At 43.6% G+C, this 60,485-nt stretch overlaps 1 protein-coding gene and 1 long non-coding RNA gene across 2 annotated transcripts; one reads left to right on the top strand and one right to left on the bottom strand.

The window, feature by feature from the left end:
* Positions 1 to 18,504: 18,504 nt before the first annotated feature.
* On the bottom strand, positions 18,505 to 20,200 carry LOC122555824 (G-protein coupled receptor 55-like). The gene is made up of 2 exons (XM_043702001.1): positions 19,930 to 20,200; positions 18,505 to 19,700 (listed from the first exon to the last, which is right to left on the bottom strand). Exons 1-2 carry the CDS (start codon positions 19,949 to 19,951, stop codon positions 18,784 to 18,786), a joined length of 939 nt encoding a protein of 312 aa, XP_043557936.1. The 5' UTR covers positions 19,952 to 20,200; the 3' UTR covers positions 18,505 to 18,783.
* On the top strand, positions 19,647 to 41,111 carry LOC122555825. Its single transcript, XR_006313371.1, has 3 exons — positions 19,647 to 19,721; positions 30,668 to 30,782; positions 41,057 to 41,111. It is a non-coding gene; the product is annotated as an uncharacterized LOC122555825 (long non-coding RNA).
* Positions 41,112 to 60,485: the final 19,374 nt, after the last annotated feature.

The raw sequence follows: 60,485 nt of genomic DNA, 5'->3' as shown, positions 1-60,485 counted from the left end.
TTCCTAACCTGCAATCTTCTTCCTGACCTCTCCGCCCCCACCCCACTCCGGCCTATCACCCTCACCTTGACCTCCCTCCACCTATCGCATTTCTAAAGCCCCTCCCCCAAGTTCCTCCTCCCTACCTTTTATCTTAGAAATGTTTAACCATGCCAATATGTTGTTTTCTGCACCATGACAAATTATTTTTCATGATAACCTTTGATCTGACACCCTACCAAATGCATTCTGAAAATCCGAGGACAGTACATCCCCTTCATCTATGGCCTGTTATTTCCACAAAAAAGTCCAAAACATTCAAGATCAGTGGCTGCAAGTGAAGTGCAAAATATAACTGGATGTCGTCAGTACCAATCAGGGGCTTTGTTCAATATATACAGGACGATAGATATGTGCAAAATTAAATTCATTGAGGAAGGGCTAGCTCCACATTTTTGAAGACCAATCTGTGAGAGACAAACTCTGCCACAAATACCTCAAAGGGTATTGTTATCGGTTATCATTGTGGGTTGACATTTTCCATGCTGAAGCCTGTTGCTAAGCTGCTGTAGCCACTAATCATTGCAGTGTCTCACACGGACCTGCAGAAAAAAATATAATTTCCCTCTGTCATCACCTGGTATGAAAACAGATCTTTAGGCCTTCATGCTTGCAAATTTCTTCGAACTGAAGTTTTGAAATGCTATGACTTTCCTATTGCAGGTTTCTAGAATTGAAAGACTTCCATAAACCTTTGCTTTTGAGGTTCTGTGTGAGGGAATCGACCAACATCAGCATTGTAGGAGTTCTCTGCTGAAGACATGCTGAAGTTTTATCTTTACTTTCAGTCTGGATAGACTGATAATAGATGAGTCAGTATTAAAGATGCTTTAAATATACTTGATGACTAAGTGCTATTTTGTGACCTGCATTTGGGATTCCATAACCATTAAATGACAGTGTCAGGTAGTCTTTCCTTGACAATCTGCTGTTTTATGTTATTCATTTTCTAAGTATTACAGTTATTGTTCACTACTAATTTTCACTAGAACAACTTTTCCAGTCCATTTTTGCTTTCCAGCTAGGCATAAAAGAAAGGATTAGAATAAAACTTGGTTGAGGGTTATTGAGCAACCATCTCCAGTCATAAACTAAGCTTGCAGATGAACCTACGAATGTAAAGAAATTGAGCAGTATAATTACTGCCACTTTGCTTCTCATAGGGTTAATTATCTTCAGATTTCCTGAAAGTGGATGGCGCAAATGTAGAGTTGCTTCTATGCTAGTCTAGAATCTCCAAATACACGTGGGCATATCAATTGCCAGTGAGTTGTACCAGGTAGCATGATGGTTTAGATATTTTCTAATCAACCTGTCAGAGATGTAATTACACACTCCTGGAGTAGGTGGAACTTGAAACTGGGTCTCCTAGGTCAGAGGTAGGGACATTATTACTGCATCACAAGTGCTCAGCATGATGGTATATTAGTCAGTGCAAGAAAAAAATCCAGCTTTGGTATTAATTAATTCTCAAAGTTTCTTCCATTCTGAACCTCTTCAATTTATTTATTACTGCTGTGGGAGTATTTTCTTTTCCAAGGACACCCGGGCTAGCACTCCTGTTTCTTTCTTTTTTTTTCTTTTTTTTCTTAACCTCCACACTACCACCTAAGTGTGGTAGTGCTTATTTTTTCCCCAGCACCCATGGTGTGTGTGTATACGTGTGAGACACAGTGAAAGACACAAAGTGCACGAATCTTTATTCAAATTCCACCACCAGGAAGATAGGAAAACACCTGAGTGGCCAGTGACAAGCATGTGGGAGTACTTTATAACCAAACTCCATCATTAATTTTGGTTTGCCAAAAAAAGTGCCTCTAATCCTTTAAGTTGTCCTTCCTGCATAAAGCTTAACATTAATATCGTTTGTCATCAGAGATAATTCACATGGGCAAGATTCTGCCTGAAGATCATTAAATCCTAACTTGCATAATAGGTTATAATTTCCAGGCAGGATGTACACATCATAAATGATTTGTGTAAACTTATGTACCGATGTTAAGAACGTCATACTGGTTACAAATCTTAACCTGCAATGTGAATCAGGTGTGATTGGGTGTCCTACTATTGATGCGTATATCAGGAAAAAAACTTGTAAGTGGTTTTAAATTAAACAAATGTTCTGGAACTGTAAAAGTTGTTCAGTGAAATCCCAAGCAGTGAAAATGTCAGTGATAATAGACAAACTCGAAAATTCAAAAGTGAAATTCAAATGATTCCAGGCAGTAATGCACTTTCTTTTTACTTAGAGATAAGCACTTGGCCTGTTATTTGCTTTGTTGTCCCATTTGCACAAACACTGCTGGGAAAAAACAAACAACTCAGAGAACCACATGACAAGGGGTTGTTAAATGGTTAGAATTCTGCAGTGGCAGAGCTCTTAATAGGACAGGCCCATTTCTTGCATGGAAATCATAACAATATGGAACAATAATATCCAGCTTAGAGTCATAGAAATGTAAAGCATGGAAACAGACCCTTCGGTCCAACCCATCCATGCCGACCAGATATCCGAACCCAATCTAGTCCCACCTGCCAGCACCCGGCGCATATCCTTCCAAACACTTCCTATTCATATACCCATTCAAATGCCTCTTAAATGTTGCAATTGTACCAGCCTCCACCACTTCCTCTGACAGCTCATTCCATACACGTACCACCCACTATGTGAAAAAGTTGCCCATTAGGTCCCTTTTATATCTTTCCCCTCTCACCCTAAACCTATGCCCTCTAGCTCTGGACTGTCCCACCCCTACTTACCCTATCCATGCCCCTCATAATTTTGTAAACTTCTATAAGGTTACTCCTCCACCTCCAACGCTCCAGGGAAAACAGCCCTAACCTGTTCAGCCTCTCCCCATAGCTCAAATCCTCCAACCCTGGCAACATCCTTGTAAATCTTTTCTGAACCCTTTCAAGTTTCACAACATCTTTCCTATAGGAAGGAGACCAGAATTGCATGCAATATTCCAACACTGGCCTAACCAATGTCCTGTACAGCTGCAACATTACCTCCCAACTCCTGTACTCAATACTCTGACCAATAAAAGAAAGCATACAAAACTCCTTCTTCACTATCCTATCTACCTGCGACTCCACTTTCAAGGAGCTATGAACCTGCACTCCAAGGTCTGTTTGTTCAGCAACCCTCCCTCGGACCTTTCCATCAAGTGTATGAGTCCTGCTAACATTTGCTTTCCAAACATTTATCTGAATTAAACTCCATCTGCCACTTCTCGGCCCATGTTCAGATATCTCATGAATAATGAGCTAGTAACAATAATGTGGGGACATTATCAGGGCCAGATTTAGAGCATATTTGTGACTTTACATTGGGCCCTCTTGTGGCAGTGTCCCTACCCCTGGACTGGGACGGTCCGGTGGAAGTCCCACCTGTTCCAGAGGGGTGTCATACCATCTCTGAACAGGTCAATAGAGAAATAATGCAAAGTAAAAAAAAAAATGTGTTGAGTATTACGTGTGTACCTAGTGGGGTGATCAAGGATGTACCATGACAGGCCTGTCTCAGTTTTCTTTGCTGGAATAAAATTAGAATGACGTTTTTCCTAGTAGAAAATGATTATACAGTTTGTTTCCAGAGTAAGTTGAAAATGAAGGGAAAACTTTTACAAGAATTCATTTGTCATTCACTCAGAAATGAAAGTTGAAAGTAACCAAAGTAACCAACCTCCCACCAGTGCTACAAATAGTTACACACTTTCAATGTCCTTTCTCAGCCAGTAATAAATCAGCTTGCTTTCTGAAATATCAATTAACCCCAAAGCAGCCACTTCTGAAAGCAGGTTTTCGGCTGTGTTCCAAAGTTTACGAAGGTGCAACTGAATTTTTGTTGTGCATTTCCAGCACATGCAAGCACTTGCATGTTTGCAATCATGTAGGCAATAAAAAAATGTTGTCTCATCTCTACTGAAAACAGCAAACCCTGGAGATCGCAGCATCTGCAGTAATTTGCTCCTACATTTTTTCTCATCTGTTTTACTTGAAGTTTGTAAATTTGGGATTTAAATCTTAATGTCTTATGCTCATTGTCCAAGTTAAAAAAAAGACTTGCCTATTTTAGTTGTACCTGTACCTTTACGGTTGCTTATCTGATTCTTTAAGGGAAATGCAACATTATTACTCATACAACACAGAAAGCATGCTGTATACCTTTTACCGGTGTGCATCAATAACTGGAATGGAACAGGAAAACTGGCAAGTAGTACATTTTGAAATAAGTGCAATTAAGTGTGCATTGAATTTTAGTAATTAAATATTTTTGTTTGGAGCAATTAACTTTTATGGAAATTTTATAACCAAAGTGTGATTGTGTAGAAGATTTGAAAGAAGGAGGAGGAGATATGGAGTTGAAAGGATGCACCATGGTGGAAAATGTAGCAGCAGCTCAGCAGGTTGGAGTTCACCACAACCTCCACACTGAAAAGGATAAGCTTCAAGCTCAGTAATAACCATGCATCACTCTGCTCTTTCACAGTGACAACAGGTTGGCTCATAGAGACTACCACTGCACTAAATATTTTGTTGTATCAGACAACCTATGCTCCATTGAAGTCCTCATCTGAATTCCCTGCAGCAGAATCATGGACCCTCCAGGTACTAACACATGCACTATCATTCCTCCTAGCTTCATTGCAACCCACTCATGGCCAGTGACCGAAATTGTGCAGCTAAGGCCTTAATATCACCCTTCAAGGTTGGTTCAATGTCAGTATCTGAGCTGGTGGCTGTGAACAGCAGATGGCATGATGGTGCTTCTCCTGAAACTCAACCTCAGGGGGGTAATAGGCTGGCCAGCTGGCTGTTCTCTTTTTGGAAAAATAAATTGAGCTCAATTGATGTGAAGAGGCGTGGAAGTGTGAGAAACAGAACTCACTCACAAATCAATCAGCCTGAGACAAAGTCTTGGAAACAAGAACAATTTATTACAGCCTTGCAAGTACCGGCGCCTCTGCAATCAAGCAGAAATGCGCGCAAAAACAGAGCATGTAAGCAATCTTATTCATTTACAAGTTGCGGAATCACGCCTCCCTTTTCCCATCCTATCATAAGCCGATTGCCTCACTTGTTTTTTCTCTCTAGTTATTTTCTTATCTGGCCATCCTGCTGTCCTTGTATGTCTGCATTCTTTGTTCCTTGTTTGTTACAGCTTGTTCTTTTATCCAGTTTCTCTTATCATACTATAAGCTTTATTGTGAAATGCCCCTGCTGCTTCTTTTTGTGGTCAACTACAACACTTTAAAGTTATTTCCTAGCTTAAAACTAATTTCTTTAAAAGACCCTCTATATTCATTAAAGTCTTAGCCTTAAGTATGCTACAAGAATTCCGCAACCGTTTGTATAATGTTCCCCTTCCCTTCCCTTCCCCCCACTACACCCCCTCCTCCACCTGCAAAAGCAACATTTCTAATCTCCCACAGAAGGAGGTTGACTGGAAAGAAAAAAGGTACATGGTTATTTCATCTGCAGCTTTTACATCCCAACAGATTGTGACGAAAGGATGAATTGGAATTTGAGGAAGTGTATCCTGGGTGGCTTGAGCAATGCCAGTGGGCATAACCTCAGTGATGGCTGTGCCAATAATGACAAGCAACATCTCCTCCAAAGCAGTTGAAACATAGTTGTGCCTGACCCTATGGTTTCTTTATTGTTCTCTCTTGTACGGCAGCTTGTCTTGCCAGATAGATGTCAGTGAATGTGTTGCAATATGCTTGAGTGACATGTCAAGGGGCAGTGGTTAGAGTTTTGAGCAGTGTAGGAGGCTGATGATGCAGTGGGTAGGAGATGACATTCAAAGATGCACTCATTAGCTTTGACCACTTGAATGATCTCTTTCTGACACTGTATCCAGATCCTTGGGCCAGAGTCCCAGCACTGACCTCCATGCCGGTCTGATTGCCCACTGTTGCAGTGTCGGCCTGGAGGTTTCCTGTCACACTATGGAGAGATTATGTCTCTCCTTTCTACACTGATGCTTCTAGTACTGTGCCTGAGAATCTGGCAGCCCTCTTTCATTGCCCCAGTGTCCTCTTCTCTTAAGAGTCTTTCCCATCCATTTCCAGCTTTTGTTGCAGCCAGAATGCACCTTCTCTTCAAGAGGTGCAGGTTAACTTCCTAAAGCATTGTTAATTATTCCAATCACTCAGGGATGATTAATAGATGGAATTTCAACCTGGACCTTCTAGCTCAGAGGTAGGGTCAATACCACTGTGCCACAAATGGCGGATTGTAGGGAAGGTGATGGACTAGTGGTATTATCACTAGATTATTAATCCAACAACTGTGCTACTGCTCTGGGCACCTAGGTTCAAATCCCACTACTTGGGATCTAATGATGACCATGAAGCCACTACCGATTGTTGGAAAAACCTATCTAGTTTATTCTGTTCACTAATGTCCTTTAAGGGAGGGAAATCTGGCACCCTCACCTGGGTTGGCTGATGTCACCTGACCCACTCGACTCTCATCTACCCTCTGAACTGGCAAATCAGGAATGGTAAGGTCTTGGTGAGTGTTGCTGAAGAAAAAGACCTTGGAGTGCAGGTTCATAGTTCCTTGAAAGTAGAGTTGCAGCTATGCAGGGTTGTGGAGGAAGCATTGGTACGCTTGCCTTTACTGGTTAGTGCATTTATTATAGGAGTTAAGAGTTGAAAATGATGGCGCTAGAAAAAGCACAGCAGGTCAGGCAGCATCCGCGGAGCAGGAGAGTTGACATTTCAGGTGTAAGCCCTTCATCAGGAATGCAGAGAGGGAAAGCGGCTGAGAGATAAATGGGGGGTAAGGGGGAGTGGTGTGTGTGGGAGAGGGTGGAACGGAGAGGTGGGAAGGAAGATGGACAGATCAAGAGGGTCGTGCTGAGTTGGAGAGTTGGATCTAGGTTGAGGTGGAGGGAGGGCGAGAGGTTTATAAAATCAAAAGGGGCATGGATATGGTAAATAGACAATGTCTTTTCCCTGGTGTGGGGAAGTGCACAAGAAGAGGGCATAGGTTTAAGGTGAGAGGGGAAAGATTTGAAAGGGACCTATGGGACAAATATTTCACACAGAGGGGTGCATGTATGGAATGAGCTGCCAGAGGAAGTGGTGGAGGCTGGTACAATTACAGCACTTAAATGGCATTTGGATGGGTATATGAAAAGGAAGGAAGGGACCCAAATGCTGGAAAATGGGACTAGATTAAGTTAGTTGGCATGGATGAGTTGGACCGAAGGGTCTGTTTCCATGCTGTATGACTCTATGACTACATAACTAGCCTAGCATGCCACTTAGTTGTACCGATCACTATGAAATCTCAATGAAGAAATGAAACCGGACAGACAACCTGGAATCAATCCAGGCACCAGAAATGACAATGGCAAAAAAAAAGCCCTGTCAAACCTGCAAAGACCTCCTGACTAACATCTGGGAGAGATATCTCACAGACTAGTCAAGCAACTGCCTGACATAGCCATACTCATGGAATCATTGCTTATAGACAATGGCCTAGACACCACCATCACCACCCTAGATAGAATCACAGAGGTTTGGTCTGTAGGTACAACAAATAATTAGGAAGGCAAATGGAATTTTGTCCTTCATTGCTAAAGTGATTGAGTTTAAAAGCAGGGAAGTTATGTTGCAGCTGTATCGGGTGCTGTTGAGATTACAACTGGAGTATTACATGTATTTTGATCTCCTTACTTGAGAAAGGATGTACTGGCACTGGAGGGGGTGCAGAGGATGTTCAATAGGTTGATTCTGGAGTTGAGGGGGTTGGCTTATGAGGAGAGACTGAGTACCCTGGGATTATATTAATTGGAATAGTACCCTGGGATTATATTAATTGGAATTTAGAAGAATAAGGGAAGATCTTATAGAAACATCTAAGAATATGAAGGGAATAGATAAGATAGAAGTAGAGAGGATGTTTCCACTGGTGGGTGAAATTAGGGCAAGAGGGCATAGCCTCAAAATTAGAAGGAGCAGACTTACGACTAAATTGAGAAGGACCTTCTTCACCCAGAGGGTTGTGAATCTATGGAATTCCCTGCCCAGTGAAGTAGTTGACGCTACTTCAGCAAACGTTTTTAAAGCTAAGGTAGATTTTTTTTGAAGGGTAAGGAATTAAGGGATACGGTGAGAGGATGGGTAAGTGGAGCTGAGGCCACCAAAAGATCAGCCATGATCTTATTTAATGGTGGAGCAAACTCAAAGGGCCAGATGGCCTACTCCTGCTCCTAGTTCTCATGTAAATATGTCCTGTCTTACGGCAGGATAAACCCAGCAGAGATGGTGGCACAGTGGTTTACAGTCAGGAGAGAGTTGCCCTGGGACTTCTCAACATTGTCCCTGGATCCCATGAGGTCTTATGGAATTAGGTTAAACATGTGCAAGGAAACCTCCTGCTGATTACCAACTCCTGTCCTCCTCTGGCCGATGAATCAGTGCTCCTCCAGGTTATGCACCACTTGGAAGAAGCAGGGAAGGTGACAACAGTACAGAATATACTCTGGGTGGGGATTTAATGTCCAGCACCAATAGTAGCTCAGCAGCGGCACTACTGATTGAGCTGGTCAAGTCCTAAAAGGATATTACTGCTAGACTGGGTCTGCTGCAGGTGGTGAGGGAACAAATAAGAGGGAAAAACAATGTTCAGCAGCATAGATGAGTCCTGAAACAGTCCCTGTCCAAATTGAACAAGCTCAACACCACTCAGGACAAAACAGCCTGCTTTATTGGCATCACATCCACAAGATTCAACTTCCTCCACCACTGACGCTCAGTAGCAGCAATGCGTACTATCTACAAGATGCACTGCAGAAATTCACCAAGATCCCCAGACAGCACCTTCCAAACTCACAGCCATTTCTCTCTGGATGGAAAGGGCAGCAAATACATGGGAGTACCACTACCTGCAAGTTCCCCTCCAAGCTGTTCACCATCCTGACTGGGAAATATATCACTGTTCCCTCACTGTCGATGGGACAAAATTCTGCAATTCTCTCCCAACAGCATTGTGGGTCTAGCGACAACACTTGAACTTCAGTAGTTCAAGAAGTCAGCTCACCACAACCTTCTCAAGCACAACTACAGTGACCTTGTAACCTCTGCACAATTACAGTGACCTTGTACCCACACAATGTTACTCAGCAGTGTGTTTCAGATGGGGCTGGAGTTTAGTCCTATAATTTCAGAATTCTATCCATACTTAGCCTTGATTTTTTTCAATCAATTACACATAAATTATTTTGTCCGTAGTCATAGGTTAGTAGACATAGGTTTGATAAGCAATAATAAAGGAGAAACAAACAGGGTGATTATATTCAATTTCTATTTCAAACTGCTTCAACTGCAATTGAAATCTTGGTGACTCCATTAACTCACCGTCTATTACCCTGATGGACTTATATAAGGTGTGATTTACTTGGATAGCGTGCAAAACAATATTTTTCACTCTATCTTGGTACATGTGACAATAATAATCAAATCTGGTTTGCATTGCCATTCTTCAAATATTGGGCTGTTACCTCAATTACATCAGTATCCCTAGCTATTTGCAACTTTAACACAGAAAGTTGGATATATATTTGAAAGTAAAGTTTGAGGGCTACAAAGATAGGTATTCGATCTCCTATTTTCTAATGAGAGTCTGAGTCTGGTGGTAGATTCAGTGTAAATTTATTTTGGTACAACTTAGTTACAGCTTCAGATTTTCTTAGCAGTAAGACACACACAAAGCTACAAATTGTCTTAAACAGTTAAACTTAGAGTGCACCTCCCTGATCACTACTGGTCAGCAGAGCAGAGTTATCCCTTTGTAATTGGCTCTCTGCTATAACATTTTATGCTGTTCAAGCTTGCCTCAGCAAAACAACAGAGATGGACAGGCATATGGTCCACCCCCATGATGTTTTCCAGACTCTTATCTCCCTTCTTGAGACTCTTCAGAATGGATATTGCATTCTGTTAACATTTGCCAGCTGCACTGTGTTAACTGCCAATTAATTGGATACTTGCCTATCACTTCAGGACCTGATTCATTTTTGTCTTCAATGAAATGGGGGCGGGGGCTGCTTTTACTGACTGAAACTGGTTTGAATCCTTTCCTTCAATGCTTTTAGTGATTTTTTTTGTATATATGTAGATGAGTAACTAATTCAGAACCTGTATCTTTAATTATTGATTAAACAACTAATTAGTGTGAGATATCATTATCTATGTCTTATGCTTCAGCTGCAACCTTGAGTGTACAGAGCTGCTATTGTTTTACTTGTTAAGACAACATTAATCAAATGTGAAATGTTATTATTTATATCTTATGCAAATTCAGCAGCTATTTTGTGTTGCTCAATTATGGGCAGCCCTAACAACAGGGCTGGGTTGTGGGACTAGCTGGGTAGCTCTTTTAGAAGCTGGTACAAACATGATGAGTCAAATGGCCTCCTTCTGTACTGTGAGGTTCTGTGATTCCTAACAATATTCACATAAATGGCATAAGATCTACAATGTTTCGATTTGAATGTCAGGAATAATCATTAGCAAAATAACTGCCAAGCTACAAAAAGCAGAGAAACAGCAGTGTTTTTCTATCTTGTGTTAGTCAATTGCACATCTTTGAGGAAAGTATTTTACAATGAAACTTACAAATTATGCCACATTCTATACAGAAACAGGATTAACAATATAATTGTTCTTTCTCTCTGATCATTGACGACAGATGACATATCTACTACTGGAAACAGAATATTCCTCTTTACCATGTCAAAATTGTTCAGCATCTTGAACACCTCAATGAGGTTTCTTCTTAATCTTCTCTGTTCCAAAGAGGATGAGTCTGATTTCTCTAATCTTTCCTTGTATTTAAAATCCCTCATTTCTGCTATCATTCTAGTAAAGCTCCTTTGCACTCTTTCTGGGGTTTTTACATCTTTCCTTAAGTAAGGTTCTCAGAACTGAACACAATACTCCAAACCAGGTCTGACCTATGACTATAGAGATATAGCTGTATACTCCATGCCTCTAAGATATTCTGTCGAGAATCACAGATCATTTCTCTGAAATTTATCTTTAATAGATCATACATTAAGTATTCACAGTTATGGCTATTCACACTGATTCAAAGGACAATATATGAATGTACCTTTATAAAGTCTATCCTTATACAATGTTCACATATTATAGCACAAGTATCTATTAAATTGATAGGCCTTGCTGAAATAATAATGACCCTGTAATTAATGCACAAATTGGCCAGCAGATTCAGGATAATATGTTTGGATAACATAACTTGCTTCACACAAACCACTTCTTGGCCTTTTACTTGACCAGCAATTTTTAGACATTTCTTGATTTGCACATTAATTGCCCATGATATCCATCATAGAGAGCTAAACATCTTATTAATGCAATACCACCTAAACTCTCCAAGTTGAGAAAGGAACAAGATGGAATTAGCAGAATTTTAAAACACTTTTTTTGACAATTGCTTTCTGACTTTTTTCCCATCAAACCTCTTTCCCTCTTTATTCCCATTTCTCTATCTAATCTACCATTACTGTATTTACAAATACACTTTTTCTTCAATCTTTTATTTCTTGAACCTTAAATTTCATTGATAAATTGTTAATCAGTCATTCACTAAACTCATAAATACCGTTATTGCATAATTTCCATTGCAAATTATATTTGAACTGAAGACTGTAGGTAAAGTCCAACTCGTGGTGCAAGCCCAGAAGGTGGCGCACTGAAAAGATTTGGCCCAACACAAAGACAAGGATGATATAGTAGGTGTATTACATAATTGTTCCACACAGTGGCGCTTGGATTGCATTGTTTTGGGATAGATTATGGAAATATAAAGATAAACTGGCCCAATTTGCTGGAAAACAGTGAACACTGCAAATAGTAAACTCTTCCTTCATGTCTTTAGCAAATTGTAGGAAGTGCCTGAGTGATGAATACATCCACCTTTGCTTTTGGTCTGCCTACAAAGAGGCCTTGAAGTGCAGGTTCACAGTTCCTTGAAAATGGAGTTGCAGGTAGATAGGATAGTGAAGAATGCTTTCCTTTATTGATCAGAGCATTGAGCATAGGAGTTGGGAAGTCATGTTGTGGCTGTATAGGACATTGCTTTAGGCCACTTTTGGAACAATGTGTGCAATTCTGGTCTCCCTCGTATCAGAAAGATATTGTGAAACCTGAAGGAGGTCAGAACAGATTTACAAAAATGTTGCCAGGGTTGGAGGATTTGAACTATAGGAAGAGGTGGAGTGGACTGGGGCTGTTTTCCCTGGAGCTTCGAAGATCGTGGTGTGACCTTAAAACGTTTATAAAATCATGAGGGGTATAGATAGGGTAAATAGACAAGATATTTTCCCTAGAGTGGAGTCCAGAACAAAAGGGCATAGGTTTAGGGTAGAGGAAAAAGATTTAAAAGGGTCCTAATGGGCACCTTTTTCACACAGAGAATGGTGTGTGTATGGAATGAGCTGCCACAGGTAGTGATGGATGCTGGTACAATTACAGCATTTAAAAGGCATCTGGATTGAATAGAAAGGGCTATGCAGGATATGGGCCAAGTGCTGGGAAATGGAACTAGATTAATTTAAGGGTCTGTTTATGTGCTGTACATCTCTATGACTCTACAATTGTATGACATGGGTTGATACAAAACTTTTCCAGAAAGCTTGCATGACTTCCATTCTCTGCACCTCCTGTCATTGTCTTCCTCAAAACAGAATAAAAAGAGCATTTCTGAAAGAAAATTCATAGGTTCCATGAAAAGGAATGAGCAGAAATATTAAGCATACTCATTGGGGGCTCTCAATTATACAAGTGAAGATCTCTATAGATTCAGGATTAGTGGTGCTGGAAGAGCACAGCAGTTCAGGCAGCATCCAAGGAGCAGTGAAATCGACGTTTCGGGCAAAAGCCCTTCATCAGGAAGGGCTTTTGCCCAAAACGTCGATTTCGCTGCTCCTTGGATGCTGCCTGAACTGCTATGCTCTTCCAGCACCACTAATCCAGAATCTGGTTTCCAGCATCTGCAGTCATTGTTTTTACCTTTCTGTAGATTCAGTCAGTCTCGGTCTACTTCACTTTTCGAAAAACATCTGCACATTCAGCAGAGGCCTGCAAAATGTTGTCACTCTCTGGGACTCCCTTCTGTTCCTGACAACATATGTCTTAAGGTGATGCTGTTTTAAGCTATCTGCTCTTGGATTGTGCTGGGGTCAGGTCAGGCATGTGTATTCACTGTTGGTTTCAGTGCATGAACATTCTGATAAAATATTTAGCAGCTGAGATGCTTTCAAAAAAATTCTTTCTGTCCTATTTCTTCTTTTCCTCTAACTCCTGAAGTTGATGGTAGTCAGAGGAAAATCGAAGTCAGTATCATTCATTCAGAGGGTGGTGAATCTTTGGAATTTTCCACTACTACATGGCTGTGGAGGTCAGTCGCTGAGTACATTCAGGACTAAGATCAATCGTAGATCATAGAATCCCTATAATGTGGAAGCAGGCCATTCCGCCCATCGAGTCCACACTGACCCTCCGAGACCCACTCCCCTACCCTATCTTTATATATTTCCCATGGCTAATCCACCTAGCCTGCACAGCCCTGGACACTATCAGCAACTTACCATGGCCAAATGATTTTTATAGAGTAAAAAACCTCAAGAGATAAGAGATATTAGAGGAAAATGGCATCTGTGTCGATAATCAACCATGATTCTACTGAATGTTGGAACAGGTTTGAGAGACAGAATGACATTGACCTGCTCCTATTTCTTACGTTCTTTCAAAAATATAATAACTTTTATCAAACTCAGGAGCTCCAAATTCCAACAGAACTTTTTTTGCTTGACAACTGATCATTTGGGTGGAGAGAGGCTTTGCTGACTTCATTGTTTCACAGCAAATTGTTTGACCAAAACAGCGCTACATGTGCTGAGGCAGTATCCTACAGAGGGGTTTATTCAGGTCAGCATTAAGGAGGCTGTTCTCTCTTATGGTAAAACTAATTCCAAACTGGCTAGTCCTTAAACTAAAATATTCAAGGTTGTACAGTAAATCCTCAACATACAGTTGAGGGGCAGCATGGTGGCTCAGTGGTTATCACTGCTGCCTCACGGCGCCAGGAACTGGGGCTCAATTCCAGCCTCAGACAACTGTTGGTGTGGAATTTGCACATTTTCCGAGGGTCTGCACGGGTTTTCACTGGGTGCTCCAGTTTCCTCCCACAATCCAAAGATGTGCAGGTTAGGTGAATTGCCCATGTTAAATTGCCCATAGTGCTCAGGGATGTGTAGGTTAGGTGCACTAGTCAAGGCTAAATATAGGGAAATGGGTCTGGGTGGATTACCCTGCGGAGGGTTGGTGTGGGCTTGTTGGGCCAAATGGTCTGTTTCCACACAGTAGGGATTCTATGATCTTCTATTCAATGATGAGTATTGGAAGTCACAACTTAAAAGTGAAATGACTAATAAATCATATGTTCCCATTAAAATTAATGTAGAGATTGTCACTATATTCTGAAAGCAAAATAAGTTAAAGCACTTTGTCTTCTTAAATTACTATATTAATAAATAACTTTTAGGATAGAAAACTCAAAAATATAAATGAAATGCTGTGAACTAACTCTTCCTGCTTATGGCTTGAACACTCTCTCTCCTACTGACCAACTCTCCCTCTCGCCAAGTCTCTTTCATTTCCCACTTCAATGCTACCAGTCGCCACTTCCAGTTGTAAACCTCTGACTCACTGTCCTTTCTCACGCTATCACTCACTTCCACCTGCTCACTGCTCCCCCGTAAGCACACACTGTGATTTCAAAATGTACAACTGTTACCATCTCACAGGACATGGACAGCAAATACCACCAACTACAAGGTCCCCTCCAACCCACTCACCATCCTGACTGGGAAAATATTGTCATTCTTTCATTATGACTGAGATGAAGATCCTGACTGAATATCCATCCTTCCCTATTAGCATTGTTGGGTTATGTACGCCAGTTGAATGAAGGTGGTTGAAAAAGGTGGCTTACCACTTTCTTCTTAAGGACATCTAGCAAAGCGCAATAAATGCTAAGTCAGCCAGCAGTCCCCACATCCCATGAATTAAAAGGAAGTACAAAGATAAAATCCAGCCTATGCATGTAGGGATGTCACAAATAGGAAATAAGATTGTTTTGTTATACATCAGCGTTATGATGAGATATGGGACAGAACTGCCTCACCCTGGGCTACCACAGACTGTGCAGCAGCAGACTGTGAGGCCACTGAGATCAGAGATTCCATCGCCATAGAGAAGGCCCAGTGGCAAATGTCCCATCTATAGCTCAAATGCTACCGTTGGAGCAGTTTCCCCTTGATCAGCAGGGTAATTAAAGGTTAAAGAGAAAGAGCAGGAGAGTGGCTGTGAAGACTGTTCAATCAGGAATGATCCTATTGAATTGAGGAGCAGACTTCAGGGAATGGAGGGCTTGAGATATATAAAAAAGGACCAGAAAGGCAGGGGCCTTTTTCATAGGGGTGTAGGAAGTTGAAGGGTAACCTGATTGAGGTTTATAAAATCATGAGGGGCATGAATAAGGCGAATGATGAGAGTCTTTTCCCTAGAGTGGTGGAGTTCAAAATCAGGGGCATATCTTTAAGGTGAGTGGAGAAAGACTTAAAAGGAACATGAGGGGCAACTTATTTACATAGAGAATGGCTCATATGGAATGCACTGCCAGAGAAAGTGGTGGATGCAGGTACAGTTACAATGTTTAAAAGACATTTGGATAAGTTCATGAATAGGAAAGATTTGGAGAGATATGGGCCTAGCGCAGGTAGGTGGAATTAGTTCAGTTAGGGAACATGGTTGGTGTAGACTCGTTGGAACTGTGACAATGCTGTCACTTTAAAAAGGTTACTTTGTCCTTGTCTTTTTTGAAGAGATCATAAAGGCCGAGGTGCCCAAGAGTCTAGGGAATAACAGCTAAACAATGGAAGTTCTCCCAGTTCATGTTTATTCTAGTTTTTTGTTGCTGTAGCAGTCACTAGATGTTAAAGTACAGAAGTGGTGCAAGCTCCAGTAAAGGATTCCTCTGACTTTCTCTGAAATCTCTTTCTGGATGTTGTTCCCTTCAGCTCATAAGGATCTGTGTTTGCCTTTACTTTTTTTGCCAGGAGGTGAGTTTATGGGATGTTACTGTATTGGAACAGTTGATTAGTAATAGTTACTGTATCGGGTCAGTTAAGTTTTCCAATAGTTATGTTATTGTAAATGCTGCTTTCTTTTGTTCATGTTTCAACTGTAGTGTTCCAATAAATTCTGTTTTGCTTAAAACTGAGTGGTTCGACCAGTTGCATCACACATGGAACACCCATTTCACACGTACCTTTAAAATAAGAAAAGGTTGGGTCTAGGCTACTTTCTTAAAATATCTTGAGGTCTGGCTTGGTCCATAACAGACTGAAGGTTCCATTTCCAGGCCAAAAGGCCTACTCCTGGTCCTATTTCTATAGTCTTGTTAAGGCAGATCTGAACCACTGTGTCACAATCTTGCCCAAGAGGAAAATAATCCATCCCACCCAGAAGGGGATTGAAATCGCTGTTTTTGTAACCAATCTAACTGATACCAGCCATCCAGCTAACTGGCCCCCTCAAGGAATCAGAGCTGCTCTGACCACATACACTTGTGGCTTGGAGCAATGGTTAGCGATAGTAGAAACACTAATTTCTTTCATCACACAGCTGACCACAAATCCATCCTGCTATTACCATCAGACACATTATAGTTGCTTAGCCCCATTATGAATGCCACTTCCTTGGGCACTATGTGTTGAAGTGATACTTGAAGCTGGAGCATCTGACTCAGAGGCAGGGATGGTAACCAACATGCAGGGGAGCAACAATGCTCAATGTGTTTGGGGTCATCAAACCATTGCTTCTGCAAATTCTGCACAAAAGCTATTAAGGTTTTTTTAATCCAAATTATTCTATGCCATAAAGAAACAAAAGTTACATAAAGTGTAATGTGGTCCCGCAGTGGTGAATTTTTAACAAGTTTCTTTTTAAAAGAAAAAAACAGAAATAACCTTTAAATAAATCCAGGAAAATCACATGGTTTGTACTTTTGTATGGGTCAAAGTGACATTAAAAAATGACCAAGAGCATCAGTGAAGTGGCCAACACATTACAGTCTTGCACATTGCATAAAAAGTTTCTCAATCTTTTTGAAGGTGAAGTGTCACTTCATTGTTCTGTTGAAATTTGCAGGAAATTCCAGGTTGTGATGTTCAGTTCAGATCTTGAGAGAATGTGCTTTGCTGCAGTTCGACCTTGGCCAAGTGCACAACACATACAGCTACTTGGATGTGTGACCAGCTGTTTTCCCGTAAAAACATGTAAAGCTAAGTCTTAACCATAACATCCCCTTTTCATTCAGATGAACAGGACAAATTCGCAGAGACAATAAAATGCATTAATATCTGCATGCTGTAAACAAGTTGGAGCTCTGAGACGGAATCAAAAGCAATTAAATTATCCTCAGAACATATTTCTTGTACAGTTAAATAACTAACAAGATGTTTGAAAAACAGCATTTCACAGCCTACCCAGTCTAATGTTATATGGTGCCTCTTGGCTAGCAGCTGTCTTTTTAGGCCCAATTGGAAATGGAAAAAAGAAATTGAGGAAAGTTGAGTTTCACTATGCGTCAGATGAAACTTCTCTGAACAAACTTTGATTTCTGAAATTCAAAGTGCATCCTCTGCAGCCAGTGATTTGATGAGACACCATTCACACTTTGCCTCTGTAAATCTAAGAATGTTTCTACATTCCCTGGCCAGTTCCCAAAGGCTGGAGGGAGGCACTGACTGAGGGGCTCTCATAGTTGCAGTGAGTTAGCAGAGATACAGCCGGCAGAGTGTCTTCCCTTGTGCTGCAGCCATTCTGTGATTCAAACCCCTGTGCAACTTGAAAAGCTGGGCCCTGCCTCAGCTTCCACCTTACGTTATTAAACAAAGATAAAATGCTGTCACCTTCCATACTTCAACCATTCCATTGCTACTTACACCTCCTGGAGGTTCATCTTTTGGACGGTATCCACCTCATTAACGAAGACCTTTTGACTTGCATCCCATTGGTCTGCTCCCTTTTCTCTTGATCTGATGTGGAGGTGCCGCTGTTAGATTGAGGTGGACAAGATTCTAACCTCACACCTTTTATACATTGTCTGAGCTGAGATGTCACTTTTTTTTAGAAAACTTTGTTATCTCAAGAATGTGACTTGAAAAAAGTTCTGGGATTTATACATTAATGAACCGAAACCTGCAACTCATTCTAAAAGATGAAAGACTTAACTGCAATCTAGGTTTGTTCAATATATCATTTCAGTTGCATGATATTATGATCTTTTGCTATAAATTCTGTGTCTTGTGGTCCTGCTCCACAGCTACCTGCTGAAGGTGCAGCACTCTGAAAGCTAGTGCTTCCAAATAAATCTGTTGGAGTATAACCCTGGTGTGGTGTGATTTTTAACTTTCTCTGGATGTGTCCTTAAAACCAGCTCAAGTGGAACATTTCCCAGCTCTGACGAGAGAGGGGATATCTCCCCATAGATGCTACTGAGTATGTCTACCGTTTTCGCATTTCAGTTTCCACTCTATATTCTAAGTTTCTGCAATCTGTTTTTATTTTGTTTTTAAAAAGAAATGTCCTGAATTGGCAACCAAAATAAAAACCTTAGCGACTGAAATGATTATACTTCAGCTAAATTGACTGATTTCATACTTTTCCTGTTTCCCTTCCAGAACTCTTTAACAACAAAATAGTAGTAGACAGCATCCAGGACGCAGTTTATATTCGCTAAACACAGACATATCTGCAGAAAGTTGCGCACAGGCAGCCGATAATTATCTTCTATGGAGCCTTTCCGAACTAAAAAGTAGACGAGCATGCCTACATGATACGGGGTGAAGCAGACGAGAAACGTCAACAGATTGGAAAGGACGATTTTCACGGATTTCCTATTGGATTTGCCCTCTGGTTTCTGGTTCCCACTTTTCTGCAGAGCCCTGATAATCTGCACGGAACAGAAGATCATGATGAGAGCGGACGCTAGGAATATTGTTTGCAGGAAGGACACGACCGTCCCATTCCAAAGAGAGTTGGAATGGTTGAAGAAGCAGTATTGAGAGTTCTGGGGAGAACAGGCGTCCCGTTTGAAATAAATGCCGAGGCAGCAGGACCAGACAACAATCCAGACCACGGTGCAGGCAAGCATGGTTTTCTTAGTGGATCTGAAGCTTCGGGCCAGGAAGGGATGTTTGATGGCGATGTAGCGGTCCAAGCTGATCATGGTGATGATTAAAATGCTGGCGTACGTGTTCACGTAGTACAGGGACTCCAGGAACTTGCAGAATCCCGGGCCCAGGGACCACGGGCCCTTCTGGTAGGCGTAGATCTTGAACGGCAGCGAGAACAGCAGCAGGATGTCTGAGACGACCAGGTTTGCCATGTAGACGGTGGACGCGGTCCACTTCCTAAAGCGGACGCAGAGCAGCCACAGGGCGCCGATGTTGAGGAACAAGCCGAAAGCAAACGTAGGTGGATTAACGACGACTTGGAAACTCTTCACCAAATCCGCTAACGTTCGGTTTCCTGCACAATTCCCCACTGAAACAGAACAGCATGAAGGTGTGAGTGATCGTTTACTGCCTCTAACTGGTTACAGCTCAGTTTTACTTTACCAACGGCGGGTTGGCACCAATACCCTCCTCAAAAACAAAGCCGGCTCCTGTTTTCTTTTGTTTAAATGTTCCTAACATTTTTCCATCATAAGCAAGATCCCTCTAAGTTGATTCAATCCATTAAAATGTTGCCAAACATCAAACAAAAAACTTACTGCTAGTCACGGTCTGGTTCATTTTTGCTTTTCCTGTCTTTTGGATGTTACATTCTGTCTGCTGTCTTCACGCTGATCTCAAATAGGAAACGCATTTGCAAATTGAGCTCTGATGATAGGCTTCCCCTTTCTGATTTCTTACTCACAGCGTGATTGATCAAATAAAGTCGTTTTCATTCGTTTACGTTTGCTCCCAGTTACAAGTACACCTCTCGTTTTTTTTCTGAATTAACAGATAACTCAGTCTCTGCTTTTAAAGTAGGACCAAAATTTACTGAAAACAACAACTGCTGGAGATCACAGTGGGTCAGGCAGCATCCACGGAGAGAGAGCATCTAACTCTTCATCAGAGTTGAAGTGAAGGGGGGAGGGGGTTGTCCGTCTCTATCCCGCCCTTTCTCTTTCTTTCAGGCATCCAGGCGCACAAGCGTCAGCAACTTATGGACTCCAACACCCGGGGTGAAACGCCCTCCCCTTTCCACCTCACGGACTCCATCCCTTCGGGTCACTCAGAGCTCACCCCTTACCGTCCCTTAGCACCCGCCCCTTTCCCAACCCTCAGATACCATCCTTTTCTGCCCCCCAAGAGGTCAATCCCAGCCCTTGCCATGTGTTCACCATACCTCCTGACCTTCTTAGAACTGTAGAATCCAGACAGTGTGGAAACAGGCCCTTCGGCCCAACAAGCACACACTGACCCTCCTAAGAGTAACCCACCCAGACCCATTCCCCTACTCCCTTTACTATACCCCTGACTAATGCTCCTAACCTACACAACCCTGAACACTATTGGCACTGAACACTGTGGGCGTGGGCACAGTGGCACAGTGGTTAGCACTGCTGCCTCACAGCGCCAGAGACCTGGGTTCAGTTCCCGCCTCAGGCAACTGACTGTGTGGAGTTTGCACGTTCTCCCCGTGTCTGCGTGGGTTTCCTCCGGGTGCTCCGGTTTCCTTCCACAGTCCAAAGATGTGCAGGTAAGGTGAATAGCCATGCTAAATTGCCCATAGTGTTAGGTAAGGGGTAAATGTAGGGGTATGGGTGAGTTGCGCTTCGGCAGGTCGGTATGGACTTGTTGGGCCGAAGGGCCTGTTTCCACACTGTAATGTAATCTAATCAATTTAGCATGGCCAATTCACCTGAGCTGCACATCTTTGGACTGTGGGAGGAAACTGGAGCACCCGGTGGAAACCCACGCAGACACGGGGAAAATGTGCAAACGCCACACAGGCAGTCACCCAAGGCTGGAATCGAACCCGGGTCCCTGGCGCTGTGAGGCAGCAGTGCTAACCACTGAACCACGATGTTGCCCAAATCTTCCCCTTTCTGAAGCTGAACATGCTCTCCTGGGCAAAACACCCTGCTTCATATCCTTATGCCCCCCACCTCAGTGGATTTCAGGCTCGCTGTGATGTTGACCTGGTTTTTTTGCCACCTCTGTGCTCACTACTTTGGGCAGGAACCACCCAAACCCCCCCCATTCCTGTCCCACTGATGCCCTTCCCTGCATCCAGTCTTCATGCTCCACTTGGACCCCTCCCTCATGGCCTCTCACCTGCCCTCATTTTTTTCATTGAAAACTCTGGGCATGATGTCAGCCATTTCAATTTCTCTGCTTCTCTCACCCACTCTCATGTGCCCCATTCTGAAATTGCCACACTTCTCTCTCAGGTTCAACCCTCACCTTGTTACCAAACCCGCCAATAAAGGCTGTGCAGTTGTAATCTGACACACTGATCGTTATCTTGTAGAAGCTCAATGCCGACTCTCAGACACTTCATCCTACCGCCGTCCCTGACCATGACCCCACATTTGGATAGGACTGTCACTGAGTTCATGACCTCAGAAGATCTTCCCCCCACTGCCTCCAAACCCGGTCGGCCCATCGTATCAGTCTGTCCCTGTCCCACCGAGCTCGTTTCATCCTACCTTGTCTCGTTTCCTCCTACCTTGTCTCCACCCTCTCTCCACTTGTCCAGACCCTGCCCACCTACATCCACGGTTCCTCTGATGCCCTCCACTGTGTTGACAATTTCCAGTTCCCTGGCCCTAACTGCCTCCTGTTCACCATGGATGTCCAATCCCTCTGTACCTGAATCCCCCACCAGGATGGTCAGAGATCTCTCGGCTTCTTCCTCGACCAGAGACCTGAACACTCCCCATCCATCACTACTCTCCTCTGCCTGGCTGAACTTGTTCTCTCATTGAATAGTTTCTCCTTTAATTCAGCTCATTCTGCCAAGTCAAAGGAGTGGCTATTGGCACCCTCATATTATGCCTGCCTCTTTATGGGTTCTTTGGAACAATCCTTATTACAGTCATACACTGGTCCCCTCCTACAACTCTTCCTTCGGTACATTGACAACTGGTTTTGTGCTGCTTCATGCTTCAGCCAGCACTTTGAAATATTTGTTCATTTTGCCTCCAATTTCCACCCCTCTATAACTTTCACATCGTCCATCCCTGACACTTTCCTTTCTTTTCTTGACCCCTCCATCTCCATTTCGGAGAATAGACGTCGTATATGTTCGGATGATGCCATGTTCCAAAACAGTGCTGCCGACATGGCTTGCTTCTTCCATACCATGGTTTCCCAGCCACTGTGGTTGACAGGGCCCTGAATCACATCCAACCTATCACCCGGGCTTCAGCCTTTGCCCCTTCCCATCACTCACAGCAGTGGGATCGGGTCACCCTTGTCCTCACTTTTCATCCCACCAGCCTCGGCATTCAAAGGATCATTCTCCACCATTTCAGGAAACCCCAGCAGAATGCCACCACCAAACACAACTTCCCCTCACTCCTCTATCAGCATTCCGCAGGAATTGGTCTCTCCAGGATACCCCAGTCTATTTCTCGATGACCACCAATACCATCCCCCTTTCCCACAGAAGATGCAACACCTGCCCCTTTGCCTCCTCCCTGCTCACCATCTAAAGGTCGAAACAGTCTTTCCAGGTGAAGCAGCATTTCATCTGTATCTCCTTCAATCTGAGCTGAAAATGTGTTGCTGGAAAAGCGCAGCAGGTCAGGCAGCATCCAGGGAACAGGAGAATCGACGTTTCGGGCATAAGCCCTTCTTCAGGAATCTCCTCCAATCTGGCCTATTGCATTTGCTGCACCAAATGTGGCCCACTCTACAAACACAGATTTGAAGACCTGTTTGCCGAACACCTCCGGTTTGTGCGCAAGCATAACACCGACCTCCGCGTAACCAGTTATTTTAACACAGTGTCAGCTAATATGCCCTCTTGTCCATGCTGGGCATGCTGCAATGCGGGCAAAGATGTTAAAAGGATGAGATATCACAATGCCACATTGAATCGTGAATTGGCACTGCACCAGACGTTTTCAATTTAAAACTGCCCTATTAGAATGAGCCACATGCTGCAACTGCAGGAAGTTGATGTCAGTTAGTAAAACCAGTGGCTCTACAAATGACTGTGGTTATATACTTTAATAGACCTGGTTCTTTCCAGGATAGAACAGGCAATGTTTGCCATATCTCCCAGTTTGATATCCACTGTGAGACTTGATTAATTTATTTCCACTTTATTCCTTCTGGCAACTAACCAAACAAAAAGACTGTGTGTGGAAGGTTGGTGAGGTAAGGATTTAAAAAAATCTCTTTTGGCAATTTAGGGCAAAGAGGGTAATTGCATGATCCTCTTGCAGGATGTGAGAGGTAAGGGTCACAACTGGTGTCCCTGCTGACTTCACCTGTGAGAAGTGCACACAACTCCAGCTTCTCACAGAGTGCATTAGGGAACTGGAGCTGGATGAACTTCGGATCATTCAGGAAGCTGAGGCGGTGATAAAGAGGAGTTTTAGGGAGGTAGTCACACCTAAGTTACAGGATAAAGCTAGCTGGGTGACCGTCAGGAGAGGGAACGGGAATAGGCAGTCAGTGCAGGGATCCCCTATACTCAATAATAAGCATACCATTTTGGATACTGTTGTGGGGGACAACCTAGGGGGAAAGCCACAGTGGTCAGGTTTCTGCTACTGAGCCTGGCTCTGTGGCACAGAAGGAAAGGGGAACAATAGAAGAGTGATAGTGATAGGAGATTCAATGGTTAGAGGAACAGGCAAGAGAATTTGTGGTCACGAACCAGACTCCCACATGATAGGGTCAGGGATGTCTTAGATCAAGTCTACAACATTCTTAAGAGGGAGAGTGAGCAGCCAGAAGTCGTGGTACACATCGGTACCAATGACATAGCTAGGAAAAGGGATAGCAACCTGAAAAATGAATATAGGGAGTTAGGTTGGAAGCTAAAAGGCAGGATGAGCAGTGTAGTAATCTCAGGATTGCTACCAGTGCCACGGGCTAGTGAGACTAGGAGCAGAAGGCGAGTGCAGCCGAACATGTGGCTGCAGAGCTGGTGTAGGAGGGAGGGCTTCAGATATGTGGATCACTGGGAGACCTTCTGTGGAAGATGGAACCTGTACAAGGAGGACCCTTGCACCTGAACTGGAGGGGTACCAACATCTTAGATGGGAGGTTTGCTAGAGCTTTTTAGGAGGGTTTAAAATAGTTTGGCAGGCGGATAGGAACCAGAGCGATAGATCAGAGGATGGGATAGCTGGTGAACAGGAGATACAGTGTGCAGACAGTCTGTGAGGAAGGGTAGACAATTGATAGGGGAAAGTTACAGTCAGTGTGATGGGTTGAAGTGTGTCTCTTTTAACTCAACAAGTGTCAGGAATAAGGGTGATGAACTCAAAGCATGGATCAGTACTTGGATTTACGATGTTGTGGCCATTATGGAGACTTAGATATCACAGGGGCAGGAATGGTTGTTGGATGTTCCAGGGTTTAGATGTTTCAAAAGGAATATGGAGGAAGGAAGAAGATATGGGGGAGTGGCGTTGCTCATCAGGGATTGTATAACAGCTGCAGAAAGGGAGGTCATCAAGGAGGGTTTGTCTACCTCGTCAGTATGGGTGGAAGTCAGAAACAGGAAAGGAGCAGTCACTTTATTGGGAGTTTTCTACTGCCCTCCCCGCCCTCCCAATAGCAACAGAGACATGGAGGAGCAGATTGGGAGGCAGATTTTGGAAAGGTACAGAGGTAACAGGGTTGTTGTCATGGGTGACTTCAACTTCCCTAATGTTGATTGGAACCTCCTTAGTGCAAATAGTTTGGACGAAGCAGTTTTTGTCGGGTGTGTCCAGGAAGGATTCCTGTCTCAATATGTAGATAGGCCAATTAGGGGGAGGCCGTGTTTGATTTGGTACTTGAGAATGAACCAGGTCAGGTGTCAGAACTCTCAGTGGGACAGCATTTCAGTGATAATGATTAGAACTCCCTGACCTTTACTGTTGTCATATAGAGAGGGATAGGAACAGACAGTATGGGAAACTATTTAATTTGGGGGGGAGGGGAAGCAATGTTTTTAGGCAGGAAGTGTGGAGCATAAATTGGGAAAAGATATTCTCAGGAAAACCCACAACAGAAATGTAGGTGTTGCTTAGGGAGCACTTGCTATGAGTGCTGCTCAGTAGGTTTGTCCCACTGAGGCAAGGAAGGGATGGTAGGGCAAAGGAAACTTGGATGACAAGCGATATAGAACATCTCGTCAAGAGGAAGAAGGAAACTTATTTAAGGCTGAGGAGGCGAGGATCAGACACTGCTCTAAAGGGTTACAAGGTAGCCAGGAAAGAACTGAAGAAAGGACATAGGAGATTAAGGAAAATCCCAAGGCATTCTACACTCACGTGAGGAACAAGAGGATGGCCAGAGTGAGGGTAGGGCCGTTTAGGGAACTTGTGATTGGAGTCAGAGAAGGTAGGGAGGTCCTTCTTGAATGCTTTGCTTCAGTATTCACTCATTTGTGAGGACAGCATGAATTAGGCTGATACGCTCAACAGGTTGATGTTAAGAAGGAGGATGTGCTGCAAATTTTGAAATGCATGAGGATAGATAAGTCTCCTGGGCCAGACGCAATAAACCCAAGGTAACTACGGTAAGTGAGGGAAGAGAGAGCTGCACCTTTGGTGTCACTGTCTACTGGAGTAGTACCAGATGATTGGAGGATGGCAAATGTTCAAGAAAGGGAATAGGGATAACTCTGAGAATTATAGACTAGTCAGTCTTATGTTCATGGTGGGCAAATTATTGCAGAGGATTCTGAGAGACAGGATTTATGAATATTTGGAAAAGCATAGTTTGATTAGAGATAGTCAGCATGGCTTTGAGAGGGGCAGGTTAAGCCTCATAGGCCTTATTGAATTATTTGAGGATGTGACAAAACACATTGATGAAGGTAGAACAGTGGAGGTGGTGTACATGGATTTTAGTAAGGCATTTGATAAAGTTCCCCATGGACTGACAACTGACTGTCTGTCTGTCACAGGATCCCCACCTCGCCTACTCCTCTTGGAGACACTGACTGTCGCAGGGTCCCCATCTCACCTGCTCCTCTCTTAAATCAAGACAGAGAACTGGAGAGGATTAGAAGGGTACTCCCCAGCTTGGGAGCTGAGCAAGTGGAGGCACATCATTGAATGATGGAGCAATTAGAATCGGGGATGCTCAAGAAACCAGAATTAAAGCTGCATAACTGTCCTGGAGGGTTGCTCATTCAGAAAGTAATGAATCAGGGATTACAGGGAAACCTGTCTGTCTGAATACATAATTGGTTAGCCCATAGAAGAGCTCAGTGACCAGTGGTGTTCCACAGGGATCTGTTCTGGGACTTCTGCTCTTTGTGACTTTTGGATGAGGAAGTGGAAAGGTGGGTTAGTAAGTTTGCCAATGACACAAAGGTTGGTGAAGCTGTGGGTAGTGTGGAGGGCTGTTGTACGTTGCAGTGAGACTTCGACAGGATGCAGAGCTGGGCTGAGAAGTGGCAGATGGAGTTCAACCTGGAAAAGTGTGACGTGATTCATTTTGGAAGGTCGAATTTGAATGTAAATTACAGGATTAAAGTCAGGATTCTTGGCAGCATGGAAGAACAGAGGGATATTAGGGTCCACATTCATAGATCCCTCAAAGTTGCCACCCAAGTTGATACTGTTGTTAAGAACGCATATGGTATGTTGCTTTCATTAGCAGGAAAGATGTGGAAAATTTAGAGAGGGTGCAGAGGAGATTTACCAGGATGCTGCCTGGACTGGAGTGCATACCTTATGAAGAAAAGGTGAGACAGCTAGGGTTTTTCTCATTGAAGCAAAGAAGGATGCGTGGTGACATGATAGAGGTATACAAGATGAAGAGAGGCATAGATATAGTGAATAGACCACCTACATCCGTGACACCAATCACACCCTCCACTTCTTTGGTAATTTATGTTCCTCCTAGAGGTGGCCGGAAGGTGTGCCAGGGCCGGATGATGCACCGGGGTGGGCAAGAGTCCAATGGTATGGAGGGGCAGACCGAGAGCTGGAAGGTGGGTAGGCCGTCCTCAGTGCTGTCACCCCGGGCAGGTTCCGGGGTGGGCTGTCCTAGAGGTGGCCGGAAAGTGCAAAAGACTGCGAGGGAAACCATAATGTGGGTAGGCCGTCCTGATTGCTGTCTTCCTGGGGGGCTTGGGGAAACAGGGTGGGCTGGCCTAGAGGTGGCTGGAAGGTGTATCAGGGTGGAACTGAGAGCCGGAATTGGCATGGGGTGGGCCAAAAGCCAGAAGGGGCATAGGGGCAGGCTACCATAGAGTGGCCAGAAGGTGGGATGGACGGGTAGCTTGCTGGGTTGCTTGGGGCGGGGTCTGTAGTTTATGCACTGTTTTTTCTGTAATTGGACTGCCTTATGTACATGTCATTGTTCCTGATTTGTGACTGAATGTGGAATTTGAGGTTTGTCCTCATTTCCCTAAAAACTGGTTGAACAGTAGGGTTTGGGGCCTGGCTTTGCTGCTTCTCTCCCTTGTAAAGTTGCTGTTTCTCTCTATACAGCTGTTAATGTTAACTGTTTTTTGTAAGCTGTGTATTGTTTAATAAAATTTTTAAAAACGGAAAAAATACTTCCAGTTCTCCAGCCCCAGTGCTTTATGTTCACTATGGACGTGCAGTCCTTACACACAGCCTGCAAGGATGGCCTCCATGCCCTCAGCTTCTTCCTCTTCAAGAGACCCATCCAGTTCCCCTTCATGAATACCTTCCTCTGCCTCGCCAAACTAGTCCTCACCCTTAATAACATTTCCTTTAACACCTACCATCTCTTCCAAATCCAGAGGGTGGCCATGGGTACTGGAATGATCCCCAGCTATGCCTGCCTCTTTGTTGGCCACATCGAACAGTCATTCTTCAGTACCTTGACAGGCACTGTGCCCCAAATCTTCCACCATTACATCAATGACTGCATCAGCGCAGCGTCCTGTGCCCAGGCTGAACTGGAGCTGTTCATCAACTTCACCCACAACGTCCACCCTGCTCTCAAATTCACTTGCTCCATCTTGGACACCTCCCTCCCCTTTCTTGACCTCTGTATTTCCAGTCTCCAGATGGACTTGTAACATAAACCCACAATCTCCCAAAACTACCTGGACTATATCTCCTCCCACCCAGTATCTTGCAAGAACACCATTGTGTTCCCCTGCCTCTGCTGCATCTGCTTGGATGAGGAGACATTCCACTCCCAAGCATCCCAGAATGTCCACCTGTTTGGAACAATGTGTTTTTCTTGCTTATGTCATCCAGAAGCCCTCCAATACATCACCTCCATTCCCTGTTCCACTCATCTCAACCCTCCCCAAACCCAATAAGGACAGGGTCCCTCTTGTCCTCACCTACCACCTCATCAGTATCTGCATCCAACGCATCATCGTTAAACACTTCTGCCAACTCCAGCTAGACTCTACCACCAAGGACATCTTCTCCTCCTCACCCCTCTCTGCTTCCGCAAGGACTGCTCCCTTCGCCAATCCCTGGTCCGCTCCATTCTTCCCACCAACACCCCAAACCCCTAGGTACCTTCCACTGCAATTGGAAAAGATGCAAAACCTGCCAGCACATCACCCCCGTCCCCTCCCTCCAGGGCCCCAAACAGTCCTTCCAGATTGGACAGAGATTCATCTACCTCTCCTCTAACCTAGTTTACTGTATCCAGTGCCCCTGATATGGTGTTCTCTACTTCGGGGAGACCACACATAAACTCAGGGAACATTTCGCCGAGCATTTCAGCTGGGCCCACAGGGGCCGACCGGACTTCCTAGACACCGCCTATTTTAATTCCCCTTCCCCACTCCCTTTCCGACATGACCATTCTTGGCCTCCTCCATTGCCACAATGAATCAGACCCCATATTGGAGTAACAACACCTCATCTTCCCCCTGAGTAGCCTACAGCCCGGAGGATTCAACATTGAGTTCTCCAATTGCAAATAACTTCCCTCCTCATCCCCTGACTCCATTCCCAGCCCCTCCCTTCCATTCCTCTTATCGACACTTCCTTCTAGCTTTCATTCCTCCCATTGACCAAACAGGTGAGACCCTCTATCTGTGTTCACCTATTGCCACCTCACCACCCTGTCCCCCAACTCCTTCAATCGGCAGCTCCCCTTACACCCACCCCCAGCCCTGAATGAGGTTACACCCGAAGCACTGACTTCTCCACCTCATGATACTGCCTGGCTTGCTGTGTTCTTCCAGCCTCCTGCTTGTCTACCATAGATGGAGTGGATACCAAGAGTCTTTTTCCCATGGCAGAAATATCTATCATGAGGGGGCATAATTTCAAGGTGATTGGAGGAAGGTTTAGGAGAGATGTCAGAGGTAGGTTCTTTACAGAGAAACTGGTGTGTGCATGGAATGTAGTGCCAGCAGTAGTAGTAGAGTCAGATACATTAGGGACATTTAAGTGACTGCTGAATAGGCACACGGACAATAGTAAAATGAGGGTATGTAGGTCTTAGAGTGGGATAAAAGGTTGGTACAAGGTAAAAACAAGGACTTCAGATGCTGGAAACCAGAGTCTAGATTAGCGTGGTGCTGGAAAAGCACAGCAGGTTAGGCAGCATCCAAGGAACAGGAAAATCAATGTTTCGTACAAAAGCCATTCATCAGGAATCTATTCCAGATGAAGGGCTTTTTCCCAAAACATCGATTTTCCTGCTCCTCGGAAGCTGCCTGACCTGCTGTGCTTTTCCAGCACCACTCTAATCAAGGGCTGAAGGGCCTATACTGTTCTATGTTCTACCGATGAATAAAATCTGATCATTTTGAATACAGATGAGTGGTTCAGCAATGATTAAGTACTATTATTATTATAAGCTCTATTGTTTAATGTTTAACTTAGTATGAAGTGGCTCCCCAAAGAACAGCTGTAAAGACAACAACATTGCAGCCAGCTTTGCTATGGCAGAATTGAATGAGAACATAAGTATGAAAGCATTGTTTGTGGCACATTTTCAAGATAAGCAATATGGAAATTTTTTTTAAAACTGAGGCATGTGACTTCCTGATATAGTAATAGGGTAATTTGCTGAACAATGTAAATTTTAGATTGCCCTCAATTGCGTGACTTTGAAAAATCATCCTAAACACTTTCTCAAGTTCTCCTTTTCTAAGACAGGCATTCAACGTTTCTTGCAGTTATGAAACAAGACCAGTTTTACATTATACATTCTTAAATTCTTAAGAACAAACAGCTAAGTGAAATTCAGATGATTTCACTCAAACTAATTGCATAATTCCCCATCCGCTAACATGCCTTTCACCATCAGGCAATTACTTGGTGACACCCACTGATGAGATTCATTGAAGAATAATGCTTTTGGCAATTTATTTTTCATTCACAGGACGAAGGCATCACTATGATGGAATTCAAACTCATGTACACAAGACATTAGCCTGAGGGTAAGCCGGAATTACTCGCCAAGTGAGAGTATCACCATGCCACTAAAGTTATGGAAGGTAATCTTTGCATGTTGAGTTGTACTCCAGCAAGAGTTGGCACGGTGACTCAGTGGTTAGCACTTCTGCCTCACAGCGCCAGGGACCCGGGTTCAATTCCCGCCTCGGGCAACTGTCTGTGTAGAGTTTGCACATTCTCCCCGTGTCTGTGTGGGTTTCCTCCGGGTGCTCCGGTTTCCTCCCACAGTCCAAAGATGTGCAGGTTAGGTGAATTAGCCATGCTAAATTGCCCGTAGTGTTAGGTGCGTTCGTCAGGGTAGGGGAATGGGTTTGGGTGGATTTCTCTTCGGAGGGACGGTGTGGACTTGTTGGGCTGAAGGGCCTGTTTCCACACTGTAGAGAATCTAAAATCTAAAGGAGTCATAGAGTCATACAGCACGGAAACAGATCCTTCGGTTCACCACTTCCACACTGACCAAACAGCCCAATCCGATCTAATCCCATTTGCCATTATTTGGCCCATATCCCTTTCAACCTTTGCAAGTCATGATTAGATCCAGATGCCTTTTAAATGTTATAAATGTACCAGCCTCCACCACTTCCTCTGGCAGCTCATTGCATACACACATCACCTCTGTGTAAAAAAAGTTGTCCCTTAGATGCCTTTTAAATCTTTCCCCTCTCACCTTAAACCTTTGCGCTGAAGTTTTGGATTCCCCACTCTAAGAAAAAGATTTTGATTTATTCACCCTATCCATGCTCCTCATGATTTTATAAACTTCTATAAAATGTCACCCCTCAGCCTCCAATGCTTCAGGGAAAACAGCCCCAGCCTATTCAGCCTCTCCCTATAGTTCAAACCCTCCAATCCTGGCAACATCCTTGTAAATCTTTTCTGCACCCTTAAATTTAACAACATCCTTTCTATAGGAGGACGACCAAAATTGAACATAGTAATCCAAAAGTCATCTCAACAATGTACAGCCACAAAATAGCATCCCACCAGGAAGGGCATGGATAGGGTAAATCGACAAGGTCTTTTCCCTGGGGTGGGGGAGTCCAGAACTAGAGGGCATAGGTTTAGGGCGAGAGGGGAAAGATATAAAAGTGATCAAAGGGGCAACTTTTATTTAAAAAACACAGAAGGTGGTGCATGTATGGAATGAGCTACCAGAGAAAGTGGTGGAGGCTAGTACAATTACAACATTTAAAAAGGTATCTGGATGGGTATATCAATAGGAAGGGTTAGAGGGAAATTCATGAAGTGCTGGTAAATGAGACTAGATTAGGTTAAGATATCTGGTTGGCATGGATGAGTTGGACCAAAGGGTCTATTTCCATGCTGTACATCTCTATGACTCTATAACTCCTATATTCAAATGTCCTGACTCATGAAGGGCAAGTGTCCCAAATGACTTCATCACCCTGTCTGTCTGTGGGTCCACTTTCAAGGAACAATGCACCTGCATCCCTAGGTTTCTGTTTGGCAATATTCCCCAGGGTCTTTATAAAACCTGCCCTGGTTTGCCTGACCAAAATGCAATACCTCACACTTACCTAAATTAAACTCCACCTGCCATCTGAGCAAGGTCCTTTTTACTCTAAGACAATCTTCTTCACTATCCACTTTTTGTGTCATCTGCAAACTTATGGACCATACCTCCCATATTCACATGCAAATCATTTATAGAAATGATGAAAAGCAGTGGACCCAGCACCGATCCTTGTGGCACATCGCCGGTCACAGGCTTCCAGTCCCTCTACCACCACCCTCCATCTCCTACCTTTAAGCCAATTTTGTATCCATTTGGCTAGATCCACCTGATCTAACTGTGCCAACCAGTCCACCATGCAGAACCATGTCAAATGCTTTGCTGAAGTCCAGGAAGACAAGGTCTACTGCTCTGCCTTCAATCTTCTTTGTCATCTCTTGAAAAATCTCCATCAAGCTAATAAGACACAATTTTCCATGCATAAAGCTCTGTTGACTATTCTTAATGCCTTTCCAAATGCATGTAAACCCTGTCCCTCAGAATCCACTCCAACAACTTACCTACTATTGACAAAACCTCAGAGAAAGATAAGAGATTGGCCAAAGTTAAATTAAACGAAATTACTTTTATTGATGTGAAATAATCTTCTTGCATTTCATGTAACCTTACAATGAGTGGCATACTCAGTCTTTTACCTCTACTCAAAACTGATGTATTCACATATTTCTACAGTGTTCTATTTTCTGCCAGAGTTCAAATATCCTTCAAACTTTATGCAATCTGGCAGTAGTTAAGGCACCATGGCACTCAGGTACCAGTTCTAACTATAAAAGGAACTGACAACTCAGATAGAGCTAACTGAAAATCAGTAAGAAAGAAATAAACTTAGTATGGTAACTCCTATCTGAATTGATTCACACATTTGCTAATCAACTTCTTCATACTTACAACTAGACTGGAAAAATGCTGAAATACAGTTTTGCATGTTTTGAACCCTGATTTGTATCTATTATCATTTACACTGCGTTACCCAAGTTACCCAATATGCACAGGAATGTGTTTTTATATACGTGTTAGCAGTTCATTATTCTCAGCAATCTCTGCACTCACATTGCACGTATAATACGAAATCTTAAAGAGGCCAGAACAACTTTGGAGCAGATAGCATCAGTTTAATGTGGTGAAGTAGCTATGGTTGCACCCAACTGGCACTTTATCTCTTCAAAATAGTTTTTGATTAAAATGTTCACAAGATAATAACCAGATTCCCTCTTTTGACCTGGATATAATACCATTCCATTTGCATTAGCACTCTGGATTCGAATGTAACTACATGTCCTTGTTGCATTAAGATTGTTCCAAGTCCTTCTCACTTGAATCACATTGCAGATAATTACATCATTGACATAATAGTTTTTCAACACTGGTGTTGCAGTCACTGTTTGTGAGATTTTAGAGAATGCTGCTTCTTGCTCTGTGCCCAATACCACTGAACATCCTTGGCAATGACAGGCATAATGTTTCACATTACTATGACAAATTAAGCAAGAAGTTAGTCACCTGTAATATGTGTGCCTAATGGTGGTGATCACATGACTACAGAAATTCTAAGACAATATTGCATTTCTACCTCAGACAAAATCACGCACCATTTTTACTTGGAGCTGTGCCATTTTCTTTAGCTTTAACTCTCTTCCTAACATCACTACAGGGGTACCCACATCAGAAAGACTTCAGCTGTTAAAGAAGGTTGCTCAACACCACATTGTCACGATTGATTGACCAGGTATGTGCAAAATGTTGGTCATGTAGGAATACCCACATTCCATTAAAGAATAAAAAAGAGTCCAGGCAACATTTCATTTAAAAAACAAGGTAATCATTTAGTCCTTTAACCAGCATTTCTTTAAATCATGATCAGTCTACTTGTAGTTTCTCAATATAGAATTTAAGCAAGACATTATGCTCAAAGACCACAGTTATCACACGAACCATTCAATCGTGCACTTTTACAACTTTATCTTCACTGCATTTTCTCTTCTAGAATTATCTAATATTCTTCTCTGGTCTCCCAAATCGATTTTTGGATGATAAATATAGAAAGCACTTATGTTGCACTCCCACTATAGTCCCTCAATGATTCCTGTTATCTAGAATTGTTATGCTTTCATGGGCCTCAAAGATGTGTTACCACGGTAATGATATCCAAATTGTGATTAAATTAGATTGTAAATCCAAAAGAAAGTTGTATTTACATTTCATAGAGTTCCTACATTGTGGAAACAGGCCATCGAGACTACAACAACCCTCCAAAGAGCATCCCACCCACACCCACCCACCCCCTCCCTCATAACCTTGTATTTCGCATAGCTAATCCATCTAGCCTAAACAACCCTCTACCTTACAGGACAACTTAGCCTGGCCAATCCACTGAACATCCTTGGACTGTGGGAGGAAACTGGAGAACCCGGTGACAACCCATGCAGACATGGGGAGAATGTGCAAACTCTACACAATCAGTTGAGGCTGGAATCAAATCTGGGTCCCTTGTGCTGTGAGACATCAGCACTGACCATTTAGCCACCATGCCGCCCCAAATGTTACTATTCTCTAATATCTATCTAAGTCTTCTATACAAGGGATTGAGTATTTATCCAGTTGTGAGAAGGGGTTTACCATTTGTTTAAAATCCCCACAAAGATGAACTGAGCCATCAGGCTTCACAATCAGCATGACCAGTGCTGTCCATTCTGCAAATTGTACTGGTTTGATGATTCCTTCACTTTCCAGCCTCCTGATTTCTGCCTCTCCTTTTACCCATAAGGCAAATGGCATTGGGTGGGCATTGCATAATCATGGAATTGCTTCCTGGTCAACATGCAAGGTGGCCTCGGCTCCTTCGATAGTCCCTAGATCTTCCTGAAAATGTCCAGGTATTCAATTAGGAGTTTATTTTCTGATCGAGCCCATCAAGGTGAATCTTTCTCTGCACTCAGGCTTTGGCTTGATCCTTTTACTACAAGCAGTCGTAACTGAACCAGCTGCTCCTCGTATGAGACCGGAACTAAGGTTGTACCCATAATCACCAAAGGTTTCCTGATATAGGCTCTCAGCCTAGCTGAGGTCTTATGCCAACTTAAGGGTTGGAGTCCAGAATGAATTTTGTTAAAGACTGGTAAATCATTGATAGAATTGCACCAGTATCAAGCTCCATTGGAACCAGGTTGCCATTTAACCAGATAGTTATTTTGATTGGTTCTGATTTGGATGTTGCTAAGCAATTAAACTGTTCCAAGCCAGTTGCTGGTGGTCTTTTCATGGTGTGCACTCGCTTGGGTATTAGCCTATGAGCTTGCATATTCAAGTTAGGCTCTTTTACTTAATTTAGGTCTGGTGGGACTCTTTTGCTCTCTCGAGTCCTCAAACTGGCAGCAACAACAATGGCTTACCATCCTGGATACTGAAGAAAATTTTAACCAGTTGGCCGAGGCTTGGCTTTGTTTTGGGGTTTTGATGTTGACTGACCCAGAGTCCCTCTGTTCAGTATATAGAACATAGAACATTACAGTGCAGTACAGACCCTTCAATGTTGCACCGCCCTGTCATACTAATCTGAAGCCCATCCCACCTACACTATTCCATGTACGTCCATTTTCCTGTCCAATGACGACTTAGATGCACTTAAACTTGGAGTAAGTGAGGACTGCAGATGCTGGAGATCAGAGCTGAAAAATGTGTTGCTTGAAAAGTGCAGCAGGTCAGGCAGCATCCAAGGAGCAGGAGAATCGATGTTTCAGGCATAATTCCTGAAGAAGAGCTTATGCCTGAAACATCGATTCTCCTGCTTCTTGGATGCTGCCTGACCTGCTGCACTTTTCCAGCAACACATTTTTCTGTACTCAAACTTGGCGAATCTACTACCGATGCAGACAAAGCATTCCATACCCTTACTACTCTCTGAGTAAAGAAACCACCTCTGACATCTGTCTTATATCTGTCTCCCCTCACTTTAAAGTTGTGTCCCCTCGTGTTTGCCGTCCCCATACTTGGAAAAAGGCTCTCCCTGTCCACCGTATCTTGTATCTGATTATCTTGTATGTCTCTATTAAGTCACCTCTCAACCTTCTTCTCTCTAACGAGAACAGCCTCAAGGCCCTCAGCCTTTCCTCGTAAGACATTTCTTCCATACCAGGCAACATCCTAGTAACTCTCCTCTGCACCCTTTCCAAAGCTTCCACATCCTTCTTATAATGCGGTGACCAGAACTGTACACAGTACTCCAAGTGTGGCCGTACCAGAGCTTTGTACAGCTGCAGCATAACCTCTTGGTTCTGGAACTCAATCTCTCTATTAATAAAGGCCAAAACACTCTATGTCTTCTTAACAACCCTGTCAATCCAGTAGGCAACTTTCAGGGATCTGTGTACATGGACACCGAGATCTCTCTGCTCATCTGCACTCCCAACAATCCTACCATTAGCCCAGTACCTTGCATTCCGATTACTCCAGCCAAAGTGTATCACCTCACATTTGTCCACATTAAACTCCATTTGCCACCTCTCAGCCCAGCTCTGCATCCTATCTATGTCTCTCTGCAACCTACTACATCCTTCGTTACTATCCACAACTCCACCGACCTTAGTGTCGTCCGCAAATTTACTAACCCACCCTTCTAAGCCCTCATCCAGGTCATTTATAAAAATGACGAACAGCAGTGGACCCAACACCGACCCTTGCGGTATGCCGCTGGTAATTGGACACCAAGATGAACATGTTCCATCAACTATATATCCTGAGTGAGGCTATGCAATTGCCTTCACTTAAGTGGTGTTCCCCAAGTTCAGTTGGCCTGGTGAAAGTGCCACTTCCATGAGCATACCCTGTAATTCCTAAGCTTCACTTGCCACATTTTCCAATAAAAAGCCAGTTGTAATGCCTGTTGGTCTTCAGCTAGTAAGCGCGTTTGCATGGTTACTTCATTAATTCCACCTATAACATGGTCTCTCAGCATCTCATTAAGAGTTAAACCAAAGTCACTTGTCTCTGCCAGTCATCTTAACCTAGCCAAAATCCCAACACAATTCCCCAGGTTGTCAAATTGCCAAGTTAAAGCGATAGTGTCTCAGAATTAGAGGAGGCTTGGGGTTGTAATATTTCTTAACTAAATCTGTCAACTCTTGAAAGGTTTTAATATCTGGTGCTCTCAGAGTGGACAGGATATCTAACACTCCTGCTGTTATCTGTCAGCCAGGGATCCCTGAGTGGACCAGTTTAACAGCCCCAATCGTGAACTCATATTCTACAAGGTCCAACTGGCAGAACTCATTACAATCACTATATTGGTTTAAACAACTTGTTAGACCTCAGCTGGAGAATTGCATATAGTTCTGGGCACCACATTATAGGAAGGATGTGAATGCATTAGAGAGAGCAGAGCGATTATAAGAATAGTTCCAGAGAATCACCATGGAGATAAGAGGGCTAGAAGGAGATCTGATAGAGGTTTCCAAAATCATGAGCAAGCTTGATAGGGTAAATAGGGAGAAATAGATCCTACTTGTAAAAGGAACAGAACAAGAGGCCATAAATTTAAAATGATTTGCAAAAGAGGCAAGGGAAATTGGGGAAAATGTTTTCATTGAGTGGATTTGTTGGAGGCAGGTAAAATTGAAGCAAGCAAGAGGGCATTGGACAATTATTGGGATGAAAATAATGTACAAGGGCATTGACAAAAAGCAGGAGATTGCCTCTATGTAATGATGATCATTTGAAGAGCTGGTGCAGACACAATAGGCCAAATGGTGTTCTGCTGCGCTGTGAGACATTTATGATTCTGTGTAGGCTGTCATTGTATTTCCATCATTTCATTAATTGACAAGAAAACAAATACAGTAGTCATATGACCTCAAATATGTGGTGCTCTCACAGCAGGCAACAATTTTAAAGATATGATGCACAGAACATTGTAATAGTTGAATCTGCAACATAGTGTCAGAGTACATGTGATAACCAGGGGGAATGTATTGGGGTTTTGAGTGTTGAAGGGTGATATAGAAACATAGCTACCACAAAGGAGAACACAATAAATGGCAGAACTGTTGAACGCTGTGAAAATGCCACAGAAATTGTAACCAACAAGTAACCACATGTGAAAGCACTGGGTAAGAGACAATGGCTGCAATCTTCACTGCCCCAGCCCCAGTTAAAATTAAAGCTGATGTGAAACAGAATTGACAGCTTTTCCACTCACAATATGGCAGTTAGAGACTGTGACAGATCTAATTAAGAAGCCAGAGCAGCTATGATTGGCCATATGTCTAATACAGTTTGACATAGAATGTTTCAAGGTATATTCTAATATTAATCTCTCAAAGGGACAGGAAATAGACTACAGAAATCTGAAAGCTTTGAAGGCACTCTTCGAACCCCGAGTAAACTTGTCGTATGAATCATATTAGATTAGATTGCTTACAGTGTGGAAACAGGCCCTTCGGTCCAACAAGTCCACACCAACCCGCCGAAGCACGACCCACCCAGACCCATTCCCCTACATTTACCCCTGTCCCTAACACTATGGGCAATTTAACGTGGCCAATTCACCTAACCTGCACATTTTTGGACTGTGGGGGGAAACCCACGCAGACACAGGGAGAACGTGCAAACTCCATACAGTCAGTCGCCTGAGGCGGGAATTTAACCCAGGTCTCTGGCGCTGTGAGGCAGCAGTGCTAACCACTGTGCCACCGGGCCGTTCTCAATACTGGGACTGACGGTTTCATTTATCAGTACTAACTAAGCTTTCAGACTCCAGTGAATTTGCGAAACCAAAAGATGATTTAATTAAAAACAGGATTGTACTAAGTTTAAGAGATTGATGGCGGACTGATTGATCAATGATAAAGTGATTAGTGACTTGTTTAATATTTACATGGACACTTGTAGAACAAGGCATCATGGGTTATCCCAGTTCGTGAAGTAGTATTGCAAGTATTAAAAGTTGGCAAGATCAGAACCGTATCTTTACATCAGCCTTGCCAATCTGAATGGAACAGCACACGTGAGATAGAAGGGTGACTCTGATTCCAATGTATGATATGAATATACCAAATTATTTCAACTTTATATGGCATGAACTTTATGCAGTTTAGAGACTATGTCAGTAGCGTCTCTGTATGCATCTGTGCGAACAGGGGACAATATTAATAAAAACATTATAAAAGTGCTGTTGGGAGGGGGAGAAAGTCTAGGATAGACACTGACAAAAAAAGAGATAGCAACATCTAGGGAGAGATTGATTGGTTAGATACTGACTGCATGAAGAAGACCTTAATACATTAACCTATGACACAGAAGGGATATTTGTTTGATGTGCTATGTATGAAAGAAATTTGCAATGTAGAAAAGAGAATGCAAAAGTAAAATCAACTCTTCTGTATGCTCCAGAGTTTTGCTTCCATCTAATAATGGAGGCAAATCTCTCCTTGTGTCACTCACATAAAATGACCATAAAAACCTATATTCAGTCTCCAGCTGTTGATTATTTAAAATCAAGAGAAGACCTCGACAACCTATAAACTTTAAATTAAGGCCTTAAATTACAGCAATAATACTCAGTCAAACCTCTGCTTCTTGACACTCTTCCCATTCTGCTTTACTATGATGTGCCTGCATTGGACGGCTTTGTTGTGATGCTGATTGCAGGACACTCCTCCCAGAAAGGGTAGGAAACTTGAGAGTTTTGAAGAGAGTAAGAAACTGCTGAGTTGTATCCATTCAAATAAATACCGTAGATGAGAGCAATCAAGAAGGCCTGCAAAAGAATCATGGAAGAAAATTAAGGTGTGACAAATAGGGTAGAAATGGAAACAAAGTTGAGGTCAGCCATAGCACAAGATAACAATTCATGGCCCAAGTACAAATTCTAGGCAGTAAAGCTGAGAATCTAGAAGGACCCAGGTGGGAGTGAGCAGTGACAGCAGCTCTCATCACCACAAATGCTAACAAAAGTCACCAATGGAGCTGGTGCAGGGATGATTGGCCAAGGTCCTCCTTCTGTGCCGTAGCACTTATGATTCTGTGATTTTGTGATTCAGTCCCATTTTGCACACTAACACGTTAGGGGGAACATTATCAAAAGCTTTCTGAAAATCCAAATACACCACATCCACTGGATGTCCCTTAATTATTCTCTAAGTTACATCCTCTAAAACCTGCACTAGGCTTGTCAAAGCCATGTTGACTTTGTGTAATCCTGCAGGTATTTTCAAAGTGTACTGTTATTGTATCCTTTATAACTTCAGTATGTTTGCTATTGGTGATGTTGGGGTAACTGGTCTGTAATGGATAGTTTTCTCCCTCTCTCCTTTTTTGAAATAGTGGGGTTACATCTGTTTGCAGGACCCTATCCCTCCACTAGTATTCATATGGGCCAAGACCTCTGCTGGTTGTTCTCCTTTTCTCCTCAATAATGTCCTGAAGTGCTCAGGGATATCCTGTAGCTTGGCATCAGTAAGGTAACATACCAATCTTCTGTCATATCTATGGCCACAGAAACAACCATCTATTCCTCTTTTAAAATCTTGTATCACAAATGCTTTAATCTTTGTTACCCCCTCAGCCCTATCTCCTTGTGCAACTGAGTCATTCCTGGTGCCAAGGACTTGGCACTTGCGGCATTCTCCAAAGAAACCATCCCCCTTTAAGAGTGGGAGATGCCCCCTGGAGCCTTCTGTGCTACTTCCCTCGTGTTCTTCCTGTCTAGTCACCCAGTCCCATTTTGGCTGTGTATTCTTCAGCTGCAGTGTGAGCATCTCAGCTTACAATTTTTTAATTTGCTCACAGGACATGGACATTATTTGCTAAGCAGGAATTACTGCCAGTTCATAATTGATCAGAGGGCAATTAAGAATCAATTGTATTGCTGTGGATCTGGAATTGCATATAAGCCAAACCAGGTAACTATGGCACATCTCCTTCCTGAGGGCACAGAGGGGTTTGGTGATCTTGCTAATCTTGCTGTTAATCTTGTCTAGCGCATGCCCAGTGCAATGTAACCTGTATGCTTCTGTCCAAGTCTTTCTTCACCCTATGATCTTGCTTACTATACGATCTGCCCATACTGCTTGTAAACAAAGCTTAGGTACACATGATAATAAATCAATCAATCAACTACAATCGACAGTTGTTAGACAATCACCATTCGACCAGCTTTTTAATCCCAAATTTTCAGTGAATTCAAATTTATATCTGCTGTGGTGGGAACTGAACCCACATACCCAAAACATTGCCTGGGTCTCTGGATTACTCATCTAGTGACACTGTCACTTTGCTATTGGCTTTTAGTAGACAATCGCTAACCTGCAAGCATCATAAGATCTCTTTACAGGCTAAATTGGTGAATTTGTTGTAAATGTGCCTTACGTGACAACAGGAGATTAAACTGTTACTTCAAATAGGGATAACTTCCATAGAGTCATAGAAATTTACAGTACAGATGGAGTCTAATGTCTGTGCTGACTCCCAAAACAGTTATCCACTAATCCCTTTCTCCAGACCTATCTCTGTAGCCCTCTAAATTCATCACTTTCAAATATACGTCCAGCTCTCTTTTGAAACTCCTATCGAATCCAGCTCCATCATGCTGCCAGGCAGCAGATTCCAAATCCTAACAACTCTCTGAATAAAGAAGTTACTTCTCATTTCAGTCCTAGCAGTCTTGCTGACAATATTGAAATTGTGGTTCACTGGCTGCTGACATACTCACTTGTGAAAACAAAATATCTTTCTTTCCCTGTGTTGTCAACCAGGCCAGCCCCCCTTGAAACATTTTAAGAACAGAGCCCAGACCATCACTTTTTCTTATTTTAAATGCAGATATAAAGTGGATATTTCCGGAGTGATCAGCTGGTCAAACCACTCAGCTTGAAGCAAAACAGAATTTATCTAAATGCTATGGTTGAAACGCGAGCAAAAGAAAACAGAATTTAGAATAACTTAATTATTTTAAAGCACAACTGACTCAATATTTGCAACTTAGCAAAGGAGCTGTTCCAATTCCTGCACCATTTCATAAACACACCCCTTGGCAAGAGGTAAATTCAAATGCAGGTTCTTACATGCAACAGAGTTTTCAGAGAAAAGAGTCAGGCAAGAAACATCTGCTGAAACATGGAATCTATTTCACTGTAACAGCTTTTCTGCTAACAGCACCTTCCAGCTGCCTTCTAAGACAAATCAAACTAGAAAAAAACCTGAACTCGGAGAACTGACCACTCCATTGTAATTGTTAAAATAGTCACCTCCAGACATATCAGCACCTCTACCTTTATGACCCCTCTTGAAAAAAATCTAAGGACAAAATAACTTTCTTAAAGGGGCAGCATCGTCTCATTTGTTAAATTTTTGAACACCTCAATAAGGCCACCTCTTAATCCTCTTTGCTCCAAGTAGAATAAGCCCAATTTCTTTCATCATTCCTTGCATCTAAAATTCCTCATTCCTGACATTGTTCTAGTAAATCTCTTCAGGCCTTTAACATCCTTCCTTAAATAAGGTGTCAAGAACTGAACGCAATATTCCAAATGTTGCCTGACCAATGGTGGAGGCTGGTACAATTGCAACATTTAAGAGTCATTGGCATGGACAGGTTAGACCGAGGGGTCTGTTTCCATGCTGTAAATCTCTATGACTCTATTTGTAGGGGTGTTGCATCACTTCCTTGCTGTTATACTCTGTGCCTCAATTTAAAAAACCCCAAAGATCCTACAGGCCTTCTTCACAACTGTTTCAAATTGCCTGGCTACCTTCAGGGAATAAGTCACATGAACCCTGAGGCTCTGTGTACCTGTACTCCCCTTAAAGCGGCACCATTGAGCCTGTATTGGTTCTTGTATTTCTTCTCCCTAAATGCACTACCTTACATTTCTCTGTGTTGAAATTCATCTGCCAGGTGTCTGCCTATTTGGTCAACTTGTCAATGTCTCTGTAAAATAATTCAGCGTCATCCTCACAACTCACTATTCTCCCTACGTTAGAATCATCTGCAAATTGAGAGATTTTGCCTTTGACACTCATTTCCAACTCATTCATAAAAATCAGAAAAAAACAAGGTTCGCAACAGCAATCCTTGGGTAACACCACTTTCAACTCACCCCTAATCTGAGAAATGCCCATCTATACCTATCCTCTGTTTCCTATCATTTAGCCAACCTCTAAATATTGCAAGGGACCCATTAAACCCAAACATTTCTAACTTACTAACCAACCTGAATATTGTACCATAGCAAATGCTCTCTGAAAGTCCAAATATACAATATCCAGAGCAATACCCTTATCCACTACCTAGTTCACCACATCAAAGTACTCAATTAAATTTGTCAGACTTGACCTGCCCTTAACAAAGCCATGTTGACTATCTAGTATTAAGATAAATGTACACTTTGAGAATAATAATTTGTTTTGCATTACAGCCTCCATCATTTTCCAACGATTCACGTCACGCTGACAAGTCTATAATTTCCTCAGTTATCCTTTGCCCCTTAAATAACGGTGTCACATTTGCAATTCATCTGTGCCCCAGGACTGATCCTATGTTCAGAAGGGTCTGGCAACTTTCTTTCAATAGCTGCACAATTTGCTCTCCTACCTCCAACAGCAACCTAGAATGTCTCCCATCCAGGCTTGCCGTCTTCACTACCTGGAGCGCTGCCAGCCTTTTTAGCATGTCTTCTTTGTCTATCACTATACTGCTCAGTTGCTTAACACCCACAGTTTCAATTGGACTATTATCACCATTTTCGAAGTTGGTAAAGACCTTTCATTTACTACCTTTGCTGTGCTCTTTGCTTCAGTGAGCAGTTTTATCCCGTTTGTTGCTTATGGGCCCCAACTCTATCCTTCATTAATTTTCTACTCAGCACAACTGTGTCTGATTATGGTATTTCTAATTCTCAAAGAATAACTTGTTAATGGACATGCAATAGGCAATACCAACCCAAATGCATCCAAATGAAACTCAGGTAAGTTCTCAATGAGGGGTCAGGTATTATCACACTGTCGCGAGGCAACTTGGATAATACTGGCAGACTAAGCAATACAAAAGGTAAACACTAAATGCCAGAGGACCTCTGTTCTTCATAATTTGCTCTCCATTTTTCTGGCATTAAAAGTATTTTGGTGATGAAACCAGATACCAGTTTTGTTAGAGACAACATATTTTCCTTTTTGTATACTGAAATGGAAGTTGAACTGCTTGTGCAGCTGAACTATCAGGTGTTCTGCAATTTGAAAATCAAGTTTTGCATAAATTTAATTATGTTAGACAATGTTGCATTGGAAAGCAGAAAAGGAGATATTTGAGACTGAGCACCTCCGAGAATCGTTTGAGGGAAGAAAATTCCACCTGACCCCAGCTCTCTGATTGGTAGATTTGCAGAGTGTTCAAAAGTTGTAAGTGAAGTGGAAACATCCAGGGCACATGAGCTGAAAACATTTATCTCTCCCTTTTTCTCTCCCTCTGTGGGAAAATGACAGAAAAAAACCAAGAGCACTTGAAAGAATTTGAACAATGAAAGACCTTGGTCTCACCGATCAACCCTGAAGTGAAGAGTAACCATCACGTTATAGACAACAGTATGTCATTAGTGCTAAAAATCAAATGGCATCTCAGCATGTGCCCCAAATTGGTGAAGGTGTCACGCTGGCTGAGTGTCTAACACAACACATCAAAAACGGTATGCCTGCTGCACTCTGCCCCTTTCCCTTCCCAGATCTACATTAACCATGAAACTTACCATTGCATTCATTAGAGTCCATCATAATATCCATGTCATAGATGAAGTGATTATCTCCACCTCCCACAGCACCCTTGCAAGTTTCACAAGTTATGAGACACTTTTGAGCAGTAATTGCCTTCTAAAGTTATTGCCACTGTTGCATGCATTATTGATATGACAATTTTCAATCTGCTAGCATCAATGGCATGGTGAAAATTCTGTTCTGAAGAAGGGTCACTGGACGTGAAACATTAACACTTGGTTTTCTCTCCACAGATGCTGTGTTTTCCCAGCAAATCTGATTTCCAACATCTGCAGTTCTTTGTTTTTTTTATTGTTGTTGATGGTGAAACTGCCTTTGACCAGCATTTGAACCCGAAGCACATTCATTCTACATACAATGCTTATGGGTGATTAAATGAGTGCAAATTAAATGGAGTGACAATTTGCAAATGGCTGCTGCATGTATTTGCCCCTTCAATGTCGCAGGGTCCTGTAAACATGGATCCCATGCTTTAGTTCATTGAACTAACACTGAATCTGCCCATCCTGGGTATTTTCCCAGCCATCTTCCAGTTGTAGTTAATGTTTAGTGAACAGCAAGTGTTATGATCTCAGCAGACACTGTCAGCTCTATACTTTGCCTAGCCGCTAGGTACACCCATAACCAATGCCTCATTGTCTCCATTTTATCTTGCATGACCGTGACAGCCCATTTCTATGTTTCCACTGTGCCACAAACCCTCCTCATACCTTGACTTGCCCACCTCCCACTTGTTCCTACCTCAAACAAGCCTCTGTTTCCCCTGCACAGCCATGAGTATCCACTAACGTACGGCAGTGATCCACCAATTGCCCTTAAAACCGTCTCTTGCACCCTCCTCAATGATCAATGCATCATTCCCAGGACTGTATTTACCAGACCTCTGACTGGCTTCTTGACTGCTGAATTTGCAATTCCCTGTCTGTGATTTCCCTGATTGTTTGTGATAGCCCTACAAGACAGACTATTGACCTCTCCCCTGGATGGTAATTGAACAGATGCCCTAACTCTGACCAGCTTGAGCAGATTTGGCCAAGTCCCTGGACTGTGTGTAGAATGCACTTCTAACTGACAACACAGGGATGCCCTCACCAATAGCGGGACCTCCCTTGACGAGACTGAGGACCAGCTGCTACCCACTTTCCACGATGTAAATTTGGTTAAATATCTAAGAGGTGTTTTCAGTACAGGGAGCTGGCACGTGCTGCAGGGGTCAGATTGATGTCTCAGTGTGCCATACAGAAAAATATGCCTCCCCACCATCCCACACAAATCCGTAATGACAAGCAGCCAGTCTGTGTCAGGTCCACAAACTGATAGTCATTAGGTTCTGTCAGAAGTGCCAATGTGCTAACAGATATAGTGAGGCATAGGTGCTGTGAGCATTCAGGTCGGCACTAAGTGAGTGAGAGTTCTAAGAGAGCAAGTTAGCAGCCCTTAGGTGCAGCCTGATCCAACCCATGAGCTGGGTGCTTGCCCTGACATGCATGGTGTCCTCACAGCAGCCCTTCAATGTCGGCAATGCAGCCGTGTATTTTCTATTCATTCCACAAGTTGACCAAAGAGATACCATGAGGATCTTTAGGGGTGGCAAATATTGGATATCAATGCCTGTGGATGAAGAGGCATGTGACTGGTGCCCATGGATCGTGCCCTGAGATGCTGTTGTATAGTGACCACAATGTCAGTGATGAGCTGAAGTTGCCAGGCACTGGCTCTATCTTCCACATTGAGAATTCTTGCCATTGCCTCACTCACAGCAGGATAGGGGACATGAAGTTGCATATTAATGAGGCAAGATGTGTATTTAATACTGTTCTTAACAAGCAATGATACCCCTCAATCAGTAACTCGCCATTTCCTAGCAAGAATCTTGCCTTGACACCCAGAAGGATGCAGCATATTGCTCCGGACCTTGTGGTCCATAATTCTGTCACATTTCTTGTTTTCAAATATCTTTCAGACCCCAAAAAGGTTCCTCCCAAAGACTCCTTCCTAACCCATATGGTAAGATGTAACTATAGGATGTGTGAGGACAGAAACTTGCAGAGCATAAATACAGACAAGGAGTTAATAATGGATTGTCCTGGTTTGGCAAATGGGGTCTTGAAAACATCTGGGATTTAATGGACACTGACAGGAAGGTGCAAAAAGACAGGAATGAATGTCTTACTGGTAGACATACACATGATATTGGTACCACTACAAAAATAACAGTGGATATTACACAAAGCTAATTATCGTGCATCTCTTGCGAATGTGAAAGAACTGTTTCTGGCATTGAAACCAGAACCCTTAAAGTAAATGCCTCCAATACACAGTATCAGTCATTTCTCAGCCAAATGTACTTACAGCCATGGAGTCATAGAGAGGTACAGCTAGGAATAAACCTTCGGTCCAACTCTCCATGCTGAACAAATATCCTAAACTAACTTAGTTCTATTTGTCAGCATATGGCCCATATCCCTCTAAACCCTTCCTATTCATATACTCATCCAAATGCCTTTTAAATGTTGTAATTGTACCAGCTTCCACCACCTCCTCTGAAAGCTCATTCCATACACACATCAACCTCTGCATGAAAAAGTCATCCCTTTGGTCCCTTTTAAATCTTTCCCCTCTAATTGAAGCCTATGCCCTCTAGTTTTGGACTCCCTTACCCTGGTGAAAAGACTTTTGCCTCATTGATTTTCCAAACATAAGGGATGGAGAATAACCTTTCCAGCACTTCCTGAACCAACAGCTCAACAACATCACTATTTAAGCAGGGAGACTGGCTCTTCCTCGAGGTCCTTGTAGTGACATTATATTTGACATTATCGTGCAGATCTCCCAATTAGCAATGTTGTGGATATTTCCACTGTCTGTGAAGCCTTCTGCACCTGACCATATTTTATCTTTTCAGCTGGATCCAGTAAGGGGGTGATGGCAGAAAAGAAAGTTTGCTTGTATCTGATCAGATGGGTGGGTAGTTGGGTCAAGGGAAGGTAGTGGGGTAGAGTCAAACTGTATCAGGGTAAGTATTTGGAATAGGAGTGGTCATGGTATAGAAAGTAGATTGGGTCAGTCAGGTCGTCTGGCCGAGGGGTTGGTGGTGGTTAAAAGACTTAAGGTGGAATCAAGTTGGGGAGATTTGGGGATTATTGATTCTCGTACTGAATTTGGTCACATTGGCTAATCTTTGACCAATGATTAACTAGCATGACATTATCAGGTAAATATCCAGGTAAATCAGTAACTTGATGGATCAAGATCAACTTTCACTATAATTTTGCATTAATAATAATGCTACACGAACCTCTGAGCTAAATACGTGGCAGTGCCTTCTGAAAGCAGAAGCTATGCAGTGCCTGCCATTTGACATTTGCAGAGCTTCCCAGCAACTGTGCAGCTGCTTAGAGGTAACGTTGATCGACAGTTCTAACCACAAGGCTGGAGTGAGGTGATTTTTTTTTCACAGCTCCTTTTTTTTGGTAACAATATCAAGTTGTGAACTGCACCTGTTTTCAATTCAGGAATCAGTCAGTCAGTTGGATCTGAGGGGGTTTTTGCTTGGGTTAGGATGTTTTAATGCTGGTTTTCTCTCATTGTGAGAGTGAGTGAGTGAATGAGAGAAATTGGTCTGCAGGCTTTGGGAGGCCAAAATTCTACTACTGTTTTCTCAGTTCACTTCACAAAATTGCAACTTCTAACAAATCCAAAAATCATTGCTGGGAAGTTTTTTTTCTGAAAGAACCCGTAGGCACTACATACCCCTGTGTAACCAAAAAATGAACATCACCAAGTTGCAATTTTGCTTCTAGTTGTAAAAAGAAGCAATAAACCAAGCAGTTGTTTTCCAAGTTATATTTCCAAATAAAATATGTAATCCTAATAGCAGTTACCACAATTAAAAAAGGTGTTTAACACCATCATTAATACAAGATCATTTGAATTGAGCAGTTGACATCAACTACTGTGGTGGATTTGTCTTTATTGCAATGACGTTTGTTCACATTGAAGTTTGTGATGGCAAATTAAAGATTTTTCAATAACTTCCCTAACTAATTACAAAGACGTGCTTTAAGATCTTGAAGTGGGAGATGGCATGGGGTAGAGTGACACGAAGTGAATGGACACACAACATGGCTGCTAAGCTATAAGTTGGCCACTTGACACACAAGATTGTTGCTGAACCACAATATGGAGAGAGTCATAGAGTCATAGAGATGTACAGCAGGCAAACACAGATATTGTCTGAGGCCATACAATGCGCTCACAACCTAGTTGTGAGGTGGGTGGGGGAGAGAATACACATGAGTAGCGTATACTGCCTGCCGAAATGTCTGGGTCTAGCCAACACCTTGGATAGAAATTCTAACTGTTTGATACGAATGCAATACAAAGTGCTAATAGCCAGGGCTGCAGCAATCAACCTTCTCAGGCAGAGCAATTAGCGCCCATTATGACAGTAATGGACTTCCGCGCAGACATTGAAATTGACAATATCCGCGCTGAAACTGATAACGCCCACGCTAAAATTCACAAAGACTGACAATAACTGCACCGAAATCATCAACGATTCTGCAATGTTTACAGTAAACAATCTATGTTACAAAGACAATAACCTCATCACTGACCTATTATGTTACAAAACGTATAAAAATATCTTGACATGTGTCCCAGGTTGAGAGAAGACTCGCAGCTGAACACTGTGTTGTAGGTGTCTTTCTCTCCCCAGAACTCTGGTATTTCCTTGTGCAATAAACTCGGTCATTGAGCCCTGATTTTGACTCTGGGACTGGTGTTTTTTCCCCACAACAATTGGCACTGTGAGCAGGTTTCTTATTACAGGTGCCCTGGTTGAAGGCCACAACTGGGGATCCAGGGCAAGAATCAATTTGTCCCTGCAAACAGGAAGAGTCAGACTGGGCCAAAGACACAGTTTAAATGGTATACAGATTTTAATGTCTAATTTGCTACAGTACTGAGTTAAAAAAATTTAAGTACATGTCTGGGTCGAATAAGTGTTAACTGTATTAACTGTTGTAAAAACCTGCTGCTTGTGCTGAAACAGCCAGAGGACAAGATAGTACCTGTCTCAAAAACCCTGCCCTAAACTGGTTGTTAAGAGGGGTAGCCACCCCCCCACCACGTGAAGTTTGTGACTTGAAGTGGGAATTGAGGCGCCGAAGGCACTAGGAGTTGCGAAGCACAAGTGGCAAAGTCAGGTAACATTGGACTCTGTAGGGGCGAGCAACGCAGAGCCCAGTTATAGTTTAAGTTGAAAGTTGGGTGCTGTTTGTATTTGTAATTTCCAATGTGGTGAGGATGAGGAGTTGATCACTCTGACAAAGAGCCAAACCTCAGTGGAGCGCACATTACCAAGGTGGGGAGCATGGACACTGTGAGTAACCGTGTCAGTACGTAGTAGAATGACAGAACTTGAATAGTGGTGGTGGCTGAGAGGATAAAGAGTCCCACCGGTAGAGAGCACACCGGGTTAGATGTAGGTTTCTTGGCGTATTGTGAAGTGTTGGGTCAGTAGAGGTGGCTGGGAGGGTAGAGGAATCCCGGTAGAGAGCACACCGTATTGAGCCAGCATTCCCAGCTGACCAGTAGGTACCAACTAGTAGTGGTGGCCGGGAGGGTAGAGAGGTCCCACCGGTAGAGAGCGCATCTTGCTAGGAGGATGCTAAGGGGTATGAATGGTGCTGGGACAGTATTATTAGCCAGGGTGTAGAGAAGTCCCCACTGGCTAGGAACACTTTACTGTTGGTGGTATCCGGGGCTACACAACCTGCTAAATGGCAGATCAAAGTTTTAGGGGGGATACTGTAGGTTCCCTTATTGAGAAATACAAGGCAGACAGACAAGGGTTGACAGAGCAAATGTAGGAAAGTGGTTGGGATCCATCCAAGACATTAACACAACAGAGAGTGTGGATAGAAACACAGAAACGGAATAAAACTAAAAGGATAGGGGTAATGTTAGTGTACCAATTAGCCAGTCTAATTGAACAAGTGAGTGCCTCCGCGAATAGGTGGAGAAAGGACCAGGAACAAGTTAAAGAGCTGGAGGACAGGGTACACGAGTTAGAGCAGGAGTTAAGGAGGGTGCACAAAAATTCAGATGTGGATTCGCTTCCTCCTTACGAGACTGTCCAGCAAGGATCAACTGCTCCCTGTTTTGGATGAGCCATGCAAGAGTATAACTTAGCGCCGGTTCGCTTAGATTCCCTACAGTATGAAAACAGGTCCTTCAGCTCTCTGAAGAGAACCCACCCAGACCCATTCCCCTACCCTGTTTTAACCCTGACTAATGCATCTAACACTATGGGCAATTTAGCATGGCCAATTCACCTAACTTGCACATCTTTGGAATGTGGGAGAAAACTAGAGCACCCGGAGGAAACCCATGCAGACACGAGGAGAATGTGCAAACTCCACACAGACAGCCACTCGAGGCAGGAATGGAACCTGGGTTCCTGGTGCTGTGAGGCAGCAGTGCGAACCACTGAGCAACCATGCTGCCTGCTACTAGAGGAGGGACAGAGCCCAAAGTGAATTATAAACTCTTCAGTCCAGGGGAGAGGCAGCATATTATGGCCTCCCTAGGCATATTACAGCCCCAGAGCGCAAACACCAGGTTCTGGGAAGAGCTGGATAGTTTATTGGTAGGACACCGGCTACACCTGAGGGACATACACCAGCTGGTCCGGGCAGCTTGCCCAGTGGACTGGTGGAGACAGGTAGCTGTCAGACCCGAAGGCACAGCAGCCCGAGACTTTAGGGGAGGGCGGCGGACACGTGCCGTCGTCCTTGTAGCTGAGATCGATGCCCAGCAGGTCCCCTTCGCCAATTTTAAAGAGGAAATCCAGAGGATGCCAGGAAATGCTCCCACGAACTGGAGCAAGATCATGACCACGAAGCAAAATTTAAAGGGAAGAAGCCTCTGAATATGGGAAACAATGATTTAGGGTCCATCAGGAATGCTCAGGGCAAGTGAACCCAGATCGGGGGGACCGGGCATTCATCAATGCTCTAGCAGCCACCAAGCCATCCTGAAAATGGGAGTAATAATGTCCCAGGATTATGATGACCTGGTTGAGTTGGCTAGCGAGGTGCAGGAGGCAGAAGCTCCTGCAATAAAGGCAAGACCTGACAAAGCAGCCAACCGGAATGGAGGTGAGAGTAGAATAAAACTAGCCTGCACTACCGCACTTAGGCGGTAGTGTAGGGGTTAAATAAAGGGGAAATAAAGATAAAAAAAACATTGGATAGCATTACCCTAAAAAAAAACTAGCCTGCCACAAGTGTGGCCGACAGGGATACTTTGTTAGAGAATGCAGGGTCCCACGAGCAGGAGATAGAGCCTGGAGCAATGTAAAATACTGCAGCCACATAGGACACATAGAGGCAGTGTGCTGGGAAAAGCATGGGGCACCCACAAACACCACCCAGAACACCATGGAACCGCAGGAATCTCGAGGTCAGCAGAGATGACAACCAGCTGCCTTCCTTGGTGAGGGTAAGGGAGTGGGGAAAATTTACGTGCCCGCAATAATAGAAGTGAGGAAATGTGAAATGCTAGTAGACACAGGAGCAGCCATATTTATCACAAACCTACCCTTAACCTACACAAATAAAATGATCCACTTAATCAGAGTAGGAGGGGATAAAATGCCAGCTTACCGAAGCGAAACTACCCTTGTAGAAATAAACTGTATATATAATATACACCCATGAGATTCCATGTATGCCAAAATAATGACGGCACCATAATAGGCATTGATCTCATGAGAGAACATCATGTTCTAATTGATTGTGTGAAAGGGAAATTGATTTGGCCCCGACAAGATGGTCGCAAGACCATGACTGGGTAACTTACAAATCACATTGAAACTATTAAAGTGGCTACAGTCACCAGTAGGGACTTGAACCTCAAAAGGCGGGGATTCGGAGCCATCTGCACCTCTGTCCCTGGAGCCTGGGCAGAAACAAAGTTAGATACAGGTCGCGTTAACATAGACCCCCACAAGAGTTCCCAGACTGGAGCATAAGCCCCACCAACAATACAGTTGTGGAAATTGTGAAAGGAATAGTGAGACAGGGAATCCTGAAAGAAATCACAATTACAATTAATTCCCCAACGCGGCCTGTAATAAAGCCTGATGGGAGTTACAGGCTCACCATTGATTATACAGGACTAAATAGGGTGACCCCCAAATCGCACACCATTGAAGCAGACCCCTCCACCATTTTAAACAGCTTGGCCCTCGAACACAAAATTTTATTGTTTTAGCTAATGGGTTCTGGTCTATCCCGTTACACCATGAGTCCCAGAATAAATTCGCTTTTACAGTAAGGGGCAGTGGACTTGCCTGCCACAAGGGTTCCAAAACGGCCCCACTATTTTTCAAAGGGTGATGTGCGGCATTCTGAAGAGAATAGATTTACCAGAGGGTAGCGCTGCCCTCCAATATGTAGATGATATCCTAATTGTCTCAGTGTCTGAATGAGGACACTAGGAAGCTTTATGTCTAGTATTACAGGAATTGGCAACCACAGGGTAAAATGTTAGCCCTACAGAGGCACAAATTGGCAAAACACAAGTCTTACACCTGGAACACCTTATATCCCAGGGACTCAAAGAAATGCCCAACAACCATAAGAAGGCAATCCAACAGATGCCACGACCTGCCACTGTCAGGGGAGTCAGAAAGGTCTTGGGGCTATTCAACTGGGACTGGGACTGCCATAGTGTTAAAGGTTTAGATGGAGAGGAATTTCTTAAGTGTGTACAAGACAATTTTCTGATTCAGTATGTGAATGTACCTACTAGAAAAGGTGCAAAACTTGACCTACTTGTGGGAAATAAGGCAGGGCAGGTGACTGAGGTGTCAGTGGGGGAGCACTTTGGGGCCAGCGACCATAATTCTATTTGTTTTAAAATAGTGATGGAAAAGGAGAGACCAGATCTAAAAGTTGAAGTTCTAAATTGGAGAAAAGCCAATTTTGACACTATTAGGCAAGGACTTTCGAAAGCTGATTGGAGGCAGATGTTCACAGGTAAAGGGACAGCTGGAAAATGGGAAGCCTTCAGAAATGAGATAACAAGAATCCAGAGAAAATATATTCCTGTCAGGGTGAAAGGAAAGGCTGGTAAGTAGAGGAAATGCTGGATGACTAAAGAAATTGAGTGTTTGGTTAAGAAAGAGAAGGAAGCATATGTCAGGTATAGACAGGATAAATCGAGTGAATCCTTAGAAGAGTATTTTCTGTGGAAAAGGATATGGAAGATATAGGCTGTAGGGAAATAGATGGTGACATCTTGCAAAATGTGGGCGCCTCCTAGCAGAGCGCTTTAGGGAACATCTCAAGAGACACCCGCATCAATCAACCAAATCGCCCAGTGGCTCAACATTTCAACTCCCCCTCCCACTCTGCCGAGGATATGGAGGTGCTGGGCCTCCTCCACCGCCGCTCCCTCACCACCAGACGCCTGGAGGAAGAACGCCTCATCTTCCGCCTCGGAACACTTCAACCCCAGGGCATCAATGTGGATTTCAACAGTTTCCTCATTTCCCCTTCCCCCACCTCATCTAGTTTCTAACCTCCAGCAACTCGACTTGTCCGGACTTGTCCGACCTGCCCAGCTCCTTTTCCACCTATCCACTCCACCCTCTCTTCCCTGACCTATCACCTTCATCTCCTTCCCCACTGACCTATTGTACTCTATGCTACTCTCTCCCCACCCCTACCCTCCTCTAGCTTATCTCTCCATGCTTCAGGCTCTCTGCCTTTATTCCTGATGAAGGGCTTTTGCCCGAAACGTCGATTTTGCCTGTCCTCGGATGCTGCCTGAATTGCTGTGCTCTTCCAGCACCACTAATCCAGAATCCAGCATCTTGCAAAATGTCCAGATTACAGAGGAGCAAGTGCAGAATGTCTTGAAATGGTTAAAGGTGAATAAATCCCCAGGACCTGATCAGGTGTACCCGAGAATTCTATGGGAAGTTAGAGAAGTGATTGCTGGGCCTCTTGCTGAGATATTTGTATCATCGATTTTCACAGGTGAGGTGCCAGAAGACTGGAGGTTGGCAAACGTGGTGCCACTGTTTAAGAAGGGCGGTAAAGACAAGCCAGGGAACTATAGACCGGTGAGCCTGACCTTGGTGGTGGGCAAGTTGTTGGAGGGAATCCTGAGGGACAGGATGTACATGTATTTGGAAAGGCAAGGACTGATTCGGGATAGTCAACATGGCTTTGTGCGTGGGAAATCATGTCTCACAAACTTGATGTTTTTTGAAGAAGTAACAAAGAAGATTGATGAGGGCAGAGCAGTAGATGTGATCTATATGGACTTCAGTAAGGCGTTCGGCAAGGTTCACCATGGGAGACTGATTAGCAAGGTTAGATCTCATGGAATACAGGGAGAACTAGCCATTTGGATACAGAACTGGCTCAAAGGTAGCACACAGAGGGTGGTGGTGGAGGCCTGTGACCAGTGGAATGCCACAAGGATCGGTGCGGGCCCTCTACTTTTTGTCATTTACATAAATAATTTGGATGCGAGCATAAGAGGTACAGTTAGTAGGTTTGCAGATGACATCAAAATTGGAGGTGTAGTGGACAGCGAAGAGGGTTATCTCAGATTACAACAGGATCTTGACCAGATGGGCCAATGGACTGAGAAGTGGCAGATGGAGTTTAATTCAGATAAATGCAAGGCGCTGCATTTTGGGAAAGCAAATCTTAGCAGGACTTATACACTTAATGGTAAGGTCCTAGGGAGTGTTGCTGAACAAACAGACCTTGGAGTGCAGGTTTATAGCTCCTTAAAAGTGGAGTCGCAGATAGATAGCTAGTGAAGGCGGCATTTGGTATGCTTTCCTTTATTGGTCAGATTATTGAGTATAGGAGTTGGGAGGTCATGTTGCGGCTGTACAGGGCATTGGTTAGGCCACTGTTGGAACATTGCGTGCAGTTCTGGTCTCCTTCCTATCGGAACGGTGTTGTGAAACTTGAAAGGGTTCAGAAAAGATTTACAAGGATGTTGCCAGGGTTGGAGGATCTGAGCTACAGGGAGAGGCTGAACAGGCTGGGGCTGTTTTCCCTGGAGTGTCGGAGGCTGAGGGGTGACCTTATAGAGATTTACAAAATTATGAGGGGCATGGATAAGATAAATAGACAAAGTCTTTTCCCTGGGGTCAGGGAGTCCAGAACTAGAGGGCATAGGTTTAGGGTGAGAGGGGAAAGATATAAAAGAGAGCTAAGGGGCAACATTTTCACACAGAGGGTGGTACGTGTATGGAATGAGCTGCCAGAGGATGTATTTTGGGCTGGTACGATTATAACATTTAAGGGGCATTTGGATGGGTATATGAATAGGAAGGGTTTGGAGGGATATGGGCCGGGTGCTGGCAGGTGGGACTAGATTGGGTTGGGATATCTGGTCAGCATGGACGGGTTGGACCGAAGGGTCTGTTTCCATGCTGTACATCTCTGTGACTCTATGACTCTAACTACAGTCGGAGCCTTATATCTGAGTTCGCAAAATTGGCTGAACCGATCCAGAGACTAATTAAAGGAGGCAAGCCCACCATGGAACCTGTAACCTGGGGGCCAGAACAGGAAGAGGCATACAGTCAGCTTAAAACTTGGCTCATATCGGCCCTCAGGCTCGGGCTGACAGATCCCAGCAAGGATTTTCACATCCACTGTTATAATGAGGGAGGGTTTTACTCACCCAAGACCATGGTAGCAGGAGTAGGCCCATAGGATACCTCTCAACTACAGAAGGGCCAGTAGTCATCGGGTTGCCCAGGCGCATAGCAGCCTTAGACAGCGCTGCTTGGGCAATTAGGGTTAGTGAGCCCATAGTAATGACAGGGAATGTCATCCTCCACACTAAACATACCCTAGCAGAGATGCTAAACACAGGGAAACTGAGGGCCGTCTCCAATGTGAGAAGGGCAAAGTGGGAAGCATTTCTTTTACCCCCAAGTCAATCCGTGGTAATAGTTAAGGATATGGGAGAAAACCCAGCTGAGGGAATTCTCGACACAGGGGATCTGCACAACTGTGAGGATATTGATAGGGATGAAAATAGAGGAAGAATAAAGGATACCCCCACCAGACACAGCCGAGGAGATCCTCTTTGTGGACGGGTCATGAAAATATGTCTCAGGGTCACTCCGAACAGGATGGGCTGTGGTAAATGATAAGTTAGAAACAGGTATATCCAGCAGGATTGATGGAAGTCAGTCCGCACAGGTAGCAGAAATGGTTGCATTCACCAAAGCACTTGAACTAGCAAAAGGAAACATTGTGAATATATATATATATATGGACAGTCAATATGTCTTTGGTGTAGTCCATGACTACATGGTGGCAGGGGGCAGAAGGAGGTTCAACCCCGTGGGGGGAGCCCCTATCAGACACCAATTAAGAACTCAGGCACTATTGCGTGCCAGTGAACAGCCAAAAGAGGCTGCAGTAATAAAAATAACAACCCATCAAAAGGACCCAGCAAAAGAGAGACCAAGTTGGCTAAAATTCAAAGGAAACCAGGCAGCAGACCAAGCAGCTCAGAAAACCATAGAACATGAAGCCACTGATGAGGCTGCAAAAGCCACTATTGAATTAGCAAAAGACGCTATCCAAATGCAGCAGCTACAGGAGTTTGCTGCGTGGGAAGAGAGAGAGAAATGGGAACTGTAGGGGGCATTCAAAGGGGAGGATGGGGTCTGGAGGCGAGCAGACAAGGTAGTAGCATCAGCATGTATACAGAACACACTGCACCACGTGCTCTCCCATACAGGTAGAGAGGCCATGATAGCAAGCCTAGGGAGAGAGTGGTTGTGGAAGGGAATGGGAAGAGATGTGGCCATGTGCTGCTGCAGATGCATGGTTTGTGCACAACATAACCCAGGGAGACCCATAAAGGTGAGGATGGAACACTAGCCCAGACCAAAGGGACCTTGGGAACACCTTCAGATAGATTTTAGAGGGCCACTACCACCTTCCTGTGGGAAATCGTACTGCCTGGTCATCATAGACCAATTCACCCAGTGGATAGAGGCATTCCCGACCAAAAGCTGCACTATAACCACTGTAGCCAGAATATTAGCAGAGAAGGTAATCCATAGGTGAGGGGGTACCCCTTCAGATCGACTTGGACCAAGGGATCCATTTTACTGGAAAGATTACGAAGACTCAGCATTAGACAAAAATTTCATATTCCCTATCACCCCCAGAGCTCAGGAATGGTAGAGAGAATGAATAGAACGCTTAAGAATACTTTAGCTAAAGCTATGCAGAACTCAAGCAGAACATGGGTTGAAGTACTGCCAGACATACTAGTGAAATTAAGAGCCACCACGAATCAGGGAACCTGGCTAACACCATATGAATTAATGACTGGGCGAGCAATGCAATTGCCAGAGACAATAATCACAGGTGGCACCGACGTGGGTCCACTAAAAGACAGAATTTGGCACGATGTGATAGAATTAAGTCCCCAATTGAAAGGGATGTGAAAATCTGTGATTGATAAACAGGACAAAAAGGACAAGGCAGAGTTACCCGAAATCTTCCCTGAGATCCCAGCAGCAGGAAACCGCATCCCAGTGCTAGCATTGCCTGGCAAACTAGGCTTTGCTCCCAAATGGAATGGGCTGTACAACGTGGTAATAAGTGGGGACGCCTGTGTCTGCTTAGACATTAAAAGGGAAGGCACATGGGAGCACTGGACCCAACTAAAATTGTTTATAGTCTCCTGTGACCAAACTAATGTCATTGACCATTCCCCAGGTGCAGACAGGAACGGTGGACAAGACCGTTATCCCGGAGGGAGTACCGAAAACACAACAGAACAAACCACACAGATGCACGACTGCACCTTCTGAGAACTTTATTTAACTACAAAAATGTATACGCCTGTATGTATTTCACTGTGTTTGCATGTCGCAACTGACAGGAGAACTGTCTGCGATCAGTAGAATCCCTATTTGTGGCCACCCCAGTGTGGACCCTCGTGACCTGTATACAGTAGACACCTCAGGAGCGCTGTGTAAGGGATAGATAAGAAAATACAAACAGGGACTTCAGGGTAAATGTGTGCAGCTGGGCAGGACCACCAGCCCATGGGGTTGTGTCTCCCAGCTGAGGGAAGGGAAGATCTATTTAAAACCCGGTAATTACCCAATCTGTTTCACAGGGCAGAGATGGGAATGCACTTATGCCCTAGTTCCCAAAAATGACTCATGCATCCAGACACAGTGCACTTATCAGCACTGCACAGTCACCAGGGACAGTTTATCTGCACTTGCAGCAAGCAACCATGCTTGAATGTGACTGCAGGCAGATGATGTATATGTGGTCAGTGCAATGGCATTCATGTCAGCTCTGCCACATGGGCACACCTGTTCGGTACTTACCAGCTGGGAGGAACACCCGGGGAATCAGGGCTGACATGGGTGGACAGATAGACGGAAGGACAGGACAATGTATGTTATTGAGTGGCGAAGGGATTTGTTTTTCTATTTAAGGGAACTTATATGACAGACAGCCCAGACCTCCTAAACCTGCTTGCGGTAGGGACAATTGCACCCCTTACTGTATCATGCCCCACTGGGGGACATGTCCAGAGAAGGATAGTCACCTGCTCCATCAGTCAGGAGTTCTGTGCTGACTGGCAGATCCCCACCACTTTGGGGTCATCATTGGGATATGGACGCTTGGGACCTCTATCTTTGGAGGGCGCAGCAGGGGTTGTCAGTGCTAAACACCAAAATTACCTTGTATGTGGCCTGACTATCTTCAGCACTAATACCACAAAAGCTCTGGAAGCAATTAATACAGAGTTGGCTGAATTCAGACTCTACACACAGCAGACACGTTAGGTGGTGGATTATCAATTAGCACAGCAAGGGGGAGTTTGTACAATTTATTGGTGACAATTATATCAACCATGTTATTGATGACTCTTATAACATTACAGAAGCCACCAAGAATATCTGAGACCAGCTAGATAATCTCGAACTTTTTTTTTATTTCAAAAATATACTTTATTCATAAAATAATTTAATTGTCTGTACAATTGGTCATGCCATACGTATGTAAACATTTACATACAGAGATCAAAACTTATTATTTTTATACAGGTCTGTACATTTTTTGATCATATGCCCATATAATTAGCTGAGGCGTCAGCAGAGCCCAAATGATTGCATGGGCCCCCTGTTCTTCGTTAGGCAGGCAGACTTTACACAAGGGTCTTTCCCCACCGCGCCTTGGCGGCAGCTGCCCCGAGCTTCAGCGCGTCCCTCAACACGTAGTCCTGGACCATGGAATGTGCCAGTCTGCAACACTCAGTCGGGGTCAACTCCTTCAGCTGGAAGATCAGCAGGTTTCAGACCACCCAGAGAGCGTCCTTCACCGAGTTGATGATCCTCCAGGCACAGTTGATG

This window comes from Chiloscyllium plagiosum, chromosome 13 (assembly GCF_004010195.1).
Source record: "Chiloscyllium plagiosum isolate BGI_BamShark_2017 chromosome 13, ASM401019v2, whole genome shotgun sequence".
Taxonomy (NCBI): Eukaryota; Metazoa; Chordata; class Chondrichthyes; order Orectolobiformes; family Hemiscylliidae; genus Chiloscyllium; species Chiloscyllium plagiosum.
This window is presented reverse-complemented; position numbering and strand designations above follow the sequence as displayed.

Excerpts from the sequence above, each read along its gene's own strand:
- LOC122555824 (XM_043702001.1), bottom strand. The coding sequence starts at position 19,951 with ATGAACCAGACCGTGACTAGCA. Across the intron at positions 19,701-19,929 it reads GAACCAGACCGTGACTAGCA|TGGGGAATTGTGCAGGAAAC; the intron begins GTAAGTTTTTTG and ends GTTCTGTTTCAG.